Source organism: Lactuca saligna, chromosome 8 (genome assembly GCF_052625555.1).
Source record: "Lactuca saligna cultivar CGN05327 chromosome 8, ASM5262555v1, whole genome shotgun sequence".
NCBI lineage: Eukaryota > Viridiplantae > Streptophyta > Magnoliopsida > Asterales > Asteraceae > Lactuca > Lactuca saligna.
This window is the reverse complement of record NC_136424.1, coordinates 6,045,111-6,117,199: the sequence shown is the minus strand read 5'-3', so window position 1 is coordinate 6,117,199 and position 72,089 is coordinate 6,045,111. Positions and strand designations below refer to the sequence as shown.

The window sequence follows — 72,089 nt, the reverse complement described above, 5'->3', positions numbered from 1 at the left end:
GGTGTTACATTTTCATGGGGACCCGAACAGCAGACTTCCTTCGAGACACTTCGTCAGAGACTGTGCGAAGCACCAGTATTAGCTCTTCCGGAAGGGATGGAGGACTTTGTCGTATATTGCGACGCATCGATTTCAGGACTGGGTGCAGTGTTGATGCAGAGGGGCCATGTGATAGCCTATGCATCGAGGCAGCTGAAGCCTCACGAAGCGAGATATCCCACGCACGACTTAGAGTTGGGGGCAGTAGTGTTCGCCCTCAAAATTTGGCGTCACTACCTGTACGGGGTTCGTTGTACCTTATACACGGACCATAAGAGTTTGAAGTATTTGATGGATCAACCCAACCTAAACATGCGTCAGAGGAGATGGTTAGACGTGGTTAAGGATTATGACTGTGAGATCCTATACCACCCAGGCAAGGCTAATGTGGTAGCTGATGCATTGAGTCGTAGGGCGGAGAGTACTCCATTGCGGGACGTATGTTTGATATTGACGGTGATGACTCCGGTATTAGATGCTATTCGTGGGGCACAGGCCGAGGTTGTGAAGTCTGGGATGCAGAAACAGGAGCGGGTCGTCGGGTTGATTTCAGAGTTCGTTACGGATGGGCGGGGACTTCTGACATTTCAGGGTCGGATCTGGGTGCCATTCGTGGGCGGTACGCGTGTTACTTTGATGGAGGAGGCACACAGATCGAAATTCTCGATCCATCTTGGTGCTACGAAAATGTATCTGGATTTGAAAAAGGAGTACTGGTGGCCTTGCATGAAGAGAGACGTTGCCTGGTTCGTTGAGAGGTGTTTGACCTGCCGTAAGGTTAAGGCCGAGCACCAGAGACCGCACGGTAAGTTGCAACCCTTGTAGATTCCTGAGTGGAAGTGGGATCAGATCACGATGGATTTCATCACCAAATTGCCGAAAACTGCCAGGGGAGTCGATGCGATTTGGGTGATAGTGGATAGGCTAACAAAGAGTGCACACTTCCTTGCCATTAGCGAAAGTTCATCAGCAGAGAAGTTGGCAGAGTTATACGTGAGAGAGATAGTATCTCGGCATGGAGTGCCGACCTCGATTGTTTCGGACCGCGATGTACGTTTCACTTCCAGGTTCTGGAAGAAATTCCATGAGGAGTTGGGTACTAAGCTGCATTTTAGTACCGCATACCATCCCCAGACCGACGGTCAGAGCGAGCGGATGATTCAGACATTGGAAGACATGCTTAGAGCGTGTGTGTTAGACTTCGGGGGTAGCTGGGATGCGTATCTGCCGTTGGCTGAGTTTTCCTACAACAACAGCCATCATTCGAGCATTGGTATGCCACCTTTTGAGTTGTTGTATGGTAGGAGGTGTCGGACTCCCATTTGCTGGGGAGAAGTGGGACAGAGAGTGATGGGCAGTACAGAGATTGTACTTCAGACGACCGAACAGATTCAGCGAGTGAGGCAGAGGTTATTGACCGCCCAGAGCCGACAGAAGAGTTATGCGGACAGACGCCGGTCCGAGCTCGAATTCCAGGTCGGCGACTTCGTTCTCCTAAAGGTTTCTCCTTGGAAAGGGGTAATTCGGTTCAGGAAGAGGGGCAAATTGGGGCCCCGGTTCATAGGTCCATTTCGGGTAATTGCAAGGGTAGGTCGGGTAGCTTATCGGTTGGAGTTGCCAGTGGAGCTGAGTCAGATTCACAATACCTTTCACGTATCACAGTTGAGGAAGTGTATAGCCGATGAGGCAGCAGTGGTTCCGTTAGAAGATATTCAGGTGGATGCGAGCCTGAATTACGCCGAGAGACCAGTAGCTATCAGGGATCGGAAGATCAAGGTTCTACGGAACAAGGAGATACCTCTGGTGTTGGTTCAGTGGCAACATCGGAAAGGATCGGAGATGACTTGGGAGCCGGAAAGAGAAATGCGGGAGCAACATCCGGAGTTATTCGCAGAATGAGACTTCGAGGGCGAAGTCTAGTTCTAGTGGGGGAGAGTTGTAACAGCCCGGAATTTCAGGTATTTCTTTAAATTATTTTTGGGGCACATTTAGGAGGGGACTCGGCGAGTTGGTGCATGACTCGCCGAGTAGGGCCATGGTCTTGGTCGCAGTCGCAGATACGCGACTGGACTCGACGAGTCCAAATAGGGACTCGGCGAGTCGACGCTGATTCAGCTGAACCCTAGCCGTTTCAATTCTGAATCGTATAAAATGATCTTATGGCCGTCATGTCGCGTCTTTTGGCCGATTGAAGATACCTTGGGAGTTTGTGGGCATCTGGAGCAAGAGTGAGGGCTAGAGGAAGCTTGAAGAGATTGTTAGACAAGGAGGGGCAAGGTGGTGATCAAAGGAATCGAGTACTGGAGGTTTGGGGACACAGGGAACACGTTTCCAGGTAATCTTCGGATCATAATCTGTAGCTTTTACGTTGTATGCGAATTTAGGGTTTAGGAAACCCATTTAAGGAATTGTTAGAGTATAGTGTTGTTATAAGTGTTTAAAAACCCCTGTAATAGTATATGTGAAAGTCCAGGAAGCCCCATATCTATATACTTCGAAATCATGCGAAATACAGGAGGCAGCGGATTGACTGCATGGCGAGGACTCGCCGAGTCCAATGATCAGACTCGGCGAGTAGCTTGAAGATTCACTAGGACTCGCCGAGTTGTTCTTCAGACTCGGCGAGTAGCTTAAAGATTCACTAGGACTCGCCGAGTTGTTCTTCAGACTCGGCGAGTAGCTTGAAGATCTACTAGAACTCGTCGAGTCGTTCTTCAGACTCGGCGAGTGGAGTCGGGGTGTCTATACTCGCCGAGTTGCCCTTTTCACTCGACGAGTCCGGTCAAGATTGACCGTTGACCTGTATGTAACTTAGTAGGGTCAGTTGTCTTGTTTGATAAGATCATTAATAAAGGTATGTGGTATTATAGGGAACCTGCGGATTAGCGGATCGAGTGCGAGTAGCTCGAAGGGTTTATAGCTTGCATACTACGAGGTGAGTCTTCTCACTATACTTCACCCGGAAGGGTTTGACTGTGAGACCGGAAGGTCGTATGTGTTATATTTATGCTATGTCTAGAGAGGTAGATGCTTTATATGTGATGTATGCTTATATGTGATGTATGCTTATACGGGCCGGAAGGCGAGACTTTATGTGATAGAAAGGACGGTATGATGTATGACTTATGTGTTATGTGTGTTATGTTACATGTGTTATGTTTTATACTATTATGGGCCGGAAGGCAAAATACTATGGGCCGGAAGGCAATTTAATACTGGCCGGAAGGCGATATGTTATGGGCCGGAAGGCGATTATGTTACGGGCCGGAAGGCAATGTTATGTGGACCGAAAGGTCCGGGCCGGAAGGCGCATGTGGGTAAGTCGTATACTGGGGAACTCACTAAGCATTTATGCTTACTAGTTGTGTTTATGTTTTTCAGGTACTAGTGATGACCGTGGGAAGGCGCCGACGTGACACGTACACACTGCCACTGTTGAAGATCCTGGAGATTTATTATTTATACTTTTGAAATAAACTTGGAATAAACCCTTTTGTTGAATAATGATGTTTTGTTTTAAATGAAAATTTTATTTGAAAATTTGAGCTGTTACATAAGTGTTAAAAAATACTTTTTTACTACTATGTACAGACAAGGGGGAGACATGAAACATCGAAGGGCAGGACCATTTTGGCATTTAAGTTATTCTAAAATCCAACAGCCCTATGCAGCCCTTCAAACCAGATTCCTTGTACCGCGATTAGTTAAAAGATATTATAATAACACTTTGTATAATTTATAATACTTAGCACATTTATTGTTATAGGTTCATAATGGGAAAGCATAACTCATTTACAAAGGGGTTTAGCTAGGAGCCGGAATCTGCAAGGACAGAACTTCTGAGCCAGAATCTCTTATTCTCGGAGCCTTCTGGCACTATGGGACTCACCTCTAGCACTCAGGAAGTGCTAGGGAATGTGAGGGGCTAATAGAGGTGTTTGAGAGAGAAAGAATGGAAAATATGTGAGTTTTTAGGGTGATCCTTGCCTCTATTTATAGGCTGAGTCCAGTGGGAATGCAGTGTGTTCCCTTGCTAAATATTGTGCGTTCGTGGCCAGGTGTCATCATCTAGTGCCAAGCTGTGGTGAGGAAGCAGTGGCTCAGATCGCGCCACGTGTCACCTCCTAGTTATTCCAAAACTAATTGTCTTCTAAAATTTATAACTTTTTCATATGAGCTCCGTTTTTTATGTTATTTATATCCATGCATAGGTATCGACAGGATCTACGACTTTCGTTTAGACTTTGTTGGCTAATTTTGACTTTATTTTTAAAGTTATATTTTAACAGACTTAGACAGTTAAAGTCCATTAAAAATTCATAACTTTGTCATCCGACGTCCGTTTTTGTCTGTATTTATATCGTTGAGATCCTATTAAAGAGATATTCAATTCTATTTTATATTGTTTCGGTAAAATATTGATTGTTCTAAAATTCGATTTCCAGGTTGTGCACTACTATGTTAAATCTTAGAAAAATCATAACTTCCTCATATAAAGTCAGATTTGGACGTTCTTTTTATGCACGCTCTCAGTTTAACGTCTACTACAATTTTTGTTTAAATTACTAAGTCTAAAAAGTATTTTGTCAAAAATTCACTTTTTACGTTACGCGGCGTTGTGACAGTTTAGTTGTAAAACTTCGACGAGTCATAACTTCTTCGTTATAAGCCGGATTTCAGCGTAATTTATATGGACAGAATCCTTGTGACATATACTATACTTTGGTTAATATTCTAAATAATATTCTATCAAAAAGTCATTTTTAACGCTTATTGTCTCTAAATTGACCAACATGAATCTGTGGGCGTTACAATTATCTCCCCCTTAGGATGATTACATCCTGGAATCATCAGCAAAACAGGGCTTATATAATGACTCAATATGTTCTTTTCATCCTAGGTAATAACTGTAACTCTATGTCCTTTCAAACGAGTATCTAACTCTTAGACTTCTTGACTAGTAACGGTGCTCAATCTTGCACCCCCTCTTCATACTACGTTGGACTTTCAATCGTAACCTTCAAGTTACAAACTCGATCTTTATTGGAGACTCCTGGTCTTTCTTATATAATCTTAACTTAAAAGAAGTTCTTTGCTTTGATTATCGTAATAGACCAATGGGTCATGTCTTGATGACCTTTCATCGTATGATGCAATGCTTAGAATTGGGTCATTTGAGTTAGATTCTAGAATGGAATATACCTTCCTTCATATTCTAATGTGATATAATCACATTATCACATTCTATCATGTAGCACTTCTAGCTATAAGCTTCTTACTTTAATGGTGACCGCAATAATTCTATTAATCGCTTCGATTATCTTTCATTTCAGTCTTCTGTCTTGAGTTAGATGCTACATCAATCTTGGTTCTTTGAACCACGTAACATATTTATCTTAGTTAGAATTGATTAATATAGCCACTATGATAACAAGTAACGTCATACATGAACCAAACAAAATCAATTACTAGTGCCTTGTTAACCTTGTGACTTTCTCTGATCCTGTAGCAAGTCTTGTGCTTCCGGTAGTATAGGACTCTACTACCTTTCGCACCTACTCATACTTGTCCCAAATATTGTCTCTCATTTCTCCAATTTATTATCACAAAAATAATTTTAACACATACAAACATATCCAAACAATCATAAAGTTTTCCTTAGACTTTGCTAGGAATTCTTCCATACTTATCTTCAATCGTCAATTCTGATTCAACTTGGTTGGTGGAGGAAATGCCAGCCGGTGAGGCAACTTCATGGATTAAACCAAAAATTCACTTTTTATGTTACGCGGCGTTGTGTCAGTTTAGTCGTAAAACTTCGACGGGTCATAACTTCTTCGTTATAAGTCGGATTTCAGAGTTCTTTATATGTACGACATCCTTGTAACATATACTATACTTTGGTTAAGATTATTTATTCTAAATAATATTCTATCAAAATGTCATTTTTAACGCTTATTATTTCTAAATTGACCAGCCCGAATTTGCGAGCGTTACAGCAGAATATATTGTTGTTTGACAAAGAGGGAACAAATAATGACTTGATGAATTTATATTCTTGTAGAGAAATTAGTTGGAGACTGGGTAAGCCAAAGAGATCCAACGACAATTCTACGGTGAGATTCTGTTTGCTCAAATCAACAACAGTGAGCTTGTAAAGACTACCAATGCTTTCAAATTTCCAATGTTTGTGAGATTTCTCATTGACATGAGATCTTCTGGCAAGGTTCCGATGAGCGAATTATCTCTCAAACTCAGTGTTTGAGTTGTGTGTGTGTTCGTCCCGATAAACCCACAAACGATGACCATGGGAAACCGAGCAAAATTAAGGTTGTTAATCTTGCAGAAATCGAGCAATATTCAAGTTTTTAAGCTTGTTGTAGCTTCCTATCGTGTTTTTGTGTTGGGTTTGGCTAGGGTTAGGTGATTAGATCTGTAATTTGTGACTGACTGTGTATCCATAGGCGAGTCTGGGAGATGACTCGGCGAGTCGGGTCGGATATCAGTCTTGAGTCGCATAGTAACTCAGCGAGTCACATGGGTAGACTCGACGAGTTGTATGAAGATGGGCAGGAACTCGGCGAGTCTGTTCTTGGACTCGACGAGTCTGGTCGTGGAGTCCTAACCTTTTATGGTTGAACGGTGAATCGGTGAGTCGATGGATGACTTGGTGAGTTGAGCGAGAAGGGACTCATAATTGTGGGACTCGACGAGTCGACGGGGAGACTTGGCGAGTAGGGTCACGCAGGAAGGTTGACTTTGACTGAGGACTTTGACTTTGACCAAGAGTTGACCAGTTGACTTCCAAGGGTATTTTGGTAATTATTGGTATTTATTGAGTTTAGTCGTTTGGTATTGATCAGTGGTGGAGTTCGTGTCGGAGGTTGGAGCAGCGTGATCTTATCTCTTCAGTCAGCAGTTGCGAAGTGATTTATCCTCACTATATCGATAGGGTCTAAGGCACCAAGGCTGGCCCTTTATCGGATGGAAATTCGGGTGGTTGTTATGTTATTGCTTTGCTATATGTTTGCATCTTGGTAGTTAGGATGGTATATGTTAGAGACCTGGTTATGGTCGGAATCCTAGTATATAGGATGATGCTATGTTAGTGACCGGTTAGGTCGGTATCCTAGTTAGAGTGTGTTATGTATGTGATATGCTAGATCGGTTGAATAGTGATGAATTGCTATATGATTATATGTTTATGTGCGCATAGTCGGTTGACTAGGGTTGGGTTGAGGCGGGTCCTGCTTCGTGTTGTAGGCCAACATACCCAGGGCGGACCGGATATCCCGAAGGCCCAGCGAGCGGTCCGGATAGGTTGTAGGCCCCACGAGGGTGTACCAGACGTGCCGAGGCTCGGAGAGTGGACCAGGCCGACTGAAGGCACGGTGCGGGCGAACCAATCATATTGTAGACTCAGAGAGTGGACCAGGTAGGTTGAAGGCTCGGTGTGGGCGGACCAACCACATTGCAGACTCAATGTATATGGTTACACTCGGAGGGTGGACCATGTGGACTCAAGGCCCGGTGCGGCGAACCAGTCACGCAGTAGACCCGAAGTGCATGGTTGTTCTGTTTATGATATGATATGTTATGAGTATGGTATATGTGGTTGGTATTTTGGGGGTAAATCACTAAGCTTTCGGGTTTACAGCTTTCAGTGTATTGTTTCAGGTACTTTAGGAGATCGTGGCAAGGTGAATGTGTGATCGTACCGTTCCTCATGTTTTATGTACTTATGATGTGGTTCTGGGAAATACTCTGATAATAAATGAATTGAAAACCTTTTTGTAACGAATTAATGATTATGGGTTGTTTTTGAAAAGTTTAAATTGGTTGAAATTTTTTGGATGTTACAGAGAGTAGATCTTCAAAGATTCTCAAGAACGTCAAGAACACTGTCACACCCCCAAACCAAGGATGGCGGAAACGTCCGGGGGTGGAGGACTTCATGTATAGTATCATAACCACAATTTCAATAGTAATTTAAGCAAACACAACCAACATATATATAATTGAAGAAGTTACATCACTTGTATGAATTACATGTTTCAAAATCAATTACAATATGTTGTCAAAATATGAAAAGTTTGACGTCTTAACGTCCCATCCTCAAAAGCACTTGATTACCTGTTTAGTGTTTTCCTGAGAATACGAGTTGTTTGAAAAGTGTCAACACAAAGGTTGGTGAGTTCATAAGCTTTTATTAATAAACTTAGTAGAAGTCTATCACATGTAAATGTCGCGTTTGTGTCAGAAAAATCCGATATTTTCCTTGAAATCCGAAAAATGTAGCCTTATAACCAAAGAATAAAAATGTATAAGAGATCATCATTTCTTAGTAGAAACGTCGTGAGTTTAAAATGATGTGGAAAGTAAATTTCTTTATCAATCAAAAACCTACTTCGGTTTTATGAAACCCCGTAAACTTTATGAATTGTTATCTCCCTAGGTGAGTCGCTATAATCATACTGTGACTATGTGAACCTGCCACAACGTTTCTCAGGCGTCGCGAAAATGAAATGACATTTGTCACCCGTAGACCTGCAGGTCCCACTGTAGCTAGCAGCAAGGTGTGGGGTGTCAAACCCAATATAGATCTATATACAAGTATCACGTTCTCCCTCAAGGAGATTTTGATTATAACTACCAGGAATTATATCCCGCACTCGGACGTACGGGGAGAGAGAGTCTCACAACATAGGTTAACAAATTCACGTGAAATGTGTGTGGATATAAATCTTTCTTGTATGAATGTACCCTTTTTGTACGAGTGTGTTGAGTGATGTATCATAAACTATACCTATTATAGTTTATCTAAAATGTATATAATATGTATGAATTCTTTTTATGGAAATGTATTAGTGTTGTGAATTTATCCAACTATACTTTTTATAGTTACATAATACGTGTTCTAAATGAATGAACAATATTTAATATGAATAACTTAGTTTCAGTTCACAATGATAAACTAACAAGGAAACACATTCAAATATTAGAACTTATGATTATACACTTTGCTCAACATATTACAAAGTGTTATGATATTTACATGCTGTTGGCTAACTTTAGCAATTCTGCCCAGTTTTGTAAAAATCACAGAAAAATCATACGAAGTCGAAAACTAGATCCGTAAATTTTGAGAGTTCACAAAATGTGTCTAGTTTACTCATAATTTTTATCACGATTTTTAATGACCTCCAACTTGGGTGAAAATGTCCATAATCACAGACTGGTCCGGATTGTTGTTTGAAATGATAGGCAGTTTTGTAAAAATCACCATAAATTGTAGAAAAATCGTATGGAGATGTGCAAGTAGTCATTTTAAAGCTACAAACTTGAACTATTTGCACCTTGTACAGTTTTGAAAACAAAAATGTTTAAAATGCCCAAAACAATCCGTGAATGGAGTTGAACTTTTCTGATGAAGGCTGTTAGAAAAATTTAATTATGTTCTTAGTGTTTTAACTTGTATCCCCCCCCCCCCCCCTGAAAACTTGAGAAAACATGAAAATGTAGGGGTATGAACTCACCTTAAGTGATTTCAGTAGGTAAGTGTTGAAGAAGATAAGTGTTCAACCCAAGAACACTTGAAGAATCACTTGAAGATTCGAAGATCTAACACAATTATGAGAGAGTTTGTGTAAGATATCCATGATTTGAGTGGAAATAATTGAGATAATCATAAAGAGAATGGATTATGCTTACTAAATGTGGAGGAAAAACTCAAGATCAGCTCTTGAATCTCGAATTTCTAGAGAGAGAAAGTGAGAGAGGAAAGAGTTTGATCTTCTTGTGAAATGAGAGCAAATGAGAGAAGTGAGGAGAGAGGATGAATATTCAGCCCTCAAAAACGTGGGAAAGAGGGATAATTGAGTGGAAAAGACATTGATGTGACCTAGGTAAGGTGGAGGGTGTGGCTGGTCATAGAGTGGGTGTGGGAGTGGTTGCTTGTGTTAGAAGGTAAAGCAAAGTCAACACTCCACCTCTTTGTACTTTTCCCACTTGCTTTCATTATTTAAATAAATATTTTTATGAAAATATGATTAAATTGTGAATATTTAGGGTTTATTATGTTAAAATATGATTTTGGGTGAAATTCCCACGTTAAAATAATTAAAAACGGGCCTTAAACGCAAAACTACGCGAAAACCGGGAGAAAATGAGTTCCCAGCGAGACCTCTCGGTCCTAGGCCGAGGTTCGGTCCCTAGGCCGAGACCCGGTCCACGCTGAGGACTGTAGCCGGAAGCGAACAGAGGGAAACGAAAGGGGCGAGTCAGACGCGAGAGCGAGGGGCGAGGGTTCGGTCCGAAGGGTCATTGGGGTTCGGTTCGGGATAAGAGGCGAGAATGTCAGAACCGAACGTACTGTAGTGAACAGTACCTTCGGTTCGTTTGGTGAACAGTACTTTCGGTTCGGCTCAGGAGGTTTCGGGTCGGCTCAGGAGGGTTCGGTTCGGCTCAAGAGGTTTCGGTTCGGCTCAGGAGGTTTCGGTCGGGTGAACAGTACCTTCGGTTCGGGTGAACAGTACCTTCGGTTCCTCCTTTTCTTGGGTTCGGTTCCTCCTGGCTCGGGTTCGGTCCTCTCACTTTCGGTCGGGTGAACAGTACTTTCGGTTCCTAAGGACCTTCGCCTCTCATAAGAGGGTTTTGGTTCCTAAGGTCCATTTTTCTCGTTTTTATCCCGTTTTAAGCCGTTTTTGACCCGGTTAAGGGTCGGAATGACCCGAATGATTCTAAAAAGTTACGGGAAGCTTTTGAGAGAGATTTGGGAGAGATTTCACATACTTGGAGAGATTTGGGAGATATTTGAAATTCTTGGAGAGATTTCTCATACAAAGAGATATTTGCGAGAGTTTTCACATACTTAGAGGGATTTGGGAGAGATTTGACATTCTTGGAGAGATTTCTAATACAGAGAGATATTTGAGAGAGATTTCGCATACTTAGAGGGATTTGGGAGAGATTTGACATTCTTGGAGAGATTTCTCATACAAAGAGATATTTGCGAGAGTTTTCACATACTTAGAGGGATTTGGGAGAGGTTTGACATAGAGAGAGATAGTGTGGAAACGATTGAGAGAGATTTCATGTGGGATAGTTGTGAGTATCCGGTATCGAAATGTATGGTTCGTGAACCTTGTTAAGCCTTGTTTAAGGATCTTACACACTCCCGATGAGCATGCAACATTGTTTTATCGTTCTAGTTCATTGATTAGAACTAGGGTTTAGGAAATTTTTAACACAAGACTTTTCTCAAGTGATGTTTTCCCATTAATATAGCAAGTTACACTGTATGAACATAACACAAACCCTAATACACAAGGTTTAATAGAGTTGACCGGCTTGACTTGATGACTTGGCTTGACTCAAGATTGACGATTGTCACAAACACTTAGTTGTTTTGGGTCGAAAACACCCACCTTTGTCTTCAAATCGTGAGTATCTACCTCCTATACTTGTTATTTAGTTAGGATATTGGACTAAGGCCTTGAAAACAAGCTTTTCCCGAGAACATAAGGTGTTTACGGCCAAGAGCATCTCCCTTGGCCGTAAACCCTAATTAGCGGTGCTTATGGACCATAACTTCTTCCTAAGGCTTGGATAAGAGACTAGAACACTTCCTTATGATTGTAAGACCTTCAATCCACTCTTTGGCACTAAACTTTGTGAGTTTATGGCCGTAAACTCATAGGACCGAAAACCTTATGGCCGTAAACTCACATGAAGAATACCACTTGGCCGTAAACACTAATGTGTGGCCATACACCCCTTATATGCAACCCTTTGTACTTCTAGCACTTGAATCTAAGTGTTTTTCATGTCCTAGGGTGCCTTTACTTGCATAATTAGTTGTTTTTTAAATGATTTTAAATGCTTTTTTTTTGGGGGGGGGGGGGGGGAAATACAAGTTGAAGCATTATAGTTATTATATCAATCACATGTGATTAATAACTATCAAACAAATAAATTTACTATACTTTTAACTGGTTTATCAAGCAACTCACTTCAAAATGTCTATCAAACTCTTTTACATACTAAACTCTTTATCAAACTTGTTCTTATATGCCAAACCTTTTCTTTTAACTCTTTAAAACTTATATATTGTCAAACCCATGTCTAATGCATATATAGTTATACAAGTAAGGTTGGAAGGACTTAGGACTGATAACTCAGTTTATTTCATGTTCCTTGTTTGGTTGTGGACTTAGAGTACCATGTTGTTTGTCCGAATGTCGTTTGATCCTTAGTTATATATTATGTATATATGTATAGACATAAAAGCTTTTATCTCAGTTTAATACACCCAGTCATACAAACAAGTCTACTAGTAAACTATAATAGGTATAGTTTAGGAAGTCACTACTCACAATTTATAGTACAACGAAACATACGAGATTTGGTTCATTCATGAGTCAATACAAACTTACTATGATGAGAAACTAATAGAATATACTATTATGATAAACATAACGAATATACTATACTGAGAAACTAAGAGAACATACAATACACTACACTATACAAGAGAGCATACTATGATGAGAAATAAAGAGAACACACTACATACTAGACAAAAAGAACATACACTACACTAGTACATACAATACATATACAAGAATACAATAACATACTGTGAGTCACTACTCTGGGGCATGGCATCCCTGCTATGGCTCGTTTTGTAAGCAGAGTCTCCTGGAGGAAGAGCGTGAATTTGTGTATAGATCTATACGGGACTGACCGTCCTACACCTTGCTGTTAGCTATAGTGGGACCTGCAGGTCTACGGGTGACGAATATCATACCATTTCGACGTCTTCGAGCATCGTGTTTTACTAAGTCGATCAAGTATGGTTACAATTATATCACATTATACCTTAATTAATAACCGGTTTAAGGTAGTCAGTACAACAATAGTTACTATAATACAACACTATAGTACTTTATTATTTTTCCCATTGCATTCACATTGTGATCTTCTCACATAAACGGTAATGTAAAAACTATATTTTGTAATGATAGTCATACTTGGGAAAATACACACTTTTATCAAAACAAAGATACAGAACATTTGATGCCTTGGTAGAAGGCTACTTTTTAGTAGAAAATATAGGATTTTCTAGGAGATACAAACATTTACTACAAACATTTACAAACTTATACATCAAACACTTACAAACATTTTCATACAAACAATGACACAAAAATGCTTATGAACTCATCAGCTTTAAAGCTGATCAACTCTTTCAAATATAAAATGTATTCTCAGGTCATCAGTAGACAGGTACCGATGCTAGGTTTTGAGAAGATGGAGCACGTTCAAGACTCATCTCTTATTTTGATTCATATTTTTGGTATCTTATAACTATATAGAACACACTTGTATTAAATTACATTATTAATGCAATGGATGATGTTGTTGCTTGTTTACCATTATCCTTTCTTGGCATATCAAAGCCTAGGTTGTTTATCCTACATATGAAAAACTTTCAAATGTCAATGCTTCAAAATATACAGAATTATAACAACACCTTAGAAAAAAAACAAAAAAAATTAAACGTTTAAAAGAAATCGATGCAGATTTACAGAGGCTTCATAAATCAAGAGGGTAACCCATAACAAATAGTACAAAATTATCATTAAACCTGTAATACAAACAAAAAACAAATATTAAAATCTATGAAGCTACATGGGATTATCGATAAAATGATGCTTCCAGTTCAAAATTGCAAAATGAATTCAATCAATTATGGATTTGTTCAACACTTCTATTGATATTTACAACCCTAGACAAAGAAAGAATTGGTGAGTATGGGTTGTTTTGTGTGTGTGCCAAGACATATAGAGAAAGAAACCCCTATCCATCCCAACTGTCAAGCCAATGCAAAAGTCTTAAACTTCACACTCGAAACAAAAAAAAATTATATCAATAAAATCTTACCTTGATATTCATGACTTCAAAAATACAACGAAATAACCAGATACAGGGGCGAGGGCGGTATTTAGGATGCTTACAGCAGAGACATTGTGATGATACTCCGATGGCGTCATGGCGTAAACTAATTCATGTATGCATAATAAAAGACTCACACGAATGTAAGGAAGATCGATTGTACTCAACTTCGATGGATCTACCTTCATATCTTCGAGAAAGTGATGAAGTTGGTGGAGAAGAACATTGTAACGACCCAATTTTTACGTCCGAAAATTTCATTTTTGAGGTATTATTTTAGAAAACATTAATAAATAAAAACATTGTTTGTTCACACCATAACACATCGCAGTCATGTTCTAAAAAGTCAAACCATACATCCCATCAAAATATCAGAGTACAATCCCAGTAAATCTCATAAATGCGGAAACCGAAGAGTGTGTGTATGACGTGTCGCTACCGCGCCGGCTCCTTCCCCTTCGATGCAGAGGTACCTGAAAACAAAACTGTAAACGTAAGCACAAAGCTTAGTGAGTTCCCCCAACGTACCTCATACCATACAAACACATAACATACGTACTGCCAGGCTATTCTGGGGTGCCTGACTACCCGGTACGGCCATTCTGGGGTGCCGACCTCCCCATACGGCCATTCTGGGGTGCCGTCTTACCCGTGTCAAGCCATTCTGGGGTGCTGACTACCCATGTCAAGCCATTCTGGGGTGCTAACTACCCATCGGTCCTAACAACCGATCCTCGGGGACTATTTCACCCCCTACTACTACGATCACATATAACATAACAAGCCAACATGCATACATATCATCACGTACTGTCAGACGTATCTGGGGTGTCTGACTACCCTTCGGTCCTAACAACCAAACTCTACTACTATCACATACAACATATCATGCTAGCATATAACATGTCAGGTAATAGCAAACTTAAATGATATCACAAAGACAATCATCTATCATACATCTCCTACTGGTGGGTCGGCATTGTGGCCTTAGACCCACCGCTACTGGAAGCTAACTCACCTCAAAGTAGCTGCTGAACTGATCGGGAACTAACTGACAGCTGCTGCTCCGGGAGTCCTCCGGCTGCAATTCCCACAACATACTCAATCAAACACTGCTAACTGTCCTTTAGGTAAAATGACCATTTTACCCCTGGTTTAGCCCTAAGCCAAAGCTAGGGTTAACTTTCAGTTGACCCGACTCGCCGAGTGGATCACCACTCGCCGAGTCCCTAGCAAACCAATGTCCTGGGTCCCTGGTTCTACTCGTCGAGTCGGGCTATGACTCGGCGAGTTCACCTTCTAACTGTCATACAACTTCTTCATCCTACTCGCCGAGTTGTATGAACAACTCGTCGAGTTCATCTTCATCCGAAGAACACTTTATGCTAAGACTCGCCGAGTTGTATGAACAACTCGCCGAGTCTGTTCTTGATCTATGAAGATTGCCTTGGACTCGCCGAGTCAGGGCATTGACTCGCCGAGTCCTAACATGGGTGAGTTCAGCTCCCAACTCACCGAGTCACCCCCTGTGACTCATGGCTCAACTCGACACATGAAGAAGGGACCAAATCGGTGACTCGCGACCAGACTCGCCGAGTCACCTATGCGACTCGCCGAGTCGTCGCCATGCACTTCTTAAATATACCGATTTGCTCGATTCCAGTCCATGCCATTCATAGATCTGGACTTCTAGGGCACGAATCACACATAAAGTTTCCAACTTTACGTGTGGATATTCACCAAAATGGATTATAGGGCTCAAAATGTCTCAAAAGGGTAGATCTAGGGCTAACAAGCCTCATGGGGCCAAAAAGCTAACAGATCTGAGCTCCTGGAGCTCAATCTTGCATAGATCCAAAGGCCAAACGCCTTATTACGACATATAATGCACATACAAACTTGGGGAATTGACCAAGAAGGACCTAAATGAAGTTTTAAGCATAGAATCAAGGGGAAAACGGGTTATACCTCAAAGGAAATGTTGAAATAACACAAAGATGGCTGATCTCCTTCTCCTCTTCTTGATCCACTCCTCTTACTCCTCAAAACCTTCAAGAATACACCAAGAACACCTCAAACTCTCAAGGAAGCAAGGGAAAACAATGTAGGGGGAGTTCTGGGGGTGAATGGGGACGAGTTGGGGCGGAATGAGAGTTTAAATAGGGTGCAAACCCTTGAAACTTAGGGTTTCATCCAGCAGCGGTGACTCGCCGAGTCCCGGATGTGGACTCGCCGAGTCGCCTACTTAAAACGTGTCCTGAGTCTCGTCCCTACTCGGCGAGTCGGACCCTATGACTCACCGAGTCCAAGGTTAAATTAGGGCAATGCTCAAATAAAATTCACATACCGGAAACCAGGTGCTACAAACATATGTGATGGGTTACCTGCACATTGCTGGAGACAAATTGGTAAGGAACATCGCCACTAAAAGGATCAACTCTTTTAAGAGGTTGTAATCACTGTTGATAGAGGTTGACGGCTAGGGTTTCTTTATAGATCGATGCTAGATCAATGTGCCGAATGGGGAATTCTATTTGAATGAGTCTTCCAGTTTATATAATAATGAACATAACAAAAAATCTCGAGATACGGGGAAACGCCGAAATACTCGAAGGAGTCGGTCAAACAAATACGCATGGTCAAACTAATAAGAGATTGAGGGATGATAACAATGATTTGTTTACCAAATAAAATTTGAATACATAAACCGATTGTATATGTTGCATAATTGTTTGGACGACTTAAAATTCAACGTTTGACCAAAGATGTTTTATAAGGTTATATATATATATATATATATATATATATATATATATATATAAGTATTGTGTTATTGTATGCATAAATATGGGCCAATCATTTTAAAAGGGAAAATATGTAATCTTATATTTAATTAATTATGGTAAATATATAAATCAATTAATATCCCTTTAATTTAGGAATATATATCTATTTTAAAACTTAATATATATCCTCACGTCCACCTCTTCCCCATTCTCTTCTATTCATGACTTCAAAAATACAACGAAATAACTAGATACAGGGGCGAGGGCGATATTTAGGATGCTTACAGCGGAGACAATGTGATGATACTCCGACGGCGTCATGGCGTAAACTAATTCATGTATACATAATAAAAGACTCACACGACTATAAGGAAGATCGATTGTACACAACTTCAATGGATCTACCTTCATGTCTTCGAGAAAGTGATGAAGTCGGTGGAGAAGAACATATGGGATGGGTTAGCTGCACATTGCTGGAGACAAATTGGTAAGGAATATCGCCACTAAAAGGATCGGTTCTTTTAAGAGGTTGTAATCACTGTTGATAGAGGTTGACAACTAGGGTTTCTTTATAGATCGATGCTAGATCAATGTGCCGAATGGGGAATTCTATTTGAATGAGTCTTCCGGTTTATATAATAATGAACATAACAAAAAATATTGAGATACGGGGAAACGCCGAAATACTTGAAGGAGCCGGTCAAACAAATACGCATGGTCAAACTAATAAGAGATTGAGGGATGATAACAATGATTTGTTTACCAAATAAAATTTGAATACATAAACCGATTGTATATGTTGCATAATTGTTTGGACGACTTAAAATTCAGCGTTTGACCAAAGATGCTTTACAAGGTTATATATATATATATATATATATATATATATATATATATATATATATATATAGAGAGAGAGAGAGAGAGAGAGAGAGAGCTAGGTTCAAATGTTTTAACTAAGTATTGTGTTATTCTATGCATAAATATGGGTCAATCATTTTAAAAGGGTAAATATGTAATCTTATATTTAATTAATTATGGTAAATATATAAATCAATTAATATCCCTTTAATTTAGGAATATCTGTTTTAAAACTTAATATATATCCTCACGTCCACCTCTTCTCTACTCTCTTCTATTCATCGCCGCCCCCAACCTTTTCCCTCTCATCTCCCTCTGGTACACCATCGGTAACCATCGAGAAACCTTCATCGAATTTATCATCTTCTTCCTTTAAACACCACCGATTTCAGAATCGGGAAAAACTATTTATTTAATCGAGGTCTTTTAGATCCAGATTATTGCCCACCACAACTCTATGTTTTACCAAAAGAAACACCATTGCCATCTCCATAACCAATCGCAACTCTTCTTTCCCCTATTTTATGGCAGGTCTGTGATCATCAATTAAATTTTTTTATCTTTCTGAAACTTTTATGCAGGAAATTTAGGGTGGATTTATTCTGTTGCAGCTAAACAATCTGGATTACACAAGTGGATTGAAGAAGATGTTGACACAGTTGGGGCAGTCGACCACCGTGAACGACTACACGACATGGGCGGAGGCACACGAGGGCTAGGGTAAGCCTAGGCTCACCCTCAAAATTAATTTTCAATTTTTTTACTAGCCCAGGTTCCAGCCCTACCCTCTTTCATAGTTCAAACCCGTTGAATTAGGAAGTCGGAAACCCAAAGTAGAAGCCAGCGTTGCGTATGTAAGAGAAGAAAAACAACAACGCCAAATCAGAAGGTAGATTCGGAAGTTTGATTTTTGCTTTTGTTTCTTTATTGATCGTTCCAACAATGGAGTAATGCTCGCCGGAATGATGTCATTTCTTCCTGTGGTGAATCAGAAACGAGCAATTCAGTGCCAAATCAATGTTCCTGACTTGTAGAAGCATCTCCAGTCCCCTTCGTGTTAGGTTTCATTCTATATTATTTATCTCAACTTTTAAGAGGTTTTACTTTTTTGTGGTTGTTAGGTGTAGAGTATTGCTCTATATGGAACAAAACAATTTTTCTAATTGCAAACTATATGACGATCAACTCTCCTACACTATTGCTCTCTTGTTCTTGTAAGGTTTGTTAATCAAGAATCACTACTCTAGATACAAACTAATTGTATAAATCAGTTGTTAATTGTATTTGTTTATCAACAGGTGACAGGTCACGCGTGATGCTAATGAAACTACTTAAGGATTAGGCTTTATTGCATTTTCCATTTCTGAGAAAGCTTCTAGAACAGTAAGCAGATATTTGCATTTACTATTTTTATTATATTCGAATAGTATATGTAAAAAGTTAAAATTTTGTATCTAATTTTATAGTTGAATGAAATGAATGGAAAGATGGTTGCTAGCAAACCTCTTTATGTTGCATTTTCTCAACACAAAGAAATCAGAAGGGCAAGATTGCAGGGTTGTCTACTTTTTTTTTGTAAACTGGATTTGTTACATATATAGTATTCTATTAGAAAAGAATGTTTTATTAGGATAATCATGAATATATTCTGTTAGAATGCCCTGAATTAATATAATTATTGGTAAATGAATTCCAATTCTATCATAATGGAATCACGAATTCCAATTATGTTGGAATGAAATATAGATATTTTTTCACTAATTTATTCATTGGATTTGTTTCCATAGAAGTTGATGCTTGAAGAACGGAGCACAAAATTTAAGCGACGCCTCTTAGCAACATTATTCTTTTAGAATAAATTAGTGTATTTGTTAGATTTTGATGTTTTTTTTTCCGATTTGAAAGTTTTTTAGTTTTATTCTTTAACAATAAATGTAATTTTTAACAATTGTTACATGTATTCTATAAGAATTAATATAATTTTTATTTTAATTCTTCAATTGTTGGTTCGAGAATTTGTTATTCTACAAGAAAAATATGTTCACGAATATTTTTATTATTTTATGGTTCAAGATTTTTTTTTATTTTTGAATATATTCAAATATATTCTGTCAGAATGTCCAAATTAAAAACCTAATAATTCTTAAAATCAGATTTTTAAAATTAATAGAATCAAATTTTTAAAATTAATAGAATCTATAATCCCTTAAAATATGCAAACTTCCTTTATTAAATCTATGTTAGTTGACTAAAATACCCTTCTAGTTAAATTAGATGGTATTTTTCGATTATTTTTAATTCAATAATATGTATTAATCACTTTTCTTCAAATAAGTAAAATGATTGGTCCATATTTATGCATACAATAACACAATAATTAGTTTAAATAAAATAATCTAGGCATATATATATATATATATATATATATATATATATATATATATATATATATATATATATATATATATATATATATATAAAAGTCAAACAAACCAAAACACCGACTTTGATTTGAACATTAAGTATACAATTAATGAGTTATTTTTAATGAGAACACAAACATCATTAATATTACACAAATGAATCATAAATACTTAGAAGAAAACTATGTTTTTTTAGAAATCTTTCAGCTAAATTATTCTAAAATGGTGGATGTGAGTAACTTACTCCAAATGAAACTTTATTTGTGTTTTGCATTTGAAACTAGGTCAGATGTAACCAATGTTATACAAATCTAGTTAAATCTTTTAACCGTTTGGTCGAAATGCTCATTCCTACAATCATAATAGATAAAATGATTTTCGGTAGGGCTACAACGAATCATAATGTATGCACCTAAACATGTACCGGGTACAAAATCGGAAAATGCAAACCTAGACCTAGATGCAGTCCAAAATCCATGATATATGTGATACCGGTCCAAATAGTGACACCTAATTTTGAGTTTTGACAATAATATTCTATAAAAAGAAAAGTATTAGATTTCAATTTTGAAGCAACAGCAACACTATTCAGGAAAGTCCACTCAGCACTGCACTTGTTTTGCTACGCCTCTTCGATACAAACGAGAAACGGCCATTCCATCTTTCTCTCCAAAATATAAGCGGCGATTTCCCCAAACACAACTTCACACGGAAACCATCGCCCTCGCCCTCATTTTATAATAATCCTCATTTGGTCTGCAAAATTATATCTACCTGTTGGTTCCATTTGATTTGGTTCTTCCTGTTCCCTATCAAAATAATCAAATTTGATTTGAGTTTTCGAACAATCAATGGCTCAAGTGGTTGCTTCCAAGTTGACTCATACTTCATTTGCGTGCCCTAGCTCTTCTGGTTCTCTTAGCAATCAGATTGAAAAGATCAAGCCTAGTGGTTTCGCTTCCAAACTTCTGATTGGTAACAATGATCGGATTAGTCAGAACCACCACCGTGTTCTTAGCGTCACCGCAAGGAGACAGGAGGTCGAAGTTGTTCCGGTTACACCTGAAGACGTGACCAAGGTCGTATATAGTTTTAATTTTTTCTCTCGTTGGTTGGTTTTGGTTGATCTGGGTTGGTTGTCATGCTTGATTTCAGCTTACGCTCAAACATACCGCTGGATCTTTTATTTCAGTCATATTAGGTTTTAAATGCAAAAATGGATTTTGTGACCAATTTACGTTCAGCATTCATCTGTCAGCCAGTATTTGTCGAGCTTAAAACCGCATCAAACTCCAACTTTACACTGTTAAAACCGCTCCTTCTATCATTGCAATTACATGTTCATAATCTCTTTCATCTTCATATTGGGCTGCTTTTAACCTGATACGAAAATTTCTTTTTGCCATCAGATAGAAAGGAATCATCAATCACCGGAAGTTTTACAGCAAGGTGATTCATCGGTAGGTATATGGTCCAGACCATTGGTGAAACGCAAGACAAAAATTGTTTGCACAATAGGTCCATCCACAGACACCAAGGAAATGATATGGAAGCTGGCTGAGGCTGGTATGAATGTAGCAAGACTGAACATGTCCCATGGAGACCATGCATCTCATCAGAAAGTTATCGACTTGGTTAAAGAATACAATGCTCAATCCAAGGATAATGTTATTGCCATTATGCTCGACACAAAGGTAGGCTTCATCTTTTATCAGGATTTTTTTTTTGCCAATCTTTCAGAAGGAATCATAATATTTTCATCTGTTTACAGGGGCCTGAAGTCAGGAGTGGGGACTTGCCACAGCCTGTTAACTTAGTAAACGGTGAAGAATTCACTTTCACCATAAAAAGGGGTGTTGGGACAGCAGACTGTGTTAGTGTTAACTATGATGATTTTGTGAATGATGTTGAAGCTGGTGACATGCTTTTGGTTGATGGTATGCTAAAAATGACCTTTTACATCACACCTGATTGTTTTACTTTTTACATTCAAGATATTACTTGATATAGATTAGGTCAATTTCCACACAACATGAAAACATAAATGACAGCATATGCTTACACATAGGTGGTATGATGTCGTTATTGGTTAAGTCCAAAACTGAAGATTCAGTGAAATGTGAAGTTGTGGATGGTGGTGAACTCAAATCCAGACGCCATTTAAATGTTCGAGGAAAAAGTGCAACTCTTCCATCCATTACTGGTTAGACTCAATAACCATAATCTTTCTAATGACTTGAATAATTCATATTTGTTTTGAAGATTATCAACTTTTTGGAATAAAATGAACATGATGATGATACTATATTGCAACAGAAAAGGACTGGGATGATATCAAATTTGGAGTGGACAATCAAGTTGATTTCTATGCAGTCTCGTTTGTTAAAGATGCAGAAGTCATCATTGAGTTGAAGAATTACCTCAAAAGTAAGAATAACAACAACACGCCAACACACACACACACATGGATCAGATTCTATTACTTTGAACTTCATTGCAACGTTGTTTCTCTTTTATTAGGCTGTAATGCAGATATCCAAGTAATTCCAAAAATAGAAAGTGCAGACTCTATACCAAACTTACAATCAATCATCACAGCATCAGATGGGGTAAATTAGTTTTGTTGTTGAAACCCTAAACCCTAAACCCTAAACTGATGGTGTTGCTTTACTTTGGTCAGGCAATGGTTGCAAGAGGAGATCTTGGAGCAGAGTTGCCTATTGAAGAGGTTCCATTGTTGCAGGTAAGTAAGTTTTGGTTTTTTGGTTAAAGGTGTTGATTTGATTGATTAGTAGAATGATTAATCGTGGTTTAATTTAGGAAGAGATAATCAGGACATGTCGTAGCATGGGAAAAGCTGTGATAGTTGCAACAAATATGCTTGAAAGCATGATAGTTCATCCCACACCAACAAGAGCTGAGGTCTCAGACATTGCTATTGCTGTTAGAGAGGGTGCTGATGCAGTTATGCTATCCGGAGAAACAGCTCATGGAAAGTAAGACTTTTTTTTTTTTTCCAAAAGGGTAAATTGGTCATTTACTGATTAATGTCCTGGTGCATGCAGGTTTCCCTTAAAAGCCGTTAAAGTAATGCACACGGTGTCGTTGAGAACTGAAGCCAGCATAGCCGGCGGTGTCACACCCTCTAATCTTGGTCAAGCCTTTAAGGTTTGACTTATTATTATTTTTTTTAATTTCAAATTTAGTTACAACTCAATAATAGTTTTAAAATTGCTTATTATATAACATATGTTGCAGAACCATATGAGTGAAATGTTTGCATTCCATGCGACATCAATGTCCAACACTCTTGGAACATCAATTGTGGTGTTCACTAGAACTGGTTTCATGGCTGTTTTATTGAGCCATTATCGCCCCACTGGCACTATTTTTGCCTTCACAAATGAGTAGGTCACTCACAAATCACAATCATATATGTATATATGCTTTCAATAACTGTAATTTTCATTATATATGCTAATATTTAAATAAATAATTGTTGTTTGTAAACCAGGAAAAGAATACAACAGAAGTTGGCTTTGTATCAAGGAGTATGCCCGATTTACATGGAGTTCTCTAATGATGCTGAGGAGACATTTGCGAATGCTCTTGGTACATTGAAGGTAAATCTATGTTTTAATATAATAGTAATATATTGTGTATATTTGGTATTTATTATTTTCCTTTTTAAAAAAAAATATATAATTATTTTGTATGTGCAGAATCAAGGGATGATAAAGGAAGGCGAACAGGTGGCACTTGTTCAGAGTGGGAGGCAGCCCATCTGGCGGTTCCAATCCACCCATAATATTCAGGTCAGACAGGTCTAAACAGAAGCTCTTGTGTCGTGTGTGTCGTGTTCTTTTCTTTTTTTAGGAGCGAGAGTGAGTGGTGCTTAATTTAGTCTAGTAGTTTATTTATTATTTGTCATGTATTACAACACTACTATTATGTCAAGAATAATCTTGATCCGAAAAAGGAACGTACAATTTTGTTGATTGAGTATTGACGTATGAACTTTTCTTGTATTGTATGTTTGTATCTTTTAATGGTGATGATGTTTTGAAATTTGAAGTCTTTTATGAGAAAATTACTAACGTGATAATAAGTTAATCATAGCTCCTACCTACCATAGAAACTTGTTTATTGTGGTACAATCTTGCATGTTGCATCGGCTATATATACTTTTGAATTGAGACAAAGCGATGAATGATATGGACGGCTTAATTTGGATCCTTGGGGCGTTTATCATAGAAAAACTTCTTCAAGATTCATAACATAAGTTTTGGCTGTGGAAGGCAATGTTTTAAAAACTGGTTTTTTAATTGAACCGGTCGAGTGATGTTTTCCGGTTCAACCGGATGGTCAAACCAGTTCTATATTTTTATATGTTTTTAATTATCCTGCATACATTGATTACAAAAACTTGTCATCTTTTTAGTATTACAAACCTAAATAGAATGCAACATATACAAACAATCATTATAGAAGTCAAAATCAAACAAAAAAGATCAAAACAAACACAAAAATCCAAGAATGTCCGGTTCATTCCGGTTCAATTCAGCCGGTTGAACCGGTTTTTTACCAAAACCGGCCGGTTCAATCCGGTCAGGAAATCATTATAAAACCGGTCCAAATCGAACCGCCCTCACCTCCGGTTCCCGCTTCAACCGGCCGGTTCGAACCGGTTTTTAAAACACTGGTGGAAGGGCGCAAAATTCATTTTATGAGATACAAAACATACCACACATACCACACGTCAGTGTTTTAAAAACCGGTTCGAACCGGCCGGTCGAACCGGTAACCGGAGGTGAGGGCGGTTCGATTTGGACCGGTTTTATAATGATTTCTGACCGGATTGAACCGGCCGGTTTTGGTAAAAAACCGGTTCAACCGGCTGAATTGAACCGGAATGGACCGGGTTAAACCGGACATTCTTGGATTTTTGTGTTTGTTTTGGTCTTCTTTGTTTGATTTTGACTTCTATAATGATTGTTTTTATATGTTGCATTCTATTTAGGTTTGTAATACTAAAAAGATGACAAGTTTTTGTAATCAATGTATGCAGGATAATTAAAAACATATAAAAATATAGAACTAGTTTGACCATCCGGTTGAACCGGAAAACGTCACTCGACCGGTTCAATTAAAAAACCAGTTTTTAAAACACTGTCACACGCACACTTTTACTCATCGAAACCTAAAAATTGTTAGGGATAATCATTTTATTGATGATCTTTAACAAAAGTTATTTGATTAAAGTTAGAATTAACAAGGTAAATTTTATATTTGCCAAACATTGCAAAAACCAAATTTTATATATATATATATATATATATATATATATATATATATATATATATATATATATATATATATATATATATATCTTTGCATGAAACTAAATAATGTATGGAGGAGGGGGAGTACAAGACTACAAATATACCAAATGTACACTTTTACTCATCCAAACCTAAACCGATCACCAATCAAATTCTTTGGCTACCGATATCATCTTGCTACCAAATATAATTCACGTTATATATATTACAAATTAGTGCAAAATACATAAAACCCAACCCACTGTATTTTGACCATTTTGTAACTTAACCACGATATTTCAGTCTCGCCAATAAAAGTCATCCAAGTTTGACAATTTTTTCTATGTTGATCACTTTGACCTGCTATAGCATAGCAGAGGTTAAACGGGTCAAAATTTAGTCTTTAGGGGAATATTTTGTGTCGAATCACAGCCTATAAACATCGACAAAGATTTCGATTTGAACTTTGGTATAGGAGGTCATAACAGGTCAAAGTGGGAAAAACTTGTCAAACTTGGTTAGCTAGCCTATCACTGACGAAATTGAAATATAGTTGTTAAACCACACAAATTACTAAAATATATAGTGGTTTTTATGTAACTTTTGCTACAAATTAAACATATGATCATTTGGACCAAAAATAGAATTACTAAACTGTCTGGTATTCAAATCATTACCATCAAGAGCCGAACCAAATCGGTCAAGCCACTGAGTCGGGGTGGGGTTCTCGCTCTCTGCAACCCATGCTGAAGTCATATCAATATCCTCCAACTGTATCGGATCATTCTCTAAACTTGACCTTTTTGCCCTTGAGAGCTTTAGATTGTAATGTATGTATGCAATATCATTCAAAGTTTCTTTATCAATCTTATTTCTTTTCTCTGAATGTATTTGTTGAAACATACTCCAATGTCTCTCGAATGTACAACTGCTGCACACTTGACTCAGTATTCTCATTGCAACTCGTTGTAGTGTCGGAGCCGAGTCCCCGTATTGTTCCCACCAAATTCCTGTATGCAAGGGTAAAACAGTCATTTACTCACACCTTCAGACGGTTTTTTTTAAAAAAAAGGTACGAAAAACTTACCAGGTGAAACAGCATCAATGGCCTCCTTAGCAAGATTGCATCCAAACATCCCTGTGGCCCTTGTAAACAACAGGATTTGATTTGTAATATCTCGTCTCAATTCAGGAGTCGGAAGCAATTTCTCCAAAACCCTAAAAAAATCTTCTTTTATCGATCCAAGAAACTTGATTTCTGGATTATACTGAATACCCGGATTCAAAAAAGCAGCAGCTGAATGTAAAGGTGAATGAAGGTGGCTCTGCCATTTTTGATCCACAATATCAAAAAAAGTTTTACACTTTATATCATCCATAATGTAATAAGTCCTAATCGACTCCTTAGCTTTTGTCATCAGCTCATAAATGGACCCCACCGCCGGTTTCCCACCGGAAACCTCCCTCATCACCTTTAAAAAGGGGTCGGAAACCGCCACACACTCCTCCACCCCCCGCCAAAACTCATTGTCTTCAAGAATCTCAATGCATGTGATACTTTGTGGTTTATTTCCATACACAGGGTTGTTGGTGAACTCAGGGGAATTAAACATGTGTTTCAATCTAGAACGTTGTTTTAAGATGGATTGCAATGAAAGGAAGTGAGACACGTATTTTGTGATTCCTGTTTTGATGATTTCTTCATTTACAGTGTACTTTTTCATCATATCAAGAACCGATGAATCATTGTATATGAACTTTGAAATAACTTGTGCTTGTAAGATACAACGATTCACCCAATCTATCTTTGAGAATTCTTTCAAGATTGCATTTAAACATTGTGAAGCACATGGGGACACGAAAATTGTCCCATAAGATTGGAGGATATGATTCACTACACTTGTGCAATTCAAAGTGTTGTCCAAGATTATCTGAACAATGTTTTCAGGACCGAATTCTTGGATTACAGAATCGAACAAATCGGTTAAGAACTTTGTGTTCTTGAAGTAAGAACTCGCGTCTACGGATTTATGGAAGAATGTGCTTGATGGAGATGAAATTAGGAAGTTGATTAGAGTTCTTGATTTGTGATCTGTCCATGTTTCCACAATTATTGTGCAGCCTGTTGTTGTCCATTCTTTTTCAATTTCTTTAGATTGTGAGGACACTTCGGTTTTTATAATCTGTAACCAATTGTTTTTTAGGGTTTCGGGGGAAGGACCTTTAAACCCATTACCACATTTCGTGATTGAATCAATCATTAATTGGTAAGATGAAGAACGCGCAACACCGAAGTCTAGTTTGTTTTCAAAAAAGAAAAGGGCTATGCTTCTTTCAGCATCTTCTTGGTTATTGCTAGGGGCATTTTGGGTAATGTTGGAAAATATTTTGGTGATTGGAGATGATGTTTCTAGGGTAACAAGACTTCTATTTTGAGAGATGGTTATAGGAGAAGATTTGGGTTCTTCTCTTTTTTGTTTTTTTGTTGAAGGAACTTCTTTAATGTCTTCTTTTGATGCTATTATGTTCCTAACTCTATCGCTCACATCATCTCTAACTTTGCTACATGGATTTACACCTTTACTTGGAAGCCTAGAAAGATGATGCTTTAGTCTACTTATGCCACCGTTTAAAATTCTAAGACAGAATTTGCATTTCACCTTGTTTCCGTCTAGTTTCTCAGCATATTCCCAACAAACATCTTTCTCTCGCACCACTGCCCCCCAAAAAATGAAATCTTATAAATGAAATTTGTTCAAATTGCATATGATTCTATGATTCAGAGAGATGACAAAAAAACTCCAAATCAAAAAAAGATAGGGACTTACTTATGTAGAGAATACACCTTGCATTTCACCCTGGTTACATTAATAGGATAAACAAGAAAGTTTTGTTATAGTTAGTATTTAGTAGGGAATTACATTCAAAAGATGTACTTAAATGTCTCTGAATTTTATAACTAATCTTGGTTGAGGGAATAGCTAAGTAGCAAACTTAGCACAAGCGCATTCAAAAGATATAGTTAAAATGGATAGATTACAGTTTCCAACAAAACTATAATGGTTTCCACTCAAAAGATTGTAGCATAAAAAACTTTTCAGCAAATTTATGCATTCTTCAATCAAATGAAACGAATTGAAAAAGCAAAATGTAAAAAATTTGAACGGATTCCTCATGGTCTTGCAGATCTACTAGATAATTGGTTCTACGTGTCTAATTAATCTGCTAACAAATGTAGCACAAAAAATGATACAACTAGACCAATCAATCTTCACAAAATCCATAATTAGAAGGTAAAGTTACCAATTTTTTTCTTTCTAAATTTCGAGTTCAAAAGCTTCTAAGGATAAAAAACACGAGCTAATAGAAACTCGGGTCAGGGAAGAAGTTCAAATATTTATTTCAATTATTTCACTACACGCATCGATAAGCACGAAAATTCTAGAGATTAGGAATCGATAAGCACACAAACTTTTATCTTCTTACAATAGAAATTAGGGTTGTAGATTTTACTAAGTACTTAATGAAGAGAAAATGGGGGAGAAAGTAGCGAGAAATAAGATATGGCTTACAGAGGGTGAGCGAAACGAAGTGAAGGAGATCTTCACTTATAATTGATGAATGAGAGATAAGCGGAGGTTGCAGATTCGGAAAAAATGGTGTCGGTTGTCGGATTTTCTCGCGATATTTTAAAGGAAATTGAAAGAATTAGGGTTTTCCTGTTCTTTTCGTTTTCTGTATGTTTTTTTAATAAAATTTAGTATGTAACCCCGATATATCGCGGGGTCTCTATCTGACGTTCTTTAACTTCTTATTAGATCCTGTCCGTTGCTTTACAAAACGACATCGTCTGGAATCTAGAGAGCAAAAACAAAATTAACGCGAAAGCTACTCTTATTTATCAGAGCCAGGTTTCGATCCTGGGACCTGTGGGTTATGGGCCCACCACGCTTCCGCTGCGCCACTCTGATTTGTTGATATATAGTTTCATCTTCATCTATAAATTAAAATCTATTGAAACGGCTAAACGTTGTTTCTTTAATATATTTATTTCTTTTATCATAAATAGTAAGTATATTGTTATGCGGTATAAGAATTGTAATTAAAGCGTAATTTATTTTTTATAAACTTTTTTTTTTTATATATATAACAGAAAAGTTAATTTTTTATTATTATGAAATCTGGTAAGTTTTGTGGTTTTCCTACATGAGACATACAAACAAGTGATTTCATTTTTATAGTTTTAAACAACAAACATTTTTAAATATTATTTTATACAGCTAGTTTGATTAGAAACGATAATTTCATATTGATACTATACTATGATACTATGATATATATAAAACACATATACATGTTAATGCAGAAAAAGGAGAAAAGAATGGTTTTTGTAAAACTTATTGTAATTCTTTTTGTACAAAAAAACATGCCCATCAATGCATATGTTAATAATGTTATAATAATATGTTGTTATTTTTCTTTTAGTTTTACAAAGACACTTTGATTAAAGTCCTTCGTCTATACTCCATCACCATGTGCATCCTCCAGTTATCCCGCCATATCTCTCCCTGCAACACCAATAGTAGAATTTACTCACTTTTTCCGTACAAAAATTATTAATCCTTCTGCCACACGCAATCTCTCTCAGTAATTCAGATTTGAGTAGAGTTTCTTTCAGCCGTTTCATTGTTCGTTCCCTTTCGACATTTCTATACATCCGCTTCTCGAGTAAAATCGACACCTAAGCCCGATTGTTTGGAGGTTTTGATGGAGTTGTTACAGAGCCCAAGGAGTTGAGATCTGTTCGTCCATTGGTGAGTTTCTAGCTTTAACTTGTTTTTTTGCAAATTTGGCATTCGCACAATCATGAATATGTGTGCTGTATACGAAATCACGAAGGCGTTTTCTGAATGTGCCGACCTTCAATTGCATTCCGAAACACAGGAAGACGTACATTCATATATTTACGTTTTTTTTTTTTTTTTTTTTTTTTTTCAGTTTAATTCGGTGTATGTTCAACAGAATGAAGATAATCGTTATATGATTCTATCCTACACTGATTCTGTTAAAGTTCTGTGTATTTACTCGTTCCTTTTGTTAGATTTCATGCAGATGTGGAAGGTTTTGTAGGTTTTGAGACTTGAGAGAAAACGGAGACGATGAACAAGTTCAGTTTCATTGCAGTATTCTTGTTTGGGGCTATTTTCTCTCTAGTTACAACTGAACCTACAGAAGATAAGAAGATCTTACTCGATTTCATCCAAAAAATTCCGCATTCTTCTGCGATTAACTGGCGAATGAATTCTTTGGCTTGTAGTAACTGGACTGGGGTGACATGCGATCATCAACGTTCATCGATAATAGCTCTTCGTTTGCCTGCGCTTAGTTTTCATGGCTCTATACCTCCGAACACTCTCAGCCGACTATCAAATCTTCAGATCTTGAGCTTAAGATCCAATGGATTATCAGGTCCTTTTCCATCTGATTTCTCCAATCTGAAAAACTTAACATCTCTACATCTTCAATGCAATAACTTATCTGGTCCATTGCCTTCGAATTTATCCGTCTGGAACAATCTCTCTGTTCTTAATCTCTCCCACAATGGTTTTACTGGAAGCATTTCTCCTTCCATTTCAAGTCTGACTCACCTCACAGTTTTGAGTCTCGCTAACAACTCACTTTCCGGTGAAATCCCCGATTTCTGTATCTCGAGTTTACAAATTATAGATTTGTCCAACAATTTTTTCACTGGAACCGTGCCTCGATCTCTCGGAAGATTTCCTAGGTCGGCTTTTCTCGGAAACAACCTGGCACCAAACTCTGGTTCCTTATCGCTTCCTGCTCTTTCTCCTCAAAAGAAACCCTCAAAACTGAGTGAATCTGCAATCCTTGGGATCGTAATTGGGTGTTCCGTGTTAGTGCTGGGATTACTTGCTTTGCTATTGGTGGTTTGGCATTTGAAGACAGAAGCTAAAAATCAGGATTTGCAGAGAAGAGATAAGAATCAAAAGGGCATGGAGAATTTGCGATCGAGAAGCCTTGGAAATGGAAACGGAAACGGGAACCTGGTTTTCTTTGAGGGAAGTAACCTGGCGTTCAACTTGGAGGATCTTTTTAGGGCTTCTGCAGAGGTTCTGGGGAAGGGTACTTTCGGTACAACTTATAAAGCAGCATTGGAGGATTCAAATGCAGTTGTGGTGAAGAGATTAAAAGACGTGTATGTAACAAAACGGGAATTTGAGCAACAAATGGAGGTTGTTGGAAGCATACGACATGAGAATGTGGTTCCTTTAAGAGCTTATTACTACTCCAAAGATGAAAAGTTAATGGTGTATGACTACTTCAATGAAGGGAGCGTTTCCTCGATGTTACATGGTAATTTGTAAACTTGGTGGAACATTTTGCAAACTTATTTATTTTGTTGTTGATGCTCTGAATGTCTGATTTTGCAGCAAAAATAGGAAATAATAGGAATCCTTTAGATTGGGAAAGCCGATTAAAAATAGCAGCGGGAGTAGCAAAAGGAATAACTCACATCCACACACAATCCGGAGGAAAGCTTGTTCATGGAAACATAAAATCCTCCAACACCTTCCTCAACCGCCACCGCCACGGTTGTATCTCTGAAATGGGCCTGGCGGGAGTGACGACTCCGGCGGCGGTGAGGGGCGGTGGCTACCAAGCACCGGAAACAATGGCCGCCAAGAAAATCTACCAAGCATCAGACGTCTACTCTTTTGGGGTTTTACTACTTGAGCTTCTCACCGGAAAGTCACCGGCTAATGCAACGTGTGGGAATGAGGTGGTGCACTTGGTGAGATGGGTGCACTCAGTGGTTCAGGAGGAATGGACAGCTGAGGTTTTTGATGTGGAGCTTTTGAAGTACCCCAATATAGAAGAGGAGATGGTTGAGATGTTGCAGATAGCCATGCAATGTGTTGGGAAGTCGCCGGAGCAGAGGCCGAAAATGGCGGAGGTCGTGAAATTGGTGGAGAACATTCGAATCACTGGTGCATCTAGCATAATATAACAACAGTTCACAATCGAAATTTATATCAATAAGAAATTTGGTGCATAACATGTTACGAGGCGTTTTGTTTTTATATGTGGAATGTAATATGTTATAGGAATCATAATATGTTACATGTTTGGTTGAGCATTCAATCTAAACAATTATACACGATTGCTCTTTTTTGACTTAATCTGGACATAATGACTTAATGGGTTAAGCAAAATAACATGGTACACTAACCTTTTATCTATTTTCCCTTTTTTTCTTTTTTTCCCTCCCAGCTTTTTCCATGATAACAGTGAAATTTGTTTTTTGAAATGTAAAGGTAAATGAACATATAAGGCTTGATGGAAAAAAACAAACCATGTAATATCAAATGTATTTCAATCATAGTCTCCTCCCATACTGAAATAGGTTATAGGTAGAATGCTTATTTATGTAAAAATGTGTTACTTTTAGGGCATCCTACTTTATGCAACAAAGTTGTGTTTTAAACGAAATTTTTGCCGGACAGAAATATGCAACATTGAAACAAAAAGAACTAATTTTACGTTTCTATCATATAATAAACATCATTGCATATTTTGTATAAAAAACAAACAACTTTGTTGCATAAACTTGGAATAAAGTGAAACGTTGTTTGCACAAGTGCTAAAATATAATACAAAACTGAGAAAACTCGAAATCATGTTCAATTGGGGTTAAATTGTAAAAGTCGGAAAGAAAAAAAAAATCATATTACACACAAAAATAAAAGAATTACAAAACAAGAATAACTACAAACATAAACAGCTCTTTATTTTTTCACAATTCTTGTTCGGATACCACCTGAAATGTAAGTAAATTAATAAATATAAGTTGTAGTTGAAGAAAATATAAATTTTTAAGTTGATGAATATATTTTAAAAGAAATAGGTTCACCTTCAACCTCCTCAAACTGAATTTCTTTAACTATCTCAGAAGTAGCATGGTACTCAAAACTGCAAAAGCATGACGACAGACACAAGAACTAAATAAGCAAAACACAAAAGGATTCAATGCAAGAATTAGCAATGCACTTTTATTAATTTCTTTATTATAACATTCTACATCATTATCATAAGTTTCAAAAAGTTTTCTCTTGCAAAAAAGGATTATACTAAATGTCTAAACATATACTTTTTGATGTAAAAAATAAAGCTAATTAGTTAGGAAATGAATACTAAGAATGGTGTTATGTGTCTGAGATGCTCTAAGAAATAAATTAAAGTATAGCTAAGTTTTTCAATTTTGGTCCAAAAAAATATCTCTTGCAATTTTGGTCCAAAAAAATTTCTCTTGCAATTTTGGTCCTCATTCGAGGTTCTTGTAACATTTTTGGTTCCTGTTCTAAGTAAAATGACTATTTTTGGTCCCTGAATGTAGCTGATTTTTGTAATTTTGGTCCCAAATGTATAATCATTTTCTTGGAATGCAAAGAGCTCAAATAAATTCCAAATTTGCAAAAATCAGCTATACAAGAAGACCAAAAATCTAGTTACATTCTAAATTAAAAGTATTTTGTATTAGAAAGAAATGACATAAATAAATGAAAGTAAGTTGCTATTTCTTCAAATACACGATGGATGATGAAATGACAAAAACATCAAAATGAATGCACATTACAAATTTAAGATTACCTGTTAGATAGGTGAACTTCCAATTCGTAATTTGATGTGTTCTTCATAGATTCCACCAACAGGCTTACAATCTCAGTCTTGCGAGTACTAGCCAAGAGAAGATCATACTCAGTAGGGACGATAATGGAAAAAAAATTATCACTTAATTCACTCAAACAAAGCTTCTCGACTGCAGCAAGGGCAATCCGTCTTTTAAGTGTATATGTCTCTTGATCAACAACATAGATGGCAAAATTGGTAATTACAAGAATTCTGCGTTTCATCTTTCCTGAACCTGTAAACTTGAGAACTTCATCAGCAAAGATGACTCCCCTGTCACCTGCATATGTTCAACTATCACTCCATGAAAAAAAAAAAAAAAAAAAAAAACATATATATCTAATCGGCATATTGCTAATCCTGCTAGCTGCCTCAAGCTCTTTACTATCCAAAATAACAGACATCTGAATGCTCACACCAAATGTCTACCACGGGTAGAGTTGAACATATTGCATCTTGTTGTATTCAACTGATTCAGTCGAGCTACTTCATCATCAACCAGTTGATGAACTAAATTCCAAAATATCATAATTGAAAGATAAGCTAGTACATCTACAATTTGACTTTTATATTTGGAAGTGACTCAATTCACTTGCCTTGTTTTTCGAGAATTTTCATGAGATAGGGCTTGGAGCGAACATCAACATAATCACCTCTGAAACTTCTGGCAATAGATGCTTTCCTACGGACTTTACCTCCGGAGAAAGGATCGTGATCTTCTGTGATGTTTCCGTCAGACGGTGTGGGCTCATCGCTGCCGAGATCTGTTTTCTCCTTATCATCGTCTCCAGTATCGGAGGAGTTAACCTCGATTTGGATTCTGCGCCTTATCGAAGCAGACATGGTGGTGGATGCGAGTACGCTGCCTGACAACTAGTAAAAGAAGAGACGGTGTCTCCGCCGGCGGTGAATCGGCGGCTTGCTATACGGGCACTGGATCAGGTGATTAGATTTTATTATTTTAGATTGACAAAATTGCAAGAATGGTCGAAATTACCACTTTGGCCAAACAGATTTCGACTAGCATTTATGGTCCAAAGGTTTTCATTTTCTTGCCACTTTAGTCCAATTTACTTTAAACTATTTTGTAATAACAATTTTGCCCTTGGATTTTGTTTGTTCAGTTTATTTATTTATATAAATACTTTTATAATTTAAGAGAAATAAAAAAAGAAAATACATATATCTTTCTTTCTTTTTTTTTCTCTCTCTCACTCACTCACTCACACACACTCTTTCTCTCTTTCTCTCTCTCTCTCTCACTCTCTCTCTCTCTCTCTCTCTCTCTCTCTCTCTCTCTTACGCGATTATGTTCTTACCCAAAATACACACATACACACACTAATGGAACTCCATTACTCCATCAACCATCTTGATGAAGCACAGGTTATTACCAAAGAAGATAAGTTCATCGTTACCAATCGCCGCCCACAGCCACCAAATTGCCACCCACAACCACCAGTAAGGTAGCGTTACTGGAAACCGCTCACAACGCCTCCCTTATGTTCTTGATTTCTTGTTGATCACCCTCTTTCACGTCACTATAAATCACCCTCTCGCCATCTCCCCATCTTTTTCCTTCATGCCTACTCTCTTCCCTAATCAAACCTAAATTTCGATTTTGACCTAGATTTCTTCACCTTCATCTATAAAATCAAACCCAAATTTCTATTTTGAAAGCTCTTACCTCCCTGCTCTCCCTCTCGTTGAGTTCGTTGGAACAGCAAGAAATGAAGCAGCAGAAGCTGATGGAGCAACCCCTGCCACCACCGACGCTGCTATTATGGATCTATTGTTGTGGATTGTTGTTGTGGAACGAATCAGCAGAAGCCGCCAGATCTTTCTTCATATTCTTCATATCCTTTATATTCGGTTTCGAATTCTGCAATATTGATAATTAGGGTTTTGTGTTGTTCTATTTCAGATTCAGGTTGTTCGGGTTCAGTGTTAGTGATGGTAGGGGAAAGGACGAAAGGTGCTAGGAAGACCGACGATTTTTCTGGAGAGTGAATTTTCCTTCTAGGTAAGGGTCTGGGTTTTGAGAATATGTTTGTAATTTGAAGAATTGATGATTTGGGTCGGTGATTGATTCATCTTTTTCTGCTTCAACTTGTAGGGTTTCTGACTTTGAGTTATTTTGTTCTTGTTCTTAGGGGAAAGGGATGAAGATGGAAGTAGGTTTTAATTTGGAGGAAAAATAGCAGAGACTCTGATGTGTTTTTGATGGAGAGCTCGTTGAGGAAGATGATGGAAGAGAGGGTATGTTGGCTGTTATCTTGAGAGAGAGAGAGAGAGAGAGAGAGAAAGAGAGAGAGAGAGAGAGAGAGAGAGAAATATTTTCTTTTATTTTTTTTATATTTTTTTACTTATAAAATAATTAAATAACAAAGAGAAAAACAAAAAACAAATGGAAAAGGGCAAATCCGTCATTTTTAGATTTTTTAAACTGTTTTGGACCAAAACCGCAACAAAATGATAACTTTTTGACTATTGGTGCTAGTCCAAACCTGTTTGGCCAAAAGTAACATTTTTGGACATACCACAGGGACCATTCTTGCAATTTTGTCTTTTAGATTCAAAATTACTAAATGCTGAAATCTGAATTGAACTTTATGGTTTATGACAGTTTTGCCCCCATGATGTATCGATGGATGAGTTTGAGTTGTTTACAAGAGTAAACTCCAAATGTATAACGTAGTTTGTTGGATTTTTTCTTTTTTTTGTTTTGTTTTAGTTTAACTTTGTTAATGGTTAGGTAATTATTATAAACTAGAAAAGATTCTCCTGCGTTGCAGGGGTTGGAAGATAAGTTAAAAGTGAAATATTACGATTAACAGATAACAGAAAATACATTGCTATTTTTGTATTAACACTTCTGAGTTTTGCAATGATATATAAACTAAAATGCATAATTACATAAAGGGATTCGTTAACAGAAGTTACACTATGAATGGCTAGGTAATTATTATAAACTAGAAAAGATTCTCCCTGCGTTGCAGGGGTTGGAAGGTAAGTTAAAAGTGAGATATTATGATTAACAGAGAACAGAAAATACATTGCTATTTTTGTATTAACACTTCTGAGTTTGGTGATGATATATAAACTAAAATGCATAATTACATAAAGGGATTCGTTAACAGAAGTTACACTGTGAATGGCTAGGTAATTATTATAAACTAGAAAAGATTCTCCTGCGTTGCAGGGGTTGGAAGGTAAGTTAAAAGTGAAATATTACAATTAACAGATAACAAAAAATACATTGCTATTTTTGTATTAACACTTCTGAGTTTGGTGATGATATATAAATTAAAATGCATAATTACATAAAGGGATTCGTTAACAGAAGTTACACTATGAATGGCTAGGTAATTATTATAAACTAGAAAAGACTCTCTCTGCGTTGCAGGGGTTGGAAGGTAAGTTAAAAGTGAGATATTATGATTGACAGAGAACATAAAATACATTGCTATTTTTGTATTAACACTTCTGAGTTTGGTGATGATATATAAACTAAAATGTATAATTACATAAAGGGATTCATTAACAGAAGCTACACTATGAAGTTTGACTTTATGAATAAATGGTTGACCCGTTGGAAGTTTAAGAAGCAGTTGAAACTTCTACAATAACGATCATATAAAAAATATTTCAGTGATAAATCAATAAAGTTACGAAAGTATGTTGTGCTTTTTTTATATACTTCACCCTTATTTGAAGAAAAAAAAAATATACCTCCAGAGATCCACTTTCAAGAAAAACACCTTCAATTTACTGGTAAAGTACACCAATAACATATTATTATTGTTTTAGTTAATAGTAAGAGTTAATTACATTTTTCGATCATCAGGTGCCATAGATGAAACATATGCTATCATTTATCATCAACATGTTCATTTTCAGAATAGAATTATATAAATAAAATAAAATAAGCTAAATGAAAATAAATAAAAATAGAAACCTATTTTTGTGGCACGCTATCTTCAAGATTAACACCCTTCAAAAGGCTTGATAATTGTATTTTATTAGATGTAAGATCATTATCATTACTGAGAATATCTTCTGTTCTCAACCGAGCTTCAAGGCACATGTAATTTTCATTCTGAATAAATAAAAATACAATACCTTTACTTGAAGTCATATCTCTGCTTTCACCATTATCAGAAAAAGATATTTTACCAAATTACACATATTCATCCATAAAAAATGGTTACAAAAGATTAAAAAAAAAAAGAAATGTACTTTGGTTCTTGTTTTCAAGTCCTTTCTTTGACTTCTGAGATTGGGTCAACAGAATTAGAATTCCATCTAAGGAACGTTCTTGCTGAGTTTAGGATCTAGCTTCATTGACTTCTCCCCTGGCTACGATCTGGGTGATACTTCATTTAGGTTCTCTTGTACAAATTGCAATGCCTATAGTACAAACAGCCATGCATCTCAATTCTCAAACACCATGAACATCTAAAGAAAATGTCTATAAAGACTAAAGAGAAGAATCTTGAAAACCCAAATTGTACCTGAAGTGTTCTCAATGTTTAATCTACACTTCTGTCAATAGCAAGATTGTAACACCCGATTTTGAAAGTGTTCGATTAGGTCTTCGGAGGCCAAGGGTATAAGCGTAATCTGGCAATTCGGTCTTTTATGGGTCTTGGTTCTTATTCAGAAGGTTTTTAAGGCTTGGGGTGTAGCTAGGAGCGTAGGGCCTCATGCCACCTTTTCGTGGATATAAAGTACGTCGGAAACGAACTTAGAACGAAGACGTTATAGTACTTCGAAGTTGGTGGCAGAATTGGTCCCTGAATGGAAAAGTTTGCATTTCAGCCTATGCATGCATGGTGGCAGCCAGGTGGGTACGCCCAGCGTAAGCTGGGGTATGCCCAGCGTAGGGGTGTAAAGTGGACGTGGGTGTTGGAGACGTACGCCCAGCGTACGAGAAGTACTCCAAGCGTACGCTCAAAGTTTCTAAACCCTAATTTTAGGGCTATGCTACTATAAAAGGAATAATATGCATCATTGGTCAACCTCCATTTCATCTTTAGACAACCACCACGAAAACCTAATCCTCCTATGAGTGTTATTGGAGCTTTGGAGGCCATTAGAGAGCATTATGGTGTTGTGAATCCATTTTCCAAGCAAGTAAAGAGCAAAGCAAGGTGGTGGTTCAAAGGAGAAGTTGTAGATTCGAGATTGTTGCTTCATTTCAGATCATCTTGAGGTATAAAGTCTTAAATTTGCCTCTTAAATGCTTAGATCTATTATGATGGGTTTTTGGACCTTTTGGTCCCAAGGATGGAGCTTTATGGTTGAAATCCGATTCTCAGGCTTAGAGTTGCTACTCTCAGTGTTAAATGAGTCCCTAAGGCAAAAAGTTGCCATCTTGGAGGTCTTAATGGGTTCATGCATGAGTTAAGACCATTTCCATGGAAGTAGTTTATCATTTTTGGAGTTTGAGCTTACGCGGGTCATGCAAAGCCATCAAGTAAGCAACTTTATGGTTTAAGACATTGAAGAGGACTTCGATCTGTAATTGTAGCTTCTGGAGTAGAGTATTAAGCACTTAATGGAAAAGTGGATTAACAGAGGAGTATGTTGGGCGTACATGCAGGTATGCGCAGCGTACACCACCTTCAGCCAATACGATTAGCGTACAAGGGAGTACTCCCCGCGTACTCATCAGTTATGGGCTTGGAGTGTTTTGGGCCTCTGGTTGGGCCAGGTAGTGGAATTTGGGACTTTGGGCCTTAGTGGACCATCAGAAGTCAGGTGTTTTGGGCCAGGAATATGTTTGGGCTTAAGGTAAGGCCCATTAGAGGATTTGGGCCTAATTTGGAAAATTGGGCCACTATTGGGCTTGGAAAGCCTACCTAGTGTTGGGCGTTTGTTTTGGAATTGGGCCTAAGTTTGGATCGTACTGGGCCAGGGGTAGAATGGTCATTTTACCCTATGCATGGATTAAGGATTATGGTATGGGACCTAATTGCTAATTAGGTATATTGTTTGGTAGTGACAACACGGGAAGTTGGCAAGGCAGCAACTAGGGAATTCATGTGGGAAGCTCTGCAATGCGAGGTGAGTTTCCTCACCATACCAATGGGTCTAAGCCACCAAAGCTGACCCATTTTGTGATAGTTGGTATACTTATTGTGTAGAGGTGTGTGGCATTGTTATGCATTGATATGTGGTAAAGATATCTTTACAGCTAATGGTAGAGATAGCCTTTGTGGCTAACGGTAGAGATAGCCTTTAGGGCTAATGATAGAGATATCCTTTGTGGCTAATGGTAGAGATAGCCTTTGGGGCTAAGGGTAGAGGTAGCCTTTGTGGCTAATGGTAAAGATAGCTTGATAGCTAATTGATATGTGATATGTGGTAGAGGTAGCTTTTATAGCTAATAGATATGTGATATGTGGTAGAGGTAGCCTTTGTAGCTAATTGTTTTGTATTATGTGGTAGAGGTAGTTTTTATAGCTAATTGGTGTGTGGTATACGGTAGAGATGACTTTTATAGCTAATATGATATGTGTTGTGTGGGTTGTGTGTGGAGTATGCTCTGGGGGACTCACTAAGCTTTATGCTTATAGTTTCCAGTTTTGGTTTCAGGTATCAATGTTTTGGAAAAGAAGAGCTCGGGTTGATCGCAGTGCACACACCTATGATTTCCATAATGAATGATTATGGGGATGAACTCTGATAAATGTTTTACTTAACAATAATTTGAAATGTTAGAAATAAACAATATTAATGTTTTATCTATATTAAAAATGAAATTTATATCCTTGATTTTTGGGTCGTTACAAAGATTGTTAATTGTGGAATGTTAAATAACACCTTCTTTATCAATTATGAAAAGCCCTCTCAATGCGATTCCCTGAAATGTATAAAGATCAAGAATTGAAATGTATAAAGATCAAGATTGTTAATTGTGGAATGTTAAATAACACCTTCTTTCACTTTTGAGATTGGGTCAACTAAATTAGAATTCCATCTAAGGAACTCTTGAGCTTCAAATCCAAACAGTAACGTCCAGCTCATCCAAAGTGTATGAAATTGGGTTTAGATGTGGTTCACAATCCAACACCGAGAAAGGAGGAATCAGAATAGCATGGTAGAGATTAAGTAAAATATTCAATATCTATTACCTTTAATAAAGGTGAAATTAGGGCTCATCAATTAGGATTCCAAAACGATTTCACCTCTATGTACCTCACAATCATCGAAACCCGAGAATTTCTTGAACTCTGTGTGAAAATTTCTCAACAAAAATTGATTTGATTTGTGTTTGTATATGAACTTGGGGTTTTATTCTTGTGTCTTGGAACCTAAATATCAATCATTTGGAGCACAATCGTACTTGAAACTTTGTTTTCCAATTCCAAAGACTCCATTTACATTTTAAGCTTTTTTCCCCATAGTATTGAAAAATATTGAACAAAATACCTGAGATCAAGAGCGTAATGAGATTGAGTGGATCATAAACCTCATTGTTAAAACTGAATTTAAAATTTCTTACCTGAAGAACCACATAGTTTCATATCAGCATACAGTGCGAGGGAGATTCAGATCATCGGGATTTTAGGTTTGGGATGTCCGCCTGCTTGGTTTCCATCGCACCAGAAGGCGTCAAAGTCTAAGTCAGAGTTTGGTGGTCATCCCTTTTCTTGTTCACACAGTAATCGGAGGATATAATCTAGAATCGACCGGTGTTGTTAGTGTCGCTTCTTCCGCTAAAGAGATTGCAACGCATTGATGGTATGTGCCTTTACCGTTGGCGTAGTGTCATCATGACAAATCACGCTTTGTATCTTCTGCGGTTGTATCTTCGGCCTCCTCTCTTTTGTTTCTGTTTCCACACAGCAAGATAGAGAAATCGGGAATCATACGGTTCGATTTATGTCCTCTGTGTCTCGATCGGTGGAAAAAACATGGAATCTCCATGTAGAGAGAAGGATTGAGAAAAGGAATTAATAGAGGAAGAGTCAATGGCGGTGGATGAAGGAAAAAATGAGTCGATACGATTAGAAGGGAAAGGAACGAAATCAGCGTCGGTGAGAGGAGCGGTGGGATATATGAACAGTACCCATGGAAAGATGTGGCGGTGGGCACTAATCTGATTTCTATTGGCTTCTAAAACACGGACAAAGGTGGTGGAAGATACCTTCCCAACAGACCATATCAAAAAAGAAAAAAAAAATTGATGGTGGTCCAATAAGATTAATTTACTGTACATAAGGGAACAAAAAATTAATCTATATATAAATTTTATAATTCAGAAACCAACAACTAGTTATCTTAGACCTAACAAACGTGTCTTGTCGTGTCGAAACAGTAAACGAGTTGAAAAGGTTTGACTCTAACCTTACCCGTGTATATTCGTGTCGAGTTATGTCAAAATCCGTTTATTTTTGTGTCGGGTTTTAGATCATGGTGGTCCAATAAGATTAATTTACTGTACATATGGGAACAAAAAATTAATCTGTATATAAATTTTATAATTTAGAAACCGACAACTAGTTATCTTAGACTTGACAAACGTGTCTTATCGTGTCGAAACAGTAAACAAGTTGAAAAAGTTTGACTCTAACCTTACCTGTGTATATTCGTGTCGAGTTATGTTAAAATCCGTTTATTTTCGTGTCAGATTTTGGATCATGGTTAGGCCTTGAAATGTATCTTGATATGTGAGGTCAAAACACTAAGACTAGTGGGTATTATAACACATATAACCACATTTTTAATATGTCATGTCAGCATCATATCATTTTCTTGTCAACATATATTACCACACTTTTTTGTTTTATATTTTTTACTTAAACAAAATATACTTTAATAAAATGTAATTATATAAATTTAATAAAATGAGAGTACTTCATTGGTTTAATTAAAAACCATTACATCGCTAAAAACTATAATTAAATTAAAATCCTACAAAATAAGACTAATTATAATATATATTTTTTTCATAATTTCTGCTCTACCCTCAAAAACATGTCGAACTCGTTTTTTTGAGTCAGGCAGACGGTTATGGAGGAGGCTCATAAGTCTCACTTCTCTATTCACGTGGAAGCCACCAAGATGTACCGAGATTTGAGTTTGAGCTACTGGTGGCCGTGCATGCAAAAAGAAATCGATTGGTACGTCAAGAGGTGCTTGAGCTGTAGGATGGTCAAGGCTGAGCATCAGAGGCCGCATGGCAAGCTACAGCATCTAGAGATTCGCATGGCAAGGTGCAACATCAGAGGCCGCATGGACTTCATAACCAAGTTGTCGAGGATGGTGAAGGGATATGATGCTATATGGGTAACCGTGGATCGATTGACCTAGAATGCCTATTTCTTGGCCATACAGGAGAATTTGTTGGCCGAGAAGCTGGCCATGTGTATGTCTGCAAGATCGTTGCTCGCCATGGAGTTCCGGTCTCTATTGTTTCCAACGGAGATGTTAGATTCACCTCCCACTTCTGGCAGAAGTTCCACGAGGAGCTGGACACACGACTGCATTTTAGCACAACATATCATCCACAGACCGACGACCAGAGCAAGCAGACTATACACACCCTCGAGGACATGTTGAGGGCTTGTGTCATCGATTTCGGAGGGAGCTAGGATTCCCACCTACCATTTGCAGAGTTCGCCTACAACAATAACTATCATTCCAGTATTGGTGCCCCACCTTTTGAGTTGTTGTACGGTTAGAGATGTTGCACCCCGATCTGTTGGGGTGAGGTTGGTCACTGAGTGATAGGACGGACAGAGGTAGTTTTACAAACTACTGAGAAGATTCAGCAGATTCGACAACGATTGCAAACTGCATAGAGTAGACAGAAGAGCTACACCGATCGACGCCGATCAGAGTTAGAGTTCCAAGTTGGTGACATGGTACTACTGAAGGTCTCGCCCTGGAAGGGTGTGACCTGCTTCAGGAAGTGGGGGAAATTGGATCCCCGATATATCGGGCCGTTCAGGGTTATTGTTAGGGTTGGCAAGGTAGCTTACATATTAGATCTTCCTGAGGATCTACAACACTTTTCATGTTTCATAATTGTGAAAGTGCATATTGGATGAGGAGGTCGTAGGATCATTGGAGGACATTCAAGTCAACGAGCGCCTAAATTATGTGGAGAGACCCGTGCCCATTCTGGAAAGGAAGGTGAAGGTTCTGCGGAACATGGAGATACCTTTGGTAATGGTACAGTGGGAACACCGAAGAGGGTCCAATGGACATGGGAGCCAAAGGCTGAGATGCGGGAGCACTACCCGGAGATGTTCACCGCAGTGGACTTTGGAGGACGGAGTCTAGTTCAAGTGGGGGAGAATTGTAATGCCCCGAATCTCAGCTTGGAAGATGGATCTTGGTGAGATGAGCTTGAATATCAAGTAGTTTGAGGCAAGGAACGTGTGTGGATCTAAATTCTACCCTAGTTTAGCATCATTTAAAGGTGTTGGAGTTCGTGGTCATGGTTCGAGATTTTGATTTATCACTTCGATTCGACAGTTGAGAGGTGATTTATCTTAGCTACACTAAGGGGTCTAAGGCACCAAGGCCGACCCATTGGGTTTGATATCCCAGTTGTTTGATGATGTGTTGAGTATGAGATAGTTATCCATGCTAGTTTGCCATGCTAGTTAGGTAGATTTGTAGGACTACCTGTGTTACCGTTTGATTTTTTGTATGCACAATTAGTTGTATATATAGACATGTTTTTGTGGGTAGGGTTGAGGTTGCACTGCCTCGTGCACTGACCAACAAACCGTGGAGTATGCCAGATATGAGCTGAGGGCCGGGAAGGCATACCAGACTCATATTGAGGACTCATTAGCATGCTAGATACGAGCTAAGGACCAAGTGGTATGCCAGATTTGTCCTGAGGGTAGATCAGTTATGTTTCAATCTTAGGACTGCATGGGGCAAGCCAGTCATAAGTTATGGGCTCGGAAGCAAACCATACTTATGTTGTGGGCTCGGAGGCAGGCCATATGTGATTTGTGGGCCCAAAGGGTAAGCTAGATTTACACTATGGGCCCAAGGGGGTAAGCTAGATTTACACTGTGGGCCCAAGGGGGTAATCCAGTCTGTAGAGATGTGGACCCATTACATGTTGTTATTATGTGTATTGTTGTTATGTATCATTGTTTTGGGGGAACTCACTAATCTTTGGGCTTACAGTTTCAGTTTTGTTTCAGGTACATCAGATGACCGCGGAAAGGCGAAGGCGTGATCGTACGGCTCCTCTTGTTTATGATTTGTGTTTGGGATACTCTGATAAAATACTATTTTGAAAACAATTTTTGTAATAATTAATGGTTTTGAAATGTTTTGAAAAGTTTAAATTTGGCTTGATTTTTATATGAGTATAAAACTTAGCTTTAACCTCTTTGTAACATGCCGAGCAAAGAGTTACTCTTCACATATTTTCTAGTACACGCAGAACGTACATATAAACTGTAATATGTATAGTTTATGAACCATATATACTACTCTACTAGTTCAAGGAACTATACAAGATAAATTATAATAGGTATAATTTATGGAACAGATACACTATTTTACTATTTTTCAAGAGTACAATACATAAATAATTATTTTACACTATGAGTACACTACAAGAAGCGAACACGTATAATTACAAGAATAAGAGAACATTTACACAATGTATGTAAACAAGTTAATACAGCCATTACTTCATTTTTACCTATTAGGGTATGCGTTAAAGTCCTGATTATAACCAGAGTTTCCTGGAGGAGAGCATGAATTTGTGTATAGATCTATACGGGACTGACAATCCCGCACCTAAACTATTACCTACAGTTAGACCGACACACTCGGGGTGACAAATGTAATAACATTCCGACGCCTGAAGAACGTCAAGCAGGCCACTAGTCACTTTAGCATGGTTATAACCTCACTCACAATAAGTATTAACTAAACATTTTGTTTACGGGACAGACACATCTTCAAAGGTTTAATTTTTATAATAGAACTACATTACAATACATTACTTTAGAGTACAGCCGGTGGATTCCAGGCTTGTACATACAAAAGGGTTTTCATATGAATACACTACATTACACTATATTCCTAATACAATATACTATCTCAGAGTACAGTAACAAACATACATTTTGGTCTTAAGGCCTAAGACTACAATTCATTTACAAAAGAAAATATTGGATTTTCTAGAGGAACATACTAACATTTTCAAAGAACAATGACAAGCTTTCCATCACAAAAACATACTTATGAACTCACCAACTTAAATGTTGATATACTTTCAAAATCACTTGTATTCTCAGGGAACCGGTAGACAGGCACACTACAGGTTTTTGAGAGGACGGAGCATTCATGGTGTCACGTCTATAGTTTTTGCTACACATTTAGATGTTATACAAACAATGTTGCAAACACAATGTAAACACTATATTATCAATGCAATGGTTGTTGTTATTTTGATTACTAATATTCAATTTGTTGTGATGTTGTACATGAAGTCCTCCACCCCCGAACGTTTCCATCGTTCTGGTTTCGGGGTGTGACATCCACCATGCAGGATCTTTTGGAACATTCTTCCATCTTGAGCATCATAGAGGACATCATAGCATATTTGGCTCATCAAGGACCAAGATGGTCCATCTTGCACCATGATGGCACAACATGCTTCAAGTGTGGCACAAGAACATCAAGATTGGAGCAACACCACCACCTTGGTGCAGTAAGAACGTAAATGGCACAAGAAGGTCATACATGGCGCAATATCATACTCTATGGCTCAATAGGAGTATCCCATGGAGCAAGAGGGAGCATAATGGCGCAAGAAGGAATGCTCTTGGCGAAACAACATCCTTCTTGGCCCATCTCTTCAACATATGGTGCAACAAGGTTCCCTTGTTGCTCCATATCACTCCCAAGTGCTACAAAACTCTTCCAGCTACTCCAAGCCTCCTTCTGTATGATCCGTTCCTTTGGCACTTGATCTGTTCCTTTGTCAGACGATCCATTCCTTTCTTAGATTATTTGTTCCTTTGTCACATGCTCCATGAACACCAAGCGCTCCATTGTGATCTAAGTGTTCCATGTTGGACAAGACTTCATACCCCAACAGTGATAGGGTTGTGTGAAACAGTGGTTGTGATAGGTTAGAGAGAGAGAGAGAGAGAGTCGTGCGAGATAATAAGTCATGTCTGTCGTGTTTATCTCAGTTACTTTGTATTGTCGTGTCTATCCCGACTACTTTTGTATTGTCATGCTAAACCCAAATACTTTTTTACTATCGTGCTAAACCCAAGTACTTTTATACTGTTATGCTAAACCCAAGTACTTTTTTATTGCCGTGCTAACCCGTGTACTTTTGTACTACCGTCTACCGTGTCTACCCCCAAGCACTTTTGTACTGTCGTGCTAAACTCAAGTAGTCGTGCTAAACCCACGTACTTTGTATTGTCGTGTCTGCCGTGTTTATACAAAAAGTACCAATGTATTGTTGTGTTTTCGCGAGTATTATCATACCGTCGTGTCTAATCTTCTAGGATTTATAGTTGTCCGTTGATAAAGATCATTTAGGAAAGATCCCTCAAGATCATCGTAATAGGATTAATAAGTGAGAATGATGGGAAATGGGGTAATTGAGTTATTTGAAAATTGATGGTTATATCATTATAAATTATATTATTTCGGACTGAAAACCATATATATCAACCAGGTTTCCCAACCTAACTCATTCAGTTAATTTGTATCACAGGTATCAATGCGAAGATACATTACACTAATAGATTAAAGGAGATGTAGATCATTAATGTAAATTAATGTAAGGTATGTTTATGCTTATGATTATTGTATCGACGATGACATCTTAGGTTTTTAATAAATCAATGAAAAACATTCATTCTAGAATATTTTATGGGACAAATTCCACATTTGTAAATTAAAACTCTGATTTTAAAAGAAACGTAAACTGATATTTTCTGGTCGTGAAAACGAAGATGTCACATGGGTCTTAAAATAAAAGGAATTAACACCCAAACTACTATTTATGGTGCTTGCATCAACGAGGAAGAAGATGCAGATCACATTTTGGTAAAGTGTCCATTTGCTAAAGCAATAAGGGATAAAATCTTCAATTGATATGACTTACAAAATTATTCGTTCAATAGCATTAGTATCTTGCTTTGATTTGCTGCAAATTGGGGGAGAAATTCTAAAATGAAAGACCGGCTCCATACCATCCGTTACGGTTTGTCGGTCTCTTTTGGAACTTATGGAAATATCGTAATGATTGGTTATTCATACAGGTGTTCATCACTCCCTTATATGATGTAGAGCAAATCAAATCAGTTTTGTATTTGTTAGTTAAATGTAGGTGTAAAGGTGATACTTGTTCATGGGAAGAGTGGTCATCTTCTCCTTTTTGTATTTGATAATTATGTAACCTTTTTCTTTGTCGTTTATCTTGTCCCCTCGATAGTTACTTGCTAGTCATGGGTGCTTTTTTATTAGGTAAATGGCATAAAAAACATTCTTTTTACACAGAAATTCGATTTTGATACCGTGTTTTTTTTTTGTGTCAATTTTGACACTGTGTTTTCCAATTTGTTACAATTTTGACCACTTGACCGGTTAACCAGGTTACATGCTGACGTGTCAAAATTGAATTTTTTTTCTCACAAAAAACACTAAGTTTTCATTTTTTTTTCGATTTTGACACTAAGTTTAATTTTGTTCTTTCAACTTTCACACTATGTTTTTTTGTTCCAAATAAAACATCATTTTTTCCATTTTTGTTCAATGTTGACAATTTTCTATTTGAAATTGTATAAATATTTTTTTAATACATTTAAACCGTATAAATATGTTTTTTTTTTTTTAATTTAAAAACCATAGTTTTGTATAAATACATATTTTTTTTACACTTAAACCATATTTTTATATATAAATATGTATTAGTTATATAAAAATTATATTTTATATTAAATATGCAACTTTAAAATGTGTTTGGAGGCGTGTAGTCGATCAAAACTCGGATATCAAGTTTGCAACCTATCAAATTTTTACATTTTATTAGAAGTTGATGGTTAATTTGATTCTCATGATATAACTAATGCTTTGAATGTAAGTAAAAAAAAAAAAAAAAAAAAAAAACCTTGTATTTAAATAAAAGTGTGGTTTTTAAACGAAGAAAATATGTTTATACGATTTAAAATGTAATAAAAAAATATATTTATACGGTTTCAAACGGAAAATAGACAAAATTGAACAAAATTTGATAAATGATGTTCGATTGGAACAAAAAAAACATAGTGTCAAAATTAAACTAAAAAATTAAACTTAATGTCAAAAAAAAAAAAAAAGGTGAAAACATAGTGTTTTTTGTGAAAAAAAAAATCAATTTTGATACGTCAGCATATCATGTCAGCATGTTACGTCAATAAAACTGATACGTCATCATATCATGTCAGCATGTAACCTGGTTAACCGGTCAAGTGGTTAAAATTATAACAAATTGAAAAACACAGTGTCAAAATTGACACAAAAAAAATACGATGTCAAAATCAAATATCAGTGTCAAAAAAATATTTTTTGTCCCATTTACCCTTTTTTATTTGTTTTTTAATAAAATTTACCGTTTAAAAAAATAAAAAACATCAATTAAAAATGATATGGTTTGGAATATATTGACCGTAACCCCTATGCTGATATCAAATTTTAAGGGTGTGTCATCCATAAATCTTACCTGTCAATAAGGTGATATCCGCATGGCGTCTATATGACATCACACATTAGTTTAATGGGTAAAGTTCAAAAATCGTCCTTGTGATTTGTTTTAATCTACATGGTTCATCCACATTTAATATTTTTCACTAGACGGTACCTATAAGTTTAGTTGTTTGATTTTTCGTGTAACCTTGAATAAAGACAAAATCTGAAAATTAGATCGAACCCATGGAAGATTTTTGTAGTTTATCCTAGTTTGATTTATTTAAATTTAAATAAAATTACATTTCTAGTTTTTATGGTTTAATCGTTATTTTTAATCAAATCCAAAATTTTCAATTTGAACGTTGACAAATAATTAAGTTTTTGTCATACAATTTGTTCCTCCGTTAGACGATGCGGTATGGGTCTCGTTGAAACTCGTTGTGGCTGAGGTGGACGGTCTTAACGCCGTCGTAACAAGGGAACACCCCCCTCCCCCCACCCTCTACTCGTTGCATCCCATTAAACCAATTCTCGTAGCCGTTGCGACGTATTGAAACGGCAAAAAAATATACGTTTGGGGGTAATGACCGTTGCAAACAATCAATATTCAAAATTAAAAAAAAAATCATTTTTAACTTTATATATATACTCATTTTAATTCAACTTTTACCTCTTTCTATCATTCTTTCTATATTTTATACATTTTCTTAATCAAAAAATGGATTGACACCCAACACACCCCCCACCCCCATCCCCCTTTTCCATCATCAGAACCAAACACAACCTCGTCTCTCGGATTTGCAGATTATGAAAATTATTTCAACCTTTTATCGTTTCAGTGATCACCACAAATCTCATACCAAGGCGACGCTTTCAATCTCGTTTCACCATCACTGCAATTTTCCAACTTTTCTTACCTTCAACAAAACTAACAACAAAATCTTTTCCTTACTTTTGCTTCGATACAACAAACAACCACCCAACCATTACTTACAACACAACCATCGATTGAAGTGGAAGCGGGAGGTAGTAGGAGAGGGAAATGGAAAGGAAAATCGATAGCGATTGAAACAGAAAATAAAGATGTTCCACAATGGTGGACACCGGAGGAGGAATATACTTTAACGGCGACTTGGTGTACTACTTCATAAAACGAACTCCGCGAAAATGGAATGAAGAAAGGAGCTTATTGGGGGAGGTGTGCGACATGTTTCATGCTATTTTGAAGAAAAAATCATATCACAATAATGACATGTTGAGCAGCAAATGGGGTCAAATAACTAAACGATGCAACAAATTCAACGATATTTACAACCGACTTGAGGCGCAATAACAAAGTGAAACCAACGACTTCGATTTGTTCAAATCTGCAAAAGAACAATATCGGGTCAAAATTGGACATGTTTTCGAGTTTGAAAAATCATGGGAGTTGTTACGAGTGGATCCAAAGTGGAATAAAACGCCAACATTGTTGGAGGTTCAATCCAAAAGGTCTTGGAATTCGAGCTCGGTCGACGTGTCAGATGCACGAACTCACATCGACTTAAACGTCAACACCGATGAGATCCCAGTTGATATCGAGGAGATATCCCCACCACGACGACCGCTCGAACGCGACAAAGTGAGGCGCGCTGCAAGGCATGTCGAGGAGGTTGAGGCGAAAGCAAAAGACGTTGCGGAAATGAGAGCAAAATTTGACGAGCACGGTTTATTAATAAAAGAAAAAAATGACTTGAAACGTTGTCATTTGGAGTTCCTAGAAAGGCAGACATGAGATAAGTAGGAGCAAAAAGAAAGATAACTAAGGACACATCAGTTGTCAATTCTTGGGACGAGCGGTGAGAGTTTGGCGCCTGAGGATCTTGCAGTGCTACAAGCAATGAAGGAACACATTAGGAATAAATATTTGGGTTAATTAGGATTTTATGCGTAATTTAAATGGTATTTTAGTTATGATTTCATGTTTAAAATTATGTTTTTTTTAATTGTAATCATAATTTTAGATTTTAAATATTATGTCTCTCTCTCTTTTTTTTTTTTTTTTAAATTTTATGTTTTATAATAATATATTAATTAAAAAAACATAAAAAGAAAAAAAAGGAAAAAGGAAAAAAAACAGAAAAAGAAAAAAAAACCAAATTCGAAAAATAAAAAATATTTATTCTCAAAAAGTTGGTGTTGCATCTTGTTGCCTATTTTCCCACTTGGTGTTATAACACCATTTGTTTATGTGACACGTGAGGTGGCATAACTTGGTGTTGAATTTTATTGCCCACACCCAATTCTCTTAAACGTGGTGAGATGAGCCTCGATATATGAGAGTTATTTGGGACAAATCTGTCTTAGTAAGTTTCCTTTATCTCTTGATATAAATTGTCATTTTTAAGTAATAATATTTATTTATTTGTTATTAATTCATAGTAATATTTAAGATTTTGAACGAAACAATAAAATAAATATTCAAAGAAGATGATGAATCTAAAAAAGGTTAATGTTATAATTGTACAAAGTATTTAAAAAAAAAACTTTGTAATAAAAAAACTCTTGTAATTAAAAATATTTAAAAAAAAAACTTTGTAATAAAAAAACTCTTGTAATTAAAAAAAATATCATTAGAATGTCTTGAAATAACTTTTCTATGTAGGATCTAAAATAGCCCTTTAAATAGACTCTTGAATGATATTTTTGAAAACATTTAAATAATAAATTACGAAAAAAAAGTCTTATAATTTCAAATCCCTTTTTCCCTTAACAATCCAAACACTGTTATGTATTTTTATTTATTTATTTATTTATTTGAATTTGGTAATGAAAATTCATGCCTTCATGGTGGATCATCAACCTTAATCACTAATTTATCCAAAAATATGTTATCAAAAAGAGTATGATAAGAGTGTCATAATTAACGAATGAGACAAAGATAAATTGCTAAGTCATTTCAAACGTAACATCTATATAGTGTTTTATAAGTCATTAAGCTCATCGATCTCCGGATGCCACTAATAGCCGCTACCTACTAACCTAAACACATGCATGTCAAATAATGTATTAGACTTAGGAGATGTTTGATATGTTGTTTAATGGGTCTGGTAAGAGATTGAGTCTGAATCGGTCAGATTCAAACAGTATGATATCATATTTAGAATCATCTAAACTTGGTCCTGGCTCCTCTGAAATGACTTTTACTCGGTCATATTCAAGGTTGAGTCTTACTCAATTAGATCTTGACTTAATGGAATCTAACTCAATCAACAATTATCAAATAACCCTATATAAATTCAAATGGGTCATAGAAGTGTTAGCTATTGTATAAATAGTATATAAACAACATTCTTGAATCCTTTTGTACATTAACTTTTTGAATCCTTAATTGTTATTGAAACCTGAGTTTGATGTGTGATAAATAATAAAAACAATAATGGGGGACTACTGGTCCATAATTCATGTGTTTTAGTTCTTATGTTTTATTAGAGGGTGCAATAGGAATAGTTGACATGTAGAGAACTATCATGAAAGTGGAAAAGAGGATAACATCTCAAGTGCAAGTTGAAGGTGTTAATAATCACAACCACAACAATAGCTTCATCCATTTTCAGATTGTGTTGAGCAAACTGTCCTAGGATCCTTAATATTTCATAGTACTGTTCCATAACAGGCCTGGAGTAAATCATCTTGTAACCCATAAAGTTACTGACAAGAAACTCCTTGCTAGAAGCATCTTCAACCATATACTTGGATTCAAGAGAATCTCATAGTTCTTTTGCAGATTCGAAATTTTGATAGATATCAAAAAGAGAGTCAGACATACCATTGAGAATATGACCACAATATATGTAATCATCATTTTCCCACTTTGATCTTCTTCTTGTTGCCTCCAAAGGTTCATCTTCAACAGATTCTGGTAAGACTAGCATGGGTGTACTCAGAACATACACCACTTTTAGAGTGGTAAGAAGAAAGTGCATCATCTTCTGCTATCTACGAAAATCTTGCCCTTCAAACTTGTTCAATTTGTCAAACTTGCTTGTCACATCCTTTACAAAATCACCACTTACCATGATCAAAGAATACTTCGATTATTGTTGGAAATCTGAGAATCGTGATAATCACTTTCTAATCGAAGTATTTGGGTGGTACTCCCAAATCCTCACATGGATAAGACTCAGATTAAATCAGAGAGAGAGAAAGAGAATGAGAGGATATGATTTCGTGAGTACCAGAAATGAGATCAAAACTGAATTTAGATCTTTGTCTGAAAACTATCATATGACAGTTTAAAACTGTCACAAAACCACCAAAACGGTCATAAAACGGGTCAACTGAATTTTCAATAATTGACCCAATTTTGACTTTTATTCGGTTGACCCATTTTATGACCGTTTTGGTAGTTTTGTGACAGTTTTAAACTGTCATATGACAATTTTCAGACAAAGATCTAAATTCAGTTTGGTCTCATTTCTGGTACTCAGGAAATCATATCCTCTCATTCTCTTTATTTCTCTCTGATTTAATATGAGTTTTATATAATTGAGGATTTGGGAGTACCACCAAAATACTTCGATTAGAAAGTGATTATCACGATTCTCAGATTTTCAAGTACCACTAAACTATATTTCCAACATAAGGATGATAAAGTTCTGCATTACGGTCTGATCCAAGTAAAAAAAAATCAGGATCCATCAAAGATTACAAATATAAATTCTTCGCTGTTATACGATTTTTTTTAATAATTTGATATATGTATGTGTCCAATGTTGTTTTAATTTGTCCATCATTTTAATTATTTTCTGTCATGTAATAATATTAAATCTGTGTGATGTCATGTATATAAACTACTTCAAAACCTGTCAAATTTTGTTTTCTTCTCATGTTAAGTCCTTTTTAAGTAGTTTTTTTTACGTCTTTTGGAACTGAGCAATACGACTTTAAATCTTATATTACACGTGATGCTTTCTATTGATCACAGTTAGATAAATTTGTGCGACTATGAATACTTAAAACGGTTTCTTTTCATTATAAAAAAGGTCGAATAATTAAAAATAATTTTTTAAACCACAAAAAGTAAAAGTTCGCGATGAATAAAAATGTGGGAAGTCGGCAATGATTGCACCTTTCAAACATTTTTAATGTCATACATGTTTAAAACGATCAACTTTTTAGAGCCGACAAACTTATTTCTATTTTTACATTTGCCCCTTTTAATTTCTTAAGACGTGTCACTATGAGTAGGAAGAAACTAGCCTATAACAATTTTAATTTGTTTGTAAACTGTTTATAGATTAATGTAATGCTTTTAATCGACAAAATCTATCTTTCTTATATTTTATGAGAGTTTGTTTTCGTCTGGGAATGTGTCTTTGATTATATATATATATATATATATATATATATATATATATATATATATATATATATATATATATATATATATATATATATATTATCATTTTAGGCTAACATATACATTTATTATGATATTTCTATGTCTATACATATTGTACCTAGAAAGACTTGAACCATCAACTTTTATCTAACCTTTCCATCAAACAGTTATAGATATTAAATTTGAAAATAACTATATTTCTCACAATTTGAAAATAACTATATTTCTCACTTGTTGTTAACTCCATACTTTCTTAATTTCTGGGCCGATCTTGGGAAATTAAATATCATCAAAAGTCTAGGACGAAGCAAAAAAAAGTTATTATCGTTATTATAAGTTTTTATTTTAAAATAAAAATATATAATAAAACAAATTGGGTCTTGTGCAGCTGTACACTTTTCCCCCTCTCAACACCCCCATGTTGCTTATGAGATACAAGTCATACAACCAATGTAATTAACTGATCTACAAGATTAAAATTTCATTAACATTTTTTAGAATGTATAACAAAAAAACAACTCTAACAATCAGGTATCATGAAAAGATTGTAGTGTTAGATATATCTCGGGAGAGTTATGGTGTAGATGATGATCATCATCAATTTTCATGGATATATTGGTTCATGTAGAGTTCACTTTTGTTAATCATAATTTCGGCTTTATGCATTAGATTTTCCAAATTGTATGGTAGTAAAATTTGTTGGATTAGTGTCTAAGTCGATAACTATATTTGGTATGTACTTGACCCGGTTGTGGATGATCCTTTTAAGTTGCTTTCACAAAAACAACTTGACTGGATGAATAATGGAGAAAACGGATGTTATGGTTTATTAATATATTATAAGAATAATATATTAAAAGAGAAATCATATTTATTTAATTAATATTGGTCAAGAATTAATTAAGAATTAATTTTGTGATCAAAAGAGGTTAATTGAATTAAGGGGACTGAACTTGTAATTATGTGATAGTTGCAAAGTTGGGTAAGGAAACCCTAAAGCATAGTGTTTACGAATTCTAAGGATAAGGTGATGGGTTTTATACAAACAATCCTATGTGTGCATGCAACCCTAGAATTGGATCTATGTTATCACTATTAGTTATACAACATTATGAACACTTGAAGAACCCTAAAAGGCTTCTAGGAATTTCGAAATCCTCAAGGAAAGATGAAATACATACCTATTGTTGTTATATTGTAATAACAACTTAAATCTTGAACCTTCTTGTCTTTGAAAGCAAGTACCACAAGTGTAATACCTCTAATGGCTCACAAACACCAAGAGCAAATGGAGAGGTAATAGAGAGAAGGAAGAGGTGTGAAATTCGTCCCTAGGAACCCTAGACAAGGCATGGATAAATTATTATAGCCTTAGGGGTCTTTATATAGGTGTAAAGATGAGGGTTTCAGTCTTTATCCTTATCTAGTTGCTTGCCCACCAAGTAACCATAAGATAAGCCTTGAAAACCCTTATCCTTATCCTTTGGACGATTTCAAGGATATCTTATCCCTTGAATTCGTCCAACCTATATTTAGGATAACCATTACCATATTTTGTAACTATCACATAATTACAATTCAGCCCCTCTAGTTTAATTAATTACACTTGATCACAAAATTAATTCTTAATTAATTATTGACCAATATTAATTAAACAATTATGATTTCTCCTTCAATATATTATTCTTATAACATATTAATAAATCATAATAACCTCTTTCTCTATTATTTCTCCAGTCAAGTTGCTTTGGTGAAGGCAACCTAAAAGGACCATGCACAATTGTGTCAAGTACTTACCAATTATTGTTACAGGCTTAGACACTAATCCAACAGTCTCCCACTTGGATAAGTCTAGTAACTATAATAGTAAGTACTACCCGATTAGCAATCGTAGCTCTCAAAGACACTGTCAAACTCTGATCTTATCAGTAACATGTCCTTTAGATAAGGGATCATATATTCCTCCATTCTAGATATCGTATAGACGTGAGACATGGATTGAAATCATTCTCTCAATCTATGTGTTGTTTCCTGATTTCCGATTTACGACGACTGACTAATTGAACAAATCAAATTAGTCATAGCCCGATCGAGCATTTACGTTTGTCATCACTAAATCATCGAGGGGCCCAAAGATATCGCTTTTATCCTACTTTGGATAAAAGGAACGGATAAACTTTGATACAATGCTCGCTTGCACTCACTCACCGAATCACACACAACAATATGTTTTATAACACCAAGTTACTAGTGCGTTTACATATTATCAATGTGCAACCGATTTGCAAGATACAACTTACACATCTCGGTTTCAAGAATATAAGATGTTATCATCTCACCAATCACTCGTGATACAATTCATGGAGTGATCCAAGAGAGCGTGGGTTTAATCCAATGCTCAAATTCATATTCATAAGCACTCATGAAGGTTGCAGGAAACATTTGCTTATGTCTAATACTCTTTTAGACAATCCACACACCAATTCACAACAGTCTTCATTCATACCTACTTTCAACATATGAACGACTGTGGCCCGTTCGAATAATTTGATTGTTCTTAATCAATTAAATTATTCAGGAAGTCAAAACATGCAAAGTGAAACACAAGATAAATACTAATCCCATATGGCCTCAAACCTTTGAGTATAAATAAAACACCTTTTATTTATCACCATATCAATTACTCATTATTTGTCGTTTCGGGTAATCAACTTCTTACTTGAATTATTACACTTGTCCCATGCTCGTAGCATGCACACAATGTTTACCTATGGTTCTTTCTTTGTGAAATAGATCAAATTGAACACATTTCCAATCATTCTCATTTCACAACTCCAAATCCTTTTCCATAAGTGAAAGAATATCAAATTCTTGCTACTTATAGAATATGTTAGATTCTAACATTTTATGCAATGATCGTTTCGTAATGTCACTGCACCAAAGTCACAAAGACTATTGCCAATGATATTACAAAGTCCTCTATCGGAGATTGCTACAATACAATTCCTTAGATATGATGTCTCTCACTCAAATTACATTCCTTTGAACATCCTTTTGCATAAATGTTTCTAATATAGACGTAGATTTTCAGTATTCAATTCCCAATATGGACACGTTTCCATATTTTCCATATGACAACTTATTCTTAATAGAATCTTATCTATTCATAATAATGTCGATATGGTCCATCCAATATGGAAACATTTCCATATTTTCCATATGACAACTCATTCTTAATAGAATCTTTTCTATTCATAATAATGTCGATATGGTCCATCCAATACCATGCTTCCAACTACTCACAAGCAACCAATCCTCGTCGAACTTTGGATTGTCCTTTGATAGTTGTTTAATTATTTTAGTCAAAACCGATTCTAGTCCCTTTTCCCTCTAAATGCGCTAGACATTTGGAAAATTTTAGAATGGTCAAATATTAAAGCATTTGCAATCGACACTATACCCGAAGCGTATGGGACACGATGCATAATGTTTTATTTGCTATGTTCTCAAAATTCGAATTGTGAAGAGGAATGTCGTAATCATAATCGAAATTTTAAGAACACACTATGTATCTTTGACTAAATTTATTAACATTTCTCAACCTAAGCCTTTAGATTTGAAATGAAGCATAATATTCTCTCCCTTAATTATAGCAAAACAACTTTACAACCCTTACGACTTTGCAAGGCATAACTCTTGTTTTCTATAATTAATATTGCCAACTTGCAATATGTGCCTTAATAATCATACAATCATAACATTTATGCTCCCACTATCATGATGATTATTATAAAACATAACACTTATGCTCCCACTAGCTTTGACATGTATTCAGAAACAGCTTAACTTTGAGAAAGACAATACTTATTGAATTTCTTAAGTTCATGTTTCTAATACTTAGTGCTTTGATAATCTTTTATCAATTCTTCTTGAACTTATACACCTTTGTCTTAGATAGTTCATATGTGTGTCTAAACAACTAAGACTAATTGCCAAACTTCACAATTCAAATCATGGAAAGGGATACCGTAACCATAATCGAATTCGAGAATGCAATTTTACAATCACTATCTTCTTAAAATCTTTCTTAGTGAAAGCATTTTCTCACAATCATTTTCATGAAGGAGGAAATCTTATGACACTTAGATTTAAACGGTGTATGTGTTCCTATCCATGTGAATTTGTTAAAACCAAGGTTTACAACAAATTCAAACTCATATGGACCGAACTTTCTTAATCTTGATTTCTTGCCTTATGGTAGCACGGCTGCCCACCATGTCTTCCAAGTAGTTAAGCAACTCACCTTTTCCTATCAATGTACTTTCCATTGATCAAGGTCCTTTCCTTTTATGCATTCAAATGAGAACTCATAGGACTCACATGCATAATTAACTCAATTGGAACAGCACAGAAACAAAATAATGTCAACACGATAGGTTGTTAACCTCAACTTGTGTGCTAGTGATGATCGATAAGGTTTATTTGATTTGTTCTTGAAACCTATCAAGACCATTAAGACTCCCACTGACTCCTTGACATATAAGATTCTCTTGTCAATAAACATTTCTTGACAAACAAATATTCAAGAGTTAGTGTAGTTTTTATCAAAAAACTTCATAAATTGGTCCTAGTTGGTCTTTGTCTTATCCAAGACATCACAACTTTACACATTTAATGAACGTTATAAACCTTTTAATACTTGTCACTCATTGTCACAATCTTAACTCTAAGACTTGTTTTGGAACGAAGTATGATTGACTTCTTGATTTAACCATTTCTTCAATTCTTGATTCCTCTTCTTAAACATACAATTGTACTAAGACTCACTTAGAGGATCATTTGAGATATGGTTCTTAATCATTAGGACCTATCATAAAAGATAAAAGGTACTCACCCTTCTTCTTAGAATGGAGAACCTTTTATCTTTATGCCTACTTGATTCTTCTTATTCGTTCTGCCATTGATTTAAACCTTTTTAATCAATTCCGAATTACACTTAATCTTATCATATTTACTAAACCTTTAGTAAATCATGACGAATATCTTTGTTACTCTCATGGTGGACTTGATCAACACACAACTTTGTGTGCTCGATCTCCTAGTCCTTCACTTGACACTTTGTCAACGAATTAGTCTAATTTCCAAATATGAAATTTCTCATTCATCATGCAACCATGTTGCGTGATTCCAAATTTCTGTCCAATTGAAATTTGGGCGATGAGAAACTCTCCCTATTTGGTAAATTCTTGAAGTTTCCATAAATAAGAATCATATCCATTCGTTGTAGAAATATGTGAACATCAATTTTCATAACGATTTCATTGCAAGGAAATAAACAAATAAATAAGTAAGTCAAACAAAATTTATTTTATTTATAAAAGCAGCATAAAACATTTGTCCTTACAATGCAAAATCAATTGAAAACTATGTAGTCGAATATTCCTAACCTTTCTATCATAAATATATAAGCTCAAAATCTAATCTTCAAGTCCATGCGATTGAGATCCATTTCTTTGTGATTAGACTCATCTTGCTCTTTCATCAAGCTTCCTTTCTTTTCACCGATCCTGCAAAACATTCAAATGCATTCTTATCACATCATGTATTAAGAATCAACGAATAGGAACTTAATGGAGTTAGATAGTGGAGTTTTACCTGAAGTACAGCCATACTCTTTGACTCTCCCATCTTTGGAATCTCCAGGATCTTGGGGCAGACTTCTATCCAACGCCCTTTCTCTTGGCAGCAAACGCAGGTCGCTTCTCTTAGAACATCCTCAGAAGCATGGTCGGTCGACTTTCCTAACAAATACGCTCCATTGCTTCGCCAAATCATTTCTGATTCAGCAGCAATGAGCATGTAAGTTAGGTCAATGAGGTTATCGTCATGATCCATCATATAATACTTTCTTTTGAACTCATTATATGATTCAGGGAGTGACTGTAGAACCCAGTTCACAGCCAACTCATCGGGAAATGACACAACCAACATAATCAACCTATTGATGTGTGATTTCATTCCTAGAATGTGGGCACACAAGGATTTACCATCTTCATGTTTCATTTCCAATAGGGCCTTAGTGATATTGAACCTTTCAATTCTTCGATCTTGTGGGTTAGGGAGAACAATTGGAGGAGGTGGAGGAAGTGAAGCATGATTTCTTGTTCCTCGATCGAATCGTGGAATACCATCTTCATGTGGAATGCTTGTTCCACGGGATTTGGGAAGACCATAGTTGTCGAACTTTGACATCTACAAAACGGGAGAAACAAATTCAAGTTAGTTGATTGATTGAGTCCTTAGTAAATCACCCAAATGAAATACTAAGGCTAGGACCCAACACAATATTCCACAACTCGGGAGAGGGATGCCGTAACCCTAATTGTAGAATATTTGAAGGTAAGTGAATGACGATTCACTAATTTCCACCACGAAAACGAAAAAGAAATTTAAGTTTTAAATCTATGAAAACTCCTAGATCCTTTGAGATTCATTGAACTTTCAATGGCATGTTTAAATCTCGATATGCCCCTCTAGTTTGTGACTGAGATGCCGAGGATCACAAAGCGGGTGTGAATAACCATGCAAACTTACATGGTGCCCTCACATGTTACAGTCACCTATTCGATGTGCCGGTAAACCACACACGCTCCAACGAACTATGACAAACATTGACTCACCTTTTGCTACCTTTGCTTAGAACCATTTAGTGTGCCGGTAAACCACACACGCTCCACTAACATTGAGTCACCCTTTGCTACCTTTGGTTAGAACCATTTTGTACTTCATTATACTTATAATGAAGGTTTTGTCCTATCCTACCCGTTCGGCTAACGACCCTCTACTAGTTACGAGTGCGGTGGGTAAGAGTGAATACCCATTCAATCGCCATTTTTTAGGTAATTTCCTTAAACACCCCTTATAGACCAGCTTCGTGAATGAGGCCTACTAACGGTAAGACTGACTTTTACTCATACATATATATAATGTTAGACTTTTAATGTTATATATAGTATATGGTGTATTTTACACTTTTAAAATGTTAGGTGGTCAAATATAACAATTATACTTTTAATTTTAAACCAAAACTTTTATGGTTTTATTAAACTTCTTTTAATTATACACCTTAATTAATTAATAAAACCATAAGGGTGTGATTTGAACTTTTCAAAACAATACTAGGGTTTTAGAATTTAACATTCCTAAATTAAACTTTTAATCAACTTTTAAATTCCAAAACTTGAGGTAAAATTTTGCAACTTTTCAAAACAATTAGGTTTTAATCTCGCTTTAAAATTTTTGAAATTTAATACTATTTAAATTAAAATTTTAAATATTAAAACTCTTGATTTAATAATTTAAATTAATAGTTTAATTCAAGATAATTATTAAATCATAATGGATTATTTAAATCATGAAGGATAATTACCAATTAAACAATTAATTTATCCTAATCCTTTTAATCCCTCTAGAATTCGAAAATCATAGGATAGGATAATTCAAAATCTTTAATTACCATATATAACCACTAAAGGATAATTACAAGATATAGGATAATCCAAATCCCTAAAATTTAGGATCTTATCATGGGGAGGAGGCTAATTTCGAAAATCATAGGGTTTTGCAAACCCTAGATTTCGAAATCTTGAGGCTTAAGGAAAGTATTTGAAAACCCTTTCAAATTTTCACAAATTAGGGTATAGAAACCCTAATCTCGAAATTTCTAGCCTCCTAGGGTTTATTGGCTATAAACCCTAGTATGTCATGTTCATACAATTGTATAATACTAATTGAAAACAATTTAACCTAAGGCTCTGATACCACTGATGGGTTTTATACAAACAATCATATGTGTGCATGCAACCCTGGTATTGGATCTATGTTATCACTATTAGTTTTACAACATTATGAACACTTGAAGAACCCTAAAAGGCTTCTAGGAATTTCGAAATCCTCAAGGAAAGATGAAATACATACCTCCTGTTGTTATATTGTAATAACAACTTAAATCTTGACCCTTCTTGTCTTTGAAAGCAAGTACCACAAGTGTAATACCTCTAATGGCTCACAAACACCAAGAGCAAATGGAGAGGTAATAGAGAGAAGGAAGAGGTGTGAAATTCTTCCTTAGGAACCCTAGACAAGGCATGGACAAATTCTTATGGCCTTAGGGGTCTTTATATAGGTGTAGAGATGAGGGTTTCAGTCCTTATCCTTATCTAGTTGCTTGCCCACCAAGTAACCATAAGATAAGCCTTGAAAACCCTTATCCTTATCCTTTGGACGATTTCAAGGATATCTTATCCCTTGAATTCATCCAACCTATATCTAGGATAACCATTACCATATTTTGTAACTCACATAATTACAATTCAGCCCCTCTAATTTAATTAATTACACTTGATCACAAAATTAATTCCTAATTAACTATTGACCAATATTAATTAAACAGTTATGATTTATCCTTTAATATATTATTCTTATAACATATTAATAAATCATAATAACCTCTTTCTCTATTATTTCTCCAGTCAAGTTGCTTTGGTGAAGGCAACCCAAAAGGACCATGCACAATCGGGTCAAGTACTTACCAATTATTGTTACAGGCTTAGACACTAATCCAACATAAGGGCCTTAGGAATTCGTCCAAGAGGATCCTAGAATGATCATTAGGATTTTTGGTGGCTAAGTAACCAAATAATGATAACCACTGAAACCCTAATTTCCACACCCTATATAAAGACCCCTAGGGCATAGGATTTCAGCTACACTTGAACTCTAGGAGTCTTGGAACCGATTTTCCCTCTCCCCTCTCTCTATTGTTTCATCCAATTGCTTTGGTGTTTGTAAGCCATTAGAGGCACAACATTTAGGGTGCTAAAGTTCTCAAAGCTTCAAGATCTACAATCAACAATCAAGGTATTCATCTAACTTGTTTATTTGATATTTAATTAGTTTTGTTGTATGCTAGATTAGGGTTCACAATATTTGGATAAATTTACATGTATAATAGAGGAACTTATATCCAAATCTTTAGGGTTCTGCGTGTGCACATAGGATGTTCTTTTGCTCAAAACCCATCAAAATTCATAAGACACTTTCAGGAACATACATGAAGCGATGTATAATATCATGTGTATTCAAGTGTGCATGAGAGAAAAAAATATGGTGTATATTTTATATATACATACTGAAACATCCAAAAAATACGACCAAAAAATTTCATTCTTAATTTAATAAAATTGATATCCCAAATACATCATCATAAAAATTCAGATAAACAAATGTATCAATCAACATATCATATCAGAGTAAATCACAAGATGCGGAATGAGGTGGTATGTGCTCTAAAATCGTCCCGAGCTCTTCCATTTGGAACCAAAAGTACCTGAAACATAAACTGAAAACTGTAAGCATAAAGCTTAGTGAGTTCCCCAACATACCACATACATACATACATAACGCATAACGGACCCACCCACACTCGCATAACGGTCCCCACCCAATGAGTATAACGGGCCCTACCCAAACTCGCATAATGGGCCCTGCCCACATACAATTCATATAAGTATAACAGGTAATAGCAAACAGAATAACCATCGAGCCGCACCCAGTAAGCATACAAGCACATGCACATACAAGAGTCACGCAGACATCTAGTATTATAACATAACATATCATAGGTCGGCATTGGTGCCTTTGACCCGCTAAGCATGGTGAGGAAAACATACCTCGAACTGTTGAATCTCACGAATAAATCTCTGGTTGTAGGCCCGCTAAAAATCTTCGTGCTATAATTACAAAACATCATCCAATTAATAATTGGATCCTGACTCACCCTAAGAGTCCAAACTAGGGTAAAAGACCTTTTTACCATTCCCTATATTCGGTCCAAGCCCAGGCCTAATCCAAATTATCCAAAGGCCCAATATTCTAACATACTCACCCAAGGCCCACTATGGCCCAATTTTATAAATTGGTCCCAAACCCCTTCATGGGCCTTAAACCAAGGTCCAAAAATATACTTACCCCTAAAACAATATTCTGATGGCCCTTTTAGTTTGCCAAGACTTTGGTCTTTTCCAAAAAATAAAGCCCTAGACCCCTAAGGTCCAAAATGAAGCCCAACACCGAAAATCCCAACTTCCGCAGCCTACTGTTGAGTACACGGGGCGTACACAACCTGTATGCTAAGCGTACTCGCTTTAAGGTTTGTACGTGACACGTACGAGCTTGTACGCCCAATGTACTCCCTTGATTGGCCAACTTTCCATTTCCAGATCTTAATCGATTAAGACCTCAGCCCAACTTAGATATGACTTCCTTAAGATGGTTTATCACGTAAAGTTTCCAACTTTACGTGCATGTATGGCTTAATGAGACCCTAGAGCTCAAAAGAGCTAAATAACTGACTTAATACATGTATGAGACCATAAAAACCATAAAGTTTGCACCTTTAAGCTTAAGGAACTCTCCAAACATTTAGTTATAGAAGATTTAGCTACTAAAACGGTCTTAACCCATCAAGACCAACAAATAGGGACAAAGAAGCATAAAACCATAACATGAAGAGATATAAACAAGGAGTAGACAAGGTATGAACTTTATACATCAAAAATCACCAAAATATGGAGCTAAATCCGAATCTCTAGGCTTCCCTCCAATGAGTGAGTGTTCCAACTTCTTATTCTTCTAACATTGCAAGGAGCACAAACCACCAAAAATCAAGACCAGGGTTCAAGAACAAACAAGGAGTCTATTAGGGTTCTAGATTAGGGTTTGAGGATAATGGAGGCTGATAAAGACGCTAACCCTGGGGACTTATGGAGCTTATATAGGGTGCAACACCCTAAAATTAGGGTTTCATTAAACCCCTCGTACGTCGAGCGTACGAGGCTCGACTCCATGATCAAACCTCTCCCTTAGTACGCTAAGCGTACTAACCCCAATGACTAAATTGCAATATTTTGAAATAAAAAGGTTAAAATGAAACATACCTCAATTCAAGTGTTACACATACTGCATAAATATGGTAAGTAGCACTATTTGAAAGGCCCATGTCCACCTTTCCAAGGCCTAGGTAAGAGTCATCACAGAACGTTAACAATATTTTGGGTGTGCCATGGTCAAACCTCTATCTTCATGTGTAAAATTATGGACCTCAACTGCTAGACTTTCATCGTGGGGGCAACATACTACAATACCCAATACATAGTACAACATCCAATACTCATACAATGAATAATGATTATGAGGCGATGCTTTTCGGATGTAACAAACAAGTTTTGAAAGTTAAAAAAACGGTAATTAGATTTCACTTAAGATGCGTCGAGACTCCTGAGAGCCTTTGAAGTTACCCACTTCAGAGGTCTGTAGAGGTGCTTTAGAGGCAGGTTGTAACTTAGATAAATTTCACATGGATCATTTCCATCCTCTTATAACGATATTTGTCACATATGTATACTTTGATGATTGTTATTGATCGATACTCATGGAATATGAATGTCGAAGTCGATATATTTCGATATGAAGATGATGATTTGGTGGCTTGAATGAACTCAGTTGTGTAATAAGTTAACTAGCATGCCAAATGTTTGTATAAATGCTTAAAATAAACTTTTGTACACCTCAAGTGAGTTTTCTCAATGTAATATTTATTAATGTAAATTATGTATTACATATTTATTATTTGTTAACTTTTTTACTTATATTATTAGGCTTAATGTTATATTTATTAAACTTTTAATAATTTTTTTAATAGTTAATGGTCCCCAATTAATCTCCGCCTAACCAATTAATTCATTGACTACAGTCCACCAATTAGTATACGTTGAACGATTTCTACAACCTTGATATATAATAATGATAATGATCATTTTTTTTCTTACTCGTCCAGAACATTTGAGGATATTTAAATCCTCAGCACACTGTCTACCTCTATCATTTAACATGTTTAGCTCTAAATTTTCTTTAATTCTAATACACATTCTAGTTACATATGATTTTTATGTGATATTAAAATCCACCGCAACGATACATTGGTGATCTCCAAAGCTATAGGTTGCCACCTTGGATCTTAGGTGAAAGAATAGTAAGAGCACCCACGTCGTCTTGCAAATGAAAATCAAAGGCCACGTAACACTTGCAAGGCTTGCAAATGAAACATTATTCTATTCTTATTATTTATATTTTATATATAATACATATTCCACAGACACTCATAATATATATATATATATATATATATATATATATATATATATATATATATATATATATATATATATATTATAAGTATGTTTATTTAATAAAAATAAAACTTTTATTATATCATATATTTTATTACTAAAATTATAAATTAATATATAATATATTAAGAATTTTTTGATTAATTAAATAGTTGTAGATATGACAGTGGGGTCCATTATGAAAAAGTATTGTTATTGCATTGATATAGAGCTTATTTCAAAAGTTGATGTGGAACGATTAAAAGCCAATGACATTGTACGGATGAGAATTGTCTAATAATAAACTAGGTGTGAGATCCGTATATTATACGGGTTGATTTAAAAAAAAAATTAAACATTAAAGTGTAAACATAAAATATTTTGTAATGTATAACTTTAAAATAAGAAAGGAATAAATGTATTTAATGTAATTTAATATCATATATATATATATATATATATATATATATATATATATATATATATATATATATGATATTTAATACTTTACATATATAAATATATGGTTTTAATTTAAAAAATGAAACAAATCAAAAATTGATAAGTGGATAATATTTATTTCAAAATTACTACAAAATGACAAGTGTCAAAACTCATGAGAGTATGGTTTTAATTTAAAAAATGAAACAAATCAAAAATTGACAAGTGGATAATATTTATTTCAAAATTACTATAACATAACAAGTGTCAAAACTCATGAGAGATTGACATGTGACGAAAAAAACCTTCATTTATTAAGAATGATTAAATTCACGTAAGATATACATTTTAAAGATCAAAACCCAACAATAGCTACATGCCACCCTAGGAATGGTTGGGTTTTATTTTCTTTTTCTTATTAATTTTAGTAATTATTTATTAAATAAATTATATATTACAAAATTTAAAAAAAATTATATCAAAATTTATGGTTTTTAATTGCCTATAAATAAAATATGATATTGATATTTTTTATATGTATTTAAAAATTTTATATAAAATATAATTTTGGTTTTTTAGGTTGTTAATAAATGATAATACAAAATAAAAGCTAAGATTTTGTTTTTAATATAGGTGGACAAGTAAAAATCTATTATTTTAGTATAATATTGGTTGTGAGCTCGATAAACATTGTCTTCTACAAAAGCATTGTATGTGTATCCTAAAAGTGATTTTTCAAAAGGGTGCCTGATACACATACATATAGATTTTGTTCAAACTCCAAGTCGTATCAAAGAAATATGGTCAGGCAGAATCTTTTAAAATAAAGGATCTCACCAGACCTCTATTCCTAGGTCAACATTCGCTACACTCCTTCCACATTATACACTTTGCCCACGAATTTCTAATACCTAAATATTTTTCTATTTAGCTTATTTTCTTAAAATAAAAAAATATTTTATTTAATAGACTATTACATTATTTATTTAGTCAAAAAAATATTGATATTTTGAAATTTTGCAATTCAGCCATTTTTATAGTTCTTACAAATCTTTGAGATTTAGTTTCTTATTTTTGGGTTTTGTTTTTTTTATTGGAGTCAGTATCATTGATATTTTTTTGTGTAGAACACAAGCAAAATCAGCTTTAAAAAACTTAAATCTAGTTACTGTTATTCCAAATATGCGACTACGCGTGCGTTAAAATTATTTCAGTAAACCAGATTTTAAAAATCTTTTCTTTGATTTATATGTTAATTCCAACCCCACTTTCCTGTTTTTGCTAATAAAATGAGTTGGCACGTTCAATTAAAAGTGCGACACATTTAATTAAAAAACTCAAACATGTCAACTAAAAGTTTAATTCATTCGAGATGAAATGCATTGCACTTGATCCAAAACACAGAACAGTTCTATTCTTGTCAAACGAACAATTAATAGATATCCTCAAGTATATAGTTATCATTTCATTAATATTTTTGTTAAATTAAGACATCAACTATGCAACAGTTCATCAAGATCCAAAAAATTATAAACCGCCCGATATTTTAATGATGGCATATTGGATCTATATGTATATGGAATGGTTCTGAAACATCCCAAAACTTATGACTAAAATTTTCATTTTAATTATAATAAAACCATCAATCAAAACGTATCTATAAAAACCATGCAAGAAAATCAGAGTATGCCAATTAAACATCCCAATACATCAGAGTCATATAAAGCGGAAATCGTGGTGTGTGCGATGCGATCATCGCGGGTTATTCCCCTTCGATCCGGAAGTATCTGAAACATAAACTAAAAACAGTAAACACGAAGCTTAGTGAGTTCTCTAAAATACATCATACCATACATATCAAACATTCAATGGGCCATGCCCAACAACCATCAGACCTCACTCGGAACAGATCTGTCAGAACATGAGATGGACCTCGCCCATCATATTCACCAGGTCCTACATGGCATTAGGCACCGCCCGACATTAATACAAACTCATAAACACATCCAATAACCACTAAAATAAATAACATACAATATACCCATCAGACCTCGCTTGACATCGGACTCCGCCTTGTATGTGTTGCAGAAATCGGCCTTGACGACCGATTAATCGTTTGGCGGCCTCGAACCGATTACGATTAGGGTGTTTAGTGGAAATTGGTAAACTCGGGCTTGGCAGTCCTTGGTGGTCCTCGGCGGTCATAAGCAGGAAATATTTAAAAAAAAATTAAAAAAATTCAAATATTATACTAATTATTTTTGAATTTTAAAATTTTAAAATTTAAAATTTCCAAATAGTTAATTTTTAAGTAAATATTAATTTTTTAAATAATTTTTTTAATAATTTAGGGTCCCCGATTAATCGCCGATTAATCCCCACCGAGTCTGATTAATCAGTTATCGTCAGTCGACCGTCGAGCTACCGCCGAGCGATTTTTACAACCTTGCATATCACATACCACACATGGAAGAGTCACATAGACAACTAGCATCATAATCATAATGATAACTTCATTTTATTTACTTCTTTTTATAGTTTTTTTAGCACATTTCATTTGCATTTTAGTTAATTTCCATGTATATTTTCCTTTTTGTTATTTTTATGACCATTTCGGGTACTTTCTAGTTTCTTGAGCATTATTGCATATTTTTTTGGAGACTAGCGGTGCGGGACTTTTGGAAGGCGATTGGACTTGAAGAGCAATGGTGATTTCGTGCTTGATGGCTGTGGAGGTGATTCATGGAGTGGGCTTGTCAATTGCTTGAAGGTGTGGAAGTGTTAAGCTTTAAATTTGAAAGGGCACGAAAGAATTCTTGGGTGTGCAAGATCGATATTTAGGAGTTTGCGGAAGTTTTGAGTGATGTGGAGAGACAAATTGAGCTCAAATTGAAGAAATATTGAAGAAAATGGGCTAGAAGCTGATTGGACTCGAACTGGGCCAATGGATTAGCTGTGGGGGACCAAGACTTGAAGAAGCCTAAAAACCCGTCAAAGTCACGCGACCCGCGTGGATTCCTGACAAGGGCAATTTCGGGATTTTACTAAGAGCTCTATATTGGGAAGGTTGGTGTGCCTCTTTAGCCTTATCTTGGAGGTCCGAGTTTGAAACTTTCTCTCTGGAGTTTGGAGTACTTTTGAAGGCCAAGAACACCTCAAGAACATCTTGATTTCACCTCTTGATTATTCTAAAATGTTTGGTACAATCTTATCTAACTTTGTTCCTTTGAGTTTAGTCATGCTTGGCTAAACAAATCTTGGTTGACTTCTTGTTGAATCCTTTGAACTTTTGTTGAATGTTGAAGAATCCATGAACTTGTTATTAAATCTTTATGGAAATGTTTTGTGTTTTATCATATTATCACTACTAGTATGTTTTTATTCATGAGTTTAAATGTGTTTGTGGTGATTAGTTGGCTAATTTTTTGATTAAGTAATAGATCCTCAAATTAGCAAGCAATAAATGATTTTTGTGTTGTTTTTGCTTCACACAATCATAAAAACATTTTCTCCAACATGGTAGTGAAAGCAATTGACTCCTCTTGGATTTGGTGACTTTTTGGTTCTTAATGCTAGTTGACTTTCACTAATTACATGCTATTTGGAATTAGTGACTTTGACTAAGGAAATTGTTATGAGCTTCTCTAGCCATTTCAACAATTAAGAAAAGTCTAGGTAATCTCAAGCTCCTTGGATTACTATAGCCAAATTAAGGATTTAAATCAAAGTATTGCATCATTGGATTATAATAATATGTTCATCAAAAGTCAAAGTGAGGAAACTTTAAGTCAACCATCTCTCCCTTATTGATTTTACATCAAACCCTTATTTTTGTTGAAATTGTCTATTTAAGTCACAGTTAATTCTAGTTTGTTTCAAGTATTTCAAAACACCAAACGCCCCCCCCCCCCCCCCCCCCCCATTTTGTTTTTATTGTTATTTTACAAGTATTTTTACAAAGAGATTTTTCATAGAGTTATAAATTGAACCAATCTCCGTGGATTCGACCCCTTTACCACTATACACTATTTTAGTGTGTAATATTTAGGGTTATTATTTTTTTTGGCCTCGACAACCACTACATAATAAATCATGGGTCGACATTGGTGTCTTTGACCCGTCAGGCAGAGTGAGGAGACTCACCTCAAACTGCTGAAAATCAGATAAATGTTCGGACTGCTGATACGGAAAAATCCCTTACTAATCAATCAAATAAAACCCCAATTAATGATTGAGCAATAAACCATCACTAGGAA

General features: G+C 35.9%; 4 protein-coding genes and 1 long non-coding RNA gene across 8 annotated transcripts; 3 read left to right on the top strand and 2 right to left on the bottom strand.

Moving 5' to 3' along the window:
- The first annotated feature begins 20,648 nt into the window (after window positions 1–20,648).
- On the top strand, window positions 20,649–24,133 carry PKP-BETA1 (plastidic pyruvate kinase beta subunit 1). The gene is made up of 12 exons (XM_078970031.1): window positions 20,649–21,144; window positions 21,475–21,759; window positions 21,837–22,002; window positions 22,134–22,268; window positions 22,382–22,492; window positions 22,586–22,674; window positions 22,746–22,808; window positions 22,886–23,061; window positions 23,131–23,233; window positions 23,324–23,472; window positions 23,580–23,688; window positions 23,788–24,133. The coding sequence occupies exons 1-12, from the start codon at window positions 20,917–20,919 to the stop codon at window positions 23,893–23,895; spliced, it is 1,722 nt and encodes a 573-aa protein (XP_078826157.1). The 5' UTR covers window positions 20,649–20,916; the 3' UTR covers window positions 23,896–24,133.
- A 1,373-nt stretch (window positions 24,134–25,506) lies between these two features.
- Window positions 25,507–29,137, bottom strand: LOC145010757 (hAT transposon superfamily). Of its 2 annotated transcripts, XM_078969285.1 has the most exons (4): window positions 28,959–29,137; window positions 28,215–28,244; window positions 26,474–28,102; window positions 25,507–26,396 (listed from the first exon to the last, which is right to left on the bottom strand). In XM_078969285.1, coding segments are annotated over exons 2-4 (2,034 nt in total). In that variant the 5' UTR covers window positions 28,216–28,244; window positions 28,959–29,137; the 3' UTR covers window positions 25,507–25,992. The 2 variants fall into 2 exon arrangements, with proteins under 2 accessions (XP_078825411.1, XP_078825412.1); XM_078969286.1 differs by lacking the exon at window positions 28,959–29,137 and having other exon boundaries at window positions 28,215–28,952.
- A 731-nt stretch (window positions 29,138–29,868) lies between these two features.
- LOC145008626 (putative inactive receptor kinase At4g23740) lies at window positions 29,869–32,588 on the top strand. Of its 3 annotated transcripts, none has more exons than XM_078967209.1 (3): window positions 29,869–30,200; window positions 30,499–31,761; window positions 31,839–32,588. In XM_078967209.1, the coding sequence occupies exons 2-3, from the start codon at window positions 30,546–30,548 to the stop codon at window positions 32,414–32,416; spliced, it is 1,794 nt and encodes a 597-aa protein (XP_078823335.1). In that variant the 5' UTR covers window positions 29,869–30,200; window positions 30,499–30,545; the 3' UTR covers window positions 32,417–32,588. The 3 variants fall into 3 exon arrangements, with proteins under 3 accessions (XP_078823335.1, XP_078823332.1, XP_078823334.1); XM_078967206.1 differs by having other exon boundaries at window positions 30,488–31,761; XM_078967208.1 differs by having other exon boundaries at window positions 30,385–31,761.
- A 428-nt stretch (window positions 32,589–33,016) lies between these two features.
- Window positions 33,017–35,070, bottom strand: LOC145008627 (myosin heavy chain-like protein). The gene is made up of 4 exons (XM_078967210.1): window positions 34,692–35,070; window positions 34,057–34,375; window positions 33,320–33,378; window positions 33,017–33,226 (listed from the first exon to the last, which is right to left on the bottom strand). The coding sequence occupies exons 1-4, from the start codon at window positions 34,936–34,938 to the stop codon at window positions 33,195–33,197; spliced, it is 657 nt and encodes a 218-aa protein (XP_078823336.1). The 5' UTR covers window positions 34,939–35,070; the 3' UTR covers window positions 33,017–33,194.
- Window positions 34,942–36,610, top strand: LOC145008628 (uncharacterized). The gene is made up of 3 exons (XR_013663571.1): window positions 34,942–35,037; window positions 36,020–36,118; window positions 36,249–36,610. It is a non-coding gene; the product is annotated as an uncharacterized LOC145008628 (long non-coding RNA).
- Window positions 36,611–72,089: the final 35,479 nt, after the last annotated feature.

Coding starts and splice junctions, on each gene's coding strand:
- LOC145008626 (XM_078967209.1), top strand. CDS start 30,546: ATGAACAAGTTCAGTTTCATTGCAGTATTCTTGTTTGGGGCTATTTTC. Junction 31,762..31,838: donor CGTTTCCTCGATGTTACATG/GTAATTTGTAAA, acceptor CTGATTTTGCAG/CAAAAATAGGAAATAATAGG.
- PKP-BETA1 (XM_078970031.1), top strand. CDS start 20,917: ATGGCTCAAGTGGTTGCTTCCAAGTTGACTCATACTTCATTTGCGTGC. Junction 21,760..21,836: donor CCATTATGCTCGACACAAAG/GTAGGCTTCATC, acceptor ATCTGTTTACAG/GGGCCTGAAGTCAGGAGTGG. Junction 22,675..22,745: donor TCATCACAGCATCAGATGGG/GTAAATTAGTTT, acceptor TACTTTGGTCAG/GCAATGGTTGCAAGAGGAGA.
- LOC145010757 (XM_078969285.1), bottom strand. Junction 26,397..26,473: donor CATTGATGCTGTTTCACCTG/GTAAGTTTTTCG, acceptor CCTTGCATACAG/GAATTTGGTGGGAACAATAC.
- LOC145008627 (XM_078967210.1), bottom strand. CDS start 34,938: ATGTCTGCTTCGATAAGGCGCAGAATCCAAATCGAGGTTAACTCCTCC. Junction 33,379..34,056: donor GAAGTTCACCTATCTAACAG/GTAATCTTAAAT, acceptor ATGCTTTTGCAG/TTTTGAGTACCATGCTACTT. Junction 33,227..33,319: donor TCAGTTTGAGGAGGTTGAAG/GTGAACCTATTT, acceptor CTTACATTTCAG/GTGGTATCCGAACAAGAATT.